Below are 61,893 nucleotides of genomic sequence, written 5' to 3'. Positions count from 1 at the left end.
CGCCATTATCAAGATACCAAGTATGACATTCATCATACTGTTCCTCTTTGAGTGCCATCAATAACACTGGTTCTTCATTTTCATTTTCTACTTCAGCAAGGTTAGCCTCTTCATTTTGAATAATGCCCATATTTATGACAGTTGTAGCACTCTACTTGTGATTTGTCATATCCTCTTTCACTATTATCAAAATTTCTCCTTCCTCTTCCACGTCCTCTTTGGAGATTAGAGAACTCTCCTCTACCATACCCACGAGATATTCCACGACCTCGAGCTTGTCCATAACCACGACCTCTATGACTCCATGAATTATAATCTACTTTATCATTTGGAGAAATATTCGAATATAATAGTTTCTCGGTTGCTTCGGTTCTACCTCTATTCAATCTTTCTTCATGAGCCTGTAAGGAACCCATGAGTTCATCAATGGTCATGGCATCCAAATCTTTGAATTCTTCAATAGCCACAACAATATGATCAAATTTTGACTCTAATGATTGAAGAATTTTTTTCAATCAGTCAAGCATACTACTCTCATTTGTTGGAAAAATTGGCGTTTAAGTTGAAATGGAAGGTGGAAAATAATCGATGAATAAAACAATGTTTATCACTAGACTTCAAAGCTCGATAAATAGATTCTTTTAGACAGTAATTCGCCCCCTTCTAGTATGAAGCCACGAGTACACAACGGGTCAGGAATTATGCCTTCAGGATACGATGAAGCCCTTCAACAACTGCTTGGTTCAAAGTATGTACGCTTTGACCAAGACCAAGAACACTCTGTATTAATAAACTGATAATGCCAAAATATCGTGATGTAGATTGTTGCGGAAGCGTAAAAGTAATGGAATCCACCATTGTTAATAAACTAAACTAACAAAATAAAACTGATAAAATAACGATAAAACAATAAACTTGATTAATAATAAACTTGGTTGATAATATTCTCTGATCTGGTTAACAAAAACAGACTAGACTTCTCTTATATAGAGATTGTACTTTCCTAGATAGACTCAAATAAGGAAATAAGATAACTACTAATAATACTTTCCTTGATTGCTAAGACTTATAATTATGGAAACCCTAAATATTTAATTATAGAAACTACGCTAATGTAGCTTCTTGACCGTGAGGCCCACTATCACCATGGCCGTGAGGCCCAATAGGAAGATGGTCTCCATCATATCGACTCCGAATTCGCCACATAACTTGATAGATGAACCCAAGATAAACTTCACTGTTTTTAGTAATCTTTTGGAGGGTTGATGGCACTTAATTTATAATAAGTGAAGAGATGGAAGCTTCTCATCTAGAGGAATGCATCTACTGAATACACCAGTCCAAAAAAGATTGAATGGCATTTTTTTTTTGTTGAAGTAAAAGCCGTCCTAACAACAGAGCCTAAGAGCAACAATGGTACAAAGAGACTGGAAGATCGGATAGAGACAGCCACACCCAGGATCCCGCGTGCATACGACTCCATTTGGCTAATTGGTCCGCTTTGTGGTTGCCTTCTCTGTGAATGTGGGTATAGAGAACTTTGAAGAAATTTGCTTCGAGCTGATGTACTGTATCTATAATTTTGCTTGTTTGCCAGGAAATATCTGAGGTCTCGTTGTTGAGGAGCTGAACCATATTACTATTATCGCTTTCTATATGAAGATACGAAATGTTCTTTTTCATGGCCCATTGGAGAGCTTTAATGATCGCCCAGCACTCACCTTCTTCCGCATTTTGTCCTCGAACGTTGCAGGCCATTGCCGCAATGAAATTTGCTTTGTCATCATGCATAATGCAACCAATACCTACTAATTCCTGTTCAGTCAAAAAAGAGGCATCCACATTAATCTTAATATAGGGCGGTTTCGGTGGCGACCATGAGATAGTTCTGTCAATCTTCTTATTGATGTTCTGTTGGATTTGACGCAAAAAGATGCCACCTTCCACCGCAATGCCCTTCACGGCCAAATACATCACTTAAAATTGTTGATAATTTCCCACACCATTTGCCATTCTTTCTCTCAGAATCTTGTGGCTCTGATACCACTTTGTTGGAAATATTTGAAAATCACACCCAACAACACTTCTCAATTCTCTTGTAGTATATTTGATAATGAATTACATAGGTATACATAATCTAAAATATGACTATCTAAATTACTTGATGCATGAATACTTCAAACCGAAATACATGAATTACAAAATGCATTAACATAGTTAAAGCCATGAACCACACATTCATGTACCAATGAATCAAGTTTATTATTTCTAACAGTAAATCTACACAAACCCAACTGCAACATATGTGAGAAATTTTGCAAACTTTACTCGTTCAAACCTGTACAGAACCATGAAACCTAACAGGGGGAGCTAAAACCTAAAAGAACTTTATGGATCGATCCTTTTTGACAAAACAAAATTAGGCTCGGATGAAGCGCGAGACAACAAATACAACTATTGTGAAATATATATGAATTACTAGTTCTAATTGTGGTATCTTGACTAGCCATAGTAGCATGAATTACTTAAACCTTATATTCTTGCTCTTGTTCAACTCGATGTGAAAACTGTCGTCTTGTGTTTTGCTTTAGACCTTTAGTTGATTGTAACATGTCTCACAAGCCATAATGCTATATAGTACCTTCAAGAACGTCTCCGCCGAGTTCTTTGCCTTCCTTTTTCAACCTTCGGGATCGCCATTCCAGACATGAAGCAAATCACAACAGTTACAAAAAACCCAGAAAGGACACCGATTTCGAATGGTAATCCTATAATAGTTATTCGATCTTCGTCTTGGTCATCACTTGAAGGATCCTCGTCTGAAATTGGATGAATATTACATTGGAGACCTGGGTTCCCTTCAAAACTTGAACAAGGAAATGTCAAGAACTGACCACCTGAAGGTATCCTCCCAACTATGTTATTATATGCTATACTAAACTGTGATAAAAAGCTCAATGAAGTCAATGAAGAAGGTATACTTCCTGACAGATTATTATTCGACAAATCTAATGTCTCCAAGCTTTTCATCTCCGATAGTTCCGAGGGAATGGTTCCGTGGAGATAATTCGATTTCAGATTAAAAAAATGGAGTTTCTTCAAGTTCCCAAACTCTGGCCAAATTATTCCTGTAAGATGGTTATGGCTGAGATCTAAAGATGGTGGAAGACTCCAAAAGTTTTTATATTCCAACTTGTTTGCACTTTGGTTTCGTCTCGTGACAAGGCGAAAATCCGTAGTAGGCTCATCGAATGAGATTTCGCGGTATATAAGGCTCTGAAGTTTTGTCAAGCTTTTCGGAATATCACCAGATAGGGAGTTGTTTGATAAATCTAAGTAAAACAGATAGTCTAGCCGGCTGAACCAATCCGGTATGGTTCCAACGAGATTGTTCCATGATAGATCCAAAAGCTGTAACTTAGGAGAGCTGCTCAACCATGGCGGAATTGGCCCCGAGAGTCCACAGTTTGGAATTATCAGAGCTTGTAAGCTCTTAAACTGCAGATTTCTAGTTGGCATTTCCTCACCTCGAAAATTTTTCGTAAGAACAAGAACGGTTAGGTTTGTGCATTTTTGTAGAACATCTAAGGACGCTGAAATATCGTAAAGACTAGTATTGAAGAGAGATAGAAACGAGAGCTCGTTTAGGTTCTTAAAGCTATCAGGAACTCGACAATTAAGATTGATACTACTCAAGCTTAAACTTCGTAGTTCTCTACAGTGAGAAAGACTATCGGGAAGTGGCCCATGAAACTGATTTAAACCGAGCTTAAGAGATCTCAAATCAACCATACCAGTCCAATTAAGATCTATAGATCCACTAAGACCGTTGTTACGAAGATCTAGCAACTGAATTGTTGGAGACTGCAACAAGGAATTTGGAAGAGACCCAAAGAACTTATTTGAACGAGCAGAGAATTCCTCGAGATTTTTTAAGCTTTCGAAAACATCGGGGATTGTCTCCGTGAACATATTTGAGGATACATCCAATTTGACGAGGTTAGTGAGGTAACGAACTCCGACTAGTGGCCCGTAAAGACCGTTCTCTTGTAGATTCAATTGTTTGAGCTGTTTTAGCTTCCAAAGATCATCTGGTATAGTCCCCGAAAGATTATTCGAGTTAATCGAAAGATGTTGCAACAAACTACATGACCCAAACTCAGCTGGAATTTGTCCAGTTAACCTGTTCATGGAGAGATTAAGAACTTGAATCCTAGTTGAATTTCTACAGATGTTTATGTCGATAGAACCGTCGAGAAAATTATTGGAAAGATCAAGAAATGTAATCGAGGGTAGAACGAATTCGACCATGATTGACCCACTAAACCAATTACCACTCAAATCCAAGACTTGAAGATTCTTCAATTGGAAGAGTTTATAAGGAATGGTGCCTTTGAAGAAATTTTGTGAAAAATTCAAGTATCTAAGTTGAGTCAGATTAGTCAATGAGTCAGACAAGCTTCCTTTTAGTTTTCTATTGCCAAGCTGCAAACTAACAACTCTGCTATCCCAAATGATAGAATTAGGCAAACCCAAGCTGGTTGAGGAGTTGCAGATTACACCATTCCAATTACAGCAATTTGAATTTTCCCACCCATCGATTCGATCTTGGTCTAGTCCCTTCAAGAAACCATTCAGAGCTTTCAGGTCATCCAAGTTGCAGGTGAAGTTTTGGGAATTCAAGACATGAACATGAAAACAGAGGACAAGAAAAGCAAACAATAGACAAAAGCATCTCTTATCCATGTTGAAAATTATGAGAGAGAGAGAGTTACAAATTTGTATGAGCTAAAAGAAGGAATAGAACAACAGAGGAGAAATATGTGGGTGAGTTATTTCTTTCAAGTATTAATGGATTATGAAATGTGTGGGTGAGTTATTTCTTTCAAGTTTTAATGGATTATGAAATGTTTATTAAATTAATTGTGCAATAATGATAGAGAGACCTAAAGTCAAAGACGAAAACAAAGGTAAACAAATTCTCAACCGTTCAAACTACCGCATTAAGATCTCACTTTTTGATGTCCCGCGATCTTTGTTGTTGATGGTATGTACCGTTAATATGTTTTTGTTCTATGGAGAAAATGAACTAGTCACCCAAATTCTAGACAGATTTGAGAGGAAATCCTAAATCAACAGTCGAAATGTTTTTATTTTTTGTGAAAAAAATGAACTAGTCACCCAAATTCTAGACGGATTTGAGAGGAAATTCTAAATCAACAGCCGAAATTTTTTCACGATCTGACACATAAATCTAGAAGTTGACGATCAATCAACTGTTAATTTTAAATTTTCTTCCAAATCTGTCTTCAATTTTGGTATCTCCATCGCTCACGTTTCTTGTGGTCCACAGTATCACTTTTTTGTGTGATTGACTTGACTTGAAAAGAAAAGATACATGAATACTTTTGATCATCTTCTATCTAATACCTTTGAATAAAACAAAAGCTTTATTGTTTAAGATAAAAAGAAATAGAAAATATAGTTGGTAATTGATGGTCCGGCAGTGCACAATTTCAAACCATGGACAGAAAAGATTTTGGTCTAATAAATTAAGGTTTTCATAAAGCATATCGTAAAAGACGATAAAAGATGACGCACCACCTTCTATGTCAAACTTGAAGTATTTTCGTTAAAAGATGTCGGAGAGAGAATTCCTGCTATCAGCTCCATAAATTGTTGAGGACCTATTTTCCTGAGTCCCAAGGTTAAGAACACTTCTTTTACTGAATGAATATTGGAAACTGATGAGTTCCTCTATCAATCCCACAATCGTCGATCACCCATTTGCATAAGCGATGATGTGAGTGTGATGGAGATGGGATCGATGGGAGCAGGTGGTGAAACCAGAGCTGCCAAATGTTGTGTCTGCGGGTCTCGAGTGGATGACAATTTTTAGTCTAGAAAGTTAGTTTGGAGACTACTAGAAGTCATTTTCTCTATAGAGTCCTAATTGAATTCAGCAAGTCACTCAAGTGATCAAGTTTTTGAAAGCAAACCTAAATTAATGGAATAATGGGAGACATAGACTTCTTTTGACCAATCTTTAAAAATTGAAAAACTGTGTGGACTAAGTCTAAGCTTTCCCACCCATTTAAAATAGGAAAGTTTTGAGGTCCTCGTCGGTGTTATAGGCGTTGCCGACAAATCCGAGGGAGAATATGTGAGTGAAAAAGACGCCTTTAACACTCACCGGAGACGCCTTTAAAATTTTCCCTTTAAGATATTGCTTCCTTTGATATTTCAGAGTCTCACAAATTTAAAACACATCACTAGCAAGATGTGACTTGATTCCATTTAAAACAGCACCCCGTACTTCTTATATTGATGTGGGAATTAGAATTATTTAACAATCTTAATCAAATTTCAGAATGTTAATGGATATTTAACTCGTCTATTTGAATTATTTGTTCAAGCTTTTACCACAAGAAACAAAATTGCCAAATAAACAAATTCTTTTTCCTTCCCAAGCATCATTTAGAGTCGATTTAGAAAACTTTCACTTTATTTATGTACCAGAACATAATAAACATAAAACCTCGAAATCAAATCTACATAAAAAACCAGTAATACTACGTTGACATCGTACTTCAGTAGAGGGTTAAAGCTTAAAAACTCGGACGTAAATTAGTGAGACGAATTCCACTCAGACCAATTAGATTCACTACCAACACGAGGCATACTATTGATCCTCGAGTATGTATCAACTTTGAAGTTAGCTCCACACATTACACCTTCACTATCGACTCTAGGCATTGGCTTCATCTTGTTAATAGGATGCTCGAAGCTCTTCAAACCTGCTTCGCTATGAAACATGCACCCTGCACACCATATTTTACAAGTTAAACACCTATATGAGAAATATAACAATGGTTATATTATGCATGAACCTAAGGCCGGCAAAATTCTTATCAATTTAGATGATGAATATGATTTAAAGAGAGAAATATATCTCACTTCTCTCTGTAAACCCTATCCATCCACAATTCTTTCATCTAACAATATAAACAAAATAACATTTATGAAATCTAACAAAATGACATGTCAATTTAGTACGACTATTAACTTGCGGACATAATTATGACATACCAGTAGGAAAAGGTGCATATGATTTGGCACAACTTTCTTTAACAACGTTTTTATCGTCGGAAATTACGACTGAACCATCGGCTCCTATACCCCAAAACAACTTAATGGCCCCATCAGAATCAAGTGAGATAAAGACTGTTTTAGCCTTGTTATCATAGATGATGAAGGCAAAACTTCCCTCGAGATCCTTAATAACTTGATCAGCTGGGTACGGGCCTCGGTCACGTAGGGTCCTATAGGCCTCAATCACAAACATAGCCTCATTTATTCCTTTTGATGTCAGCCCATATTGTTTCTTCAATGTGCATAAGTTGTTCAAGCTCCCCAAGAAAAGGCAATACATGTCATCCACCCCACAAAATAACCTGCAAAATAATAAAAAAAAATCATGGTAGGATTATTTTAGCCTTTTTCATGATAGATCTGATATCTTAATTGAGTACTAAAAAGACCATATTTGAGTCTTTTTTTTATTGCAAGGAACATATTTGAGTCAAACATTGGACAAACTAGAGTTGTAGGTATTCTCTCATCGTTTGAATTTCACTTGTTGGTTTAACCAGGCCTAAAATCATTCTAAATCAGTCATTAGACGAATCAAACATCACGAGTCAGACAAAAACAAATATTTTAAAATCTGATTAGTCTTATTTTAAATGCTACTGGAAAAAAAAAGGGTTAATTCCGTTTTGGCCCCCGATTTGTGACCAACTGGCCGTTTTAGCCCCCATAAGTGTCCGGCAGTTCGTTTTGGCCCCAAAAAATTCCTAAATGGCCCCAAATTTTTTTAACCTCCCAATTATACCCCCATGGCATTTCTGTAATTTATTTTTTTTCTTTTTCTTTGTCCACCTCATCTAACAATTGACACATCACTCTGTCCACCTCACCCTTCTTCTCCGGCGAAAGGTTGCCGGCCGGAATAAAAAATTCCGGCCGGCCACCTTTACCAAAATAATTTTTTTTTTTTTTTTTATTTCTCTCTTCTTCATCTCCTTCTTTCTCTCTCTTCTTCATCTCCTTCTTTCTTTCTTCTTCTTTCTTTCTTCTTCTTTCTTTACCTCTCTCTCTCTCTAACCCTTCTATTTCTCTCTCTCTAACCCCTCTCTCTCTCTCTCCCTATAACTCCGGCGAAGGGGCGGAGCCCCTTCGCCGGAGAACCAGACCTTGAAGGTCTGGTTGGAAACCAGACCTTCAAGGTCTGGTTTGAAACCAGATTCGGTCTGGTTTCAAACCAGACCGAGATCTGGTTTCTACAACCAGATCCCGGTCTGGTTTGAAACCAGATCGGAATCTGGTTTCTTAGTTGAAACCAGATTCCGATCTGGTTTCAAACCAGACCGGGATCTGGTTGTAGAAACCAGATCTCGGTCTGGTTTGAAACCAGACCGAATCTGGTTTCAAACCAGACCTTGAAGGTCTGGTTTCCAACCAGACCTTCAAGGTCTGGTTCTCCGGCGAAGGGGCTCCGCCCCTTCGCCGGAGTTATAGGGAGAGAGAGAGAGAGGGGTTAGAGAGAGAGAAATAGAAGGGTTAGAGAGAGAGAGAGGTAAAGAAAGAAGAAGAAAGAAAGAAGAAGAAAGAAAGAAGGAGATGAAGAAGAGAGAGAAAGAAGGAGATGAAGAAGAGAGAAATAAAAAAAAAAAAAAAAAAATTATTTTGGTAAAGGTGGCCGGCCGGAATTTTTTATTCCGGCCGGCAACCTTTCGCCGGAGAAGAAGGGTGAGGTGGACAGAGTGATGTGTCAATTGTTAGATGAGGTGGACAAAGAAAAAGAAAAAAAATAAATTACAGAAATGCCATGGGGGTATAATTGGGAGGTTAAAAAAATTTGGGGCCATTTAGGAATTTTTTGGGGCCAAAACGAACTGCCGGACACTTATGGGGGCTAAAACGGCCAGTTGGTCACAAATCGGGGGCCAAAACGGAATTAACCCAAAAAAAAACAAACACTAATCTTATACAAGTCAAATTCAACATTGAAGTAGTGTTTGCTTCTCACCAAGTAAGCTCTAAAATCTGACTGAACTGACTAGATTCAGATTTTTGAATATTTATTTTTATCTGACTCGTGATGTTTGACTCGTCTGAATGACATATCCAACTTGATTTTGAATTCGTTAGGTTAATTTTTTTTTTTAAAGTTTATTTTGTGTTGATTTTAAATCTATTTGAGTCAAGCAAGTATACAAATCAAACTTGTAGGTGGTGTTCTTTCCCTTCATAGTTTGAATCTAATTTTGATGACTCAAATATACCTAAATCATTTTGAATCAGTTCGTTTAAATAAATCATACATTCCGAATAAGACAAAAATAAATATTCTGAAATCTGACTTGAATCCTATTTCAATAACTAAGAAAACCCAACCAAACATTATCTCATACGATCAAATTCAGACATTATTATAGTGTTTGTCTTCTCAGATCTGAAATCTAAATTGACTCGAGTCAGATTTCAGAATATTTATTTTTACCTGATTTATGATGTTTGACTCGTTTGAGCGACATATTCAGAGTGATTTAAAACCCCTTCTATTCTCTTCCCCTATGGGTTTTTTAGATTCTTTTGAGGAAGCAAATAGAACCGAGAAACTAGTATATAAGTTCCAAATTAACTTATTTAAAAACTAAAACCAGAATAGATTAATATGGTCTTACCTCTGATGATGAGGGGAGTAATGGTGGTCTGGTCGAACATAAGCAAGTGTAGCAGCATTTGAAAAATTCATGGAGAAAGCATCATGAGGATGTAGAGAGAGAAAGTCATTGAGAGTCTCAAATGGAAGCTTTGGCTTTTTGAATGAACCACCCTTTAATGGAGCTGGACTATTCAACTCTTGTGGTGGATTTGCTAATTCCTTCTCAAATATTGCCAACATTTTGATTTTCTTAAACTAACTATTAGGTCACAAGATTGAATCAAATTCTCTCTTGATATTTTACTTATAAATTGACAAGAAAAGATTATTTATGGGTTGATGAATGATGAACTTAATAAGGAAAAGAGAATAGTTTTATAGTATATATAGTGAGAGAGAGAATTGTAGATAGAGAGAGATAAATGGATAAAGTTGGTTTGTTTATGCCGTCAGGATAAGGTGGGAGAGAGGAAAATGGGATAAGGATTCTCCCTGTTTCCGAGGTTTTACTTTTCCTTTTTTTCAAATCAAATTCATCTAAAAGAGACATGCTACCTATCCCAAAATTTGTGGTTATTTTTTTTGTTTTTTTTGTTGAGCTAAATTTGTGGTTATTGAGAGACCAAAAGTAGACATGACCGACTCTTATTGTTCGTTCCGGCCCATACCCGAGAAAAGTCTGATCAACAAGAGTCAACCACATCCGTTTCTGATATGTGATCGACTTCAAATTCCGAACGAAGTATCAAAACATTCGTCTAATTACATTTTATATTAGGGAAAGTTGGTATTTGATCATTAGTTAGTGTCTCATTTATAATAGTTAGATAGGTCTACTTTTTTTTGAGTAAAATCATAATATCATTCATAAGTGATAGTGATCGCAAAATTACATGGTAGATAACTTTATTCATCTTAAAACTACATGAGAGTTACATAAGTAAAGTTTACAGAACTTTCTACATGAGAGTTATATATTATTTTCACTTGTAATCTCTAGAAGTTGATAAATTCTAAGGTTTAAAAAAAAGTTGATAAATTTTAAATTTTAAGAATTTCCGATTAAATGTTTTTGAGAGTTTCCGTCTTGCACTAACATTTTCGCGTTGGTTGGTCACGAGGTTTCTGTGATCGACTGCGTACGAAGTGACTTAAAACATATTTTCTATGTCTTTTTATGGAAAGGTTTTGAGGGAAGAAACATTTTCCTTCCCGAGAATAGTGTGAGAGAGGGGGGAAAGACAGAGACAACGTTTGTAGTTGGAATTTCTGATGGCACTAAGAGAAGTAAAACCAAAAAGTGGAAGCTAAAACCAAAAAATAAAATAATTTGTTTTTAAATTTATTAGGAATAATAGTTTACTAATGATCTCTGCCGGCACGATGAAAAACAGTTGAAACAAGAAAAAAAAAAGATAATGGTTTATTGATGCCCATGCCCAAGGTCCCCGTAGAGGGTTATCTACTCTAGCATTTTGAGTTAGGTGAAACCTTATCCACAATTTACTGTTATTATATGAAGCGGAATCTAGTCAGGGTACCGGCATTATCCCGTAATTAAGATGCCACGTAGGATTCTGACATTTCCCAACGCAAATTTCAGACAAAGGTATGGTGAAGAGTGGATTGGATTTACTTTCATACGTCATCGAGTCGTTGGATCATACGTGGCACCTAGTTAACAAGTTGATTGCCACGTCATTATAATTCCTGTGGGCGCCAGGAAAGTTAGGGATAAAGTATTTTGTACACCCTCTTTTGAAGTGGGTGTACATTGTGCTGTTTCGCCGTATTCGTAATGTCCACTAGATGATGACTCCCGACGGTTAGAGCAAGTCCAACCTCAGCCTGTCTCAGGCCCTAACAACTACTTTTTCACCTAAATTTAACAACCTCAGTTCAGCACTTAAAATTTAGCCCAAACCTCAGCATCTCTTTGGACCCTAAAATTTGAATTTTAAATTTTTCAATTTACTTAAATAAGTTTGATTAAACAACATTGCTTACAACTAATAATTGATTAAAAATATAAATCTACTTAAATTTGACTAAACAACAATAAAAAAATTAAAGATAGCTAGAAGGGATTTCTTGGGTCTTGTGGTTGACCGTTAAACCAAGCTTCTCGCGTTGCTATAAGCATTCGTGCACCATGTTCGTCGAGAGACCTAGCATCAATCTTCAATAAGTCCATCATATCCCATGTAATTGGTTCTTGTGTTCTTTATCAAATTGTGGAAACTCTTGTTGAATCCGTAGAGCTTCATACATTGATACTGATCTCCGTTGGGCTTCTTCCTGTCTATGTTGTCAATATTCCCCCATCGAAGTACTACTAACTTCTTTGTATTTAGCAGTAGAATGTGTCGAATTCTCTCTGACTCTTGCATTTTCTTTGACTTGTTTACGACCCATTGGTCTTTCCTTCGATGGATTGATAGTAGACTCTCTTTTTCCGGATGTTGACTCTCTTGGCATGTCTGTCATCCACTTGTTATGGGACATCAAAATTTTTTAAACGTGTTGGAATCTAAAGCTTTTTCCGGTGTGATTTTTTTTATACATTTCAAGTGCTCTTTGTAACTTAAATAATGGACAAAATTGATTTTAAGTGTATATTATGAAATGAAAAGATAGAAATAAAGGGCTTAAAAGTAAGAAAAATTACCCGGTTATAGTCGTTCTCTCCGCTTTTTGGAACTTTATTTACTATCCTCAAAGTAGAGATAAAGCTTTGACATTCAGAGCTTATCTAACTAAACCGAGATTTATAGCTCTTGAGCGAGCGTTCATTATTTACACTCGCATTAAATTCATCCGTTATTTTTTGTCAAAATACTTTATATTTCTGAAAATGTCCGACAACCACATCAAATGTGATTTTCAAATAACAACTAGCAAGTAAAATATCTTCATCTGGTTTATACGCAACCCGTTTAGTTATCTTGGTTGAAGTTGTGTCGTCTTGCTCACAAGAATCATCTAAAGTTTCATCTACCGTCGAGGGAACGCGGGAAGAATCATCGAAAATTTCATCATTTGCTAATTGAGTCGACGGATAACCAAGAGTTTGAATGAAATCCATAAAATTTTGGCTAAACATTTCGTTATCATTCAAGGGATCCATTGAAGAAGATTGAATGTGAAATTTTAAAAAAAAATTGAAGAAGATTGAATGAAGTTAGAGAGAATAGAATTGAGAGAGAATGTATGAGAATGACGGAGAGAGAGGGTGTGGGATAAGAATTTATACGATATGTTGGGGCGTTCATCCGACCTTTAATTAAAGAGCACGATATGTTGGGGAGTTCATCCGACCTTTAATTAAAGAACGACTGAAGTTAGACGTGGGAGGAGGGGCACTAAATTCAAATTTAGAACCCCTCCACCCTCATGTTGGACTTGGTCTTAGATGGGTTAACGGAACATTCACCTGGGGTTAACTGACCTAGGTGAACAAAAGATAAGTGCTACTACTTGAGGAATGGTGGCTAGTTTGTATACCACAAAATATGTGGCAGGGTAGAGCAGTTATGGCCCCCCTCCCCCTATGTGAAAGCAGTATCAGCCAAAGAGATGGGAAAACAATGGGCTCTTTTGTATTGTAATAGAACAATAACTATGCCAACAAGTGTTTGAGAAGCCCACTTAGCTTTGGACCCCAACTCAATGAAAGGATATTTGATTTCGAATTCTAACTGAATCTTTTATGTGATTTAACCGTAATTCAGTGGTTAGGAGTTTATGTCGGAAATTTGATTCACGGTAAATGTGAAATCTATCATTTATTGATTTATAATTAAAAGTATAAATAAAGTAAGGTAAAAAATAATTTTCATGCTCCTATAATGACGTTAAGGACTTTTATATGGTCCTTATTCAAAATATTTATAATAATGACAGAGCTTGTTTAATTCATAATGTATTCCTATCATATTGAATGTAATAATTCTTAGGATGTACGCAAAAAATAATTGAAATTGTTTGAATACAAAATCAACTATTTCAAATTGGGTTATTTCCCTAATGGCCCCCTACTTTGTGACCAGCTTCCTGCCTGACCCCATACTTTATAAGAAATACCCATATGGCCCCCTTCCGTTATAACACCGTTACTCACTCTCTTCCATTTCTTTTCTCTCTCCTCCAACATGTTTTCTCTCTCTGCCACCTCGTTAAACCAGCCACATCATCGTCTTCACCGGCAGGGTCGCCGGTCGGCCAAATTTCCGGCCGGCGACCTTCAAATTTTTTTTTCTCTCTCTCTCTCTAAAAAAAAAAAAAAAAAATTTTTTTATAAAAATTCTCTCACCTCTCTCTCTCTCTCTCTCTAACTCCGGCGAAGGGAAACCTTCGCCGGAGCTAGGTCTGTTCATCACGAACAGACCACGATCTGGTCTGTTCGTGATGAACAGATGTCTGTTCATCACAGACAGACCCAGATCTGGGTCTGTTCATCACGAACAAACCCTGATCTGGTCTGTTCGTGATGAACAAACCTAGCTCCGGCGAAGGTTTCCCTTCGCCGGAGTTAGAGAGAGAGAGGTGAGAGAATTTTTATAAATTTTTTTTTTTTAGAGAGAGAGAGAGAAGAGAGAGAAAAACAAAAGTTTGAAGATCGCCGGACGGAAAATTGGCCGGCCGGCGACCCTGCCGGTGAAGACGATGATGTGGCTGGTTTAACGAGGTGGCAGAGAGAGAAAACATATTGGAGGAGAGAGAAAAGAAATGGAAGAGAGAGAGTAACGGTGTTATAACGGAAGGGGGCCATATGGGTATTTCTTGTAAAGTAGGGGGCCAGGCAGGAAGCTGGTCACAAAGTAGGGGGCCATTAGGGAAATAACCCTTTCAAATTTAACATGTCTTAATCAAGAGCATATTAGTTATTTTGATTGTTTCTTCCCCTTCAGGTTTTATTTATTTGTTGATTCCAATGTTTGAAAAAATTAATCTGATTCAGACACTTACAAAAGTCAAGGCACCACAAATCGTATAAGAAAAATTATTATCAAGTTTGGTAAGAGTCAATTCAATTATCGAGTTAGAAAAATATCAAATCGGACTTAGAAGAAAAAGTGAATGCCAAAAGATTATTATCATTCAAAAATTTAGAAAAAAAGGGTTGATGGTTCTTATATCAACAAAATTATCGACTTATTAAGATTACTAATCAATATTATCAAGATTACTTAAAAAGATTACTTAAAAAGATTACTTTTAAAAGATAGCAAAACATAATAGTCCTCTATAATTAGCGATAACAACCCATGAATTAAGTTTGTATGAGAATCTCATAAATCATACATAAGTACTAATTAATGCATAATAATATTTTTAAACCCAGTTGGTACATGAAAGAAAACAAGGAGCCAATTAAATTACATTATCATCATTTCAGCTCAAAGTATTATGATTCTTGGGACAAAGTTTAGTGAGTGGGTCTTGGAAAATGATATTTATAACGCAACAAGTTAATACTTCCTTTATAATACCTAATCTTTATATTATTCTTACATATCTTGTTTGGTGTACCATACTGGTAATGCACTACTACGTTATGTGTTACAAATTTAGTATTTCTATGTAAAACAACCATGATATACATCCCGACACGAAACCCGGCCGAAACCCGCCGGGGTGACGTGTCGGGTTGTGATTTAGACTCTCTCTCTCTAGATCACAATCTGACACGTCATCCCGTCGGATTTCGGCCGGATTTGGCGTCGGGATTATAAAATTTTCAGTTTTTTTTTTTTTGAAGATAAACAAGAAGTTATTCCGACAAAAAGAAAAACAAAAAAAAGATAAACAAGAAGTCTTTAGAATATATGTTAATAGTTAATAGAGAAAAGATAAAAACTATGGCAAAAAAAAAAAGATAAAGTGAGTGGATAAGGGTGATAAGGTTGGGTGTCAAATATCTCACAGCCGACGCTCCTACCACTTTTTGACGTTTTCTTTTGACACTAGTTATCCACGTGGCATTAAAATAGACATCTTCTATCGTCGTCTTCGTTTAAAAAAAAAAGTGTAGTTTTTAGAAGAAAGAAGAAAAACCAGAGAAGTTTCAGAGAAAATTAGGGTTTTTGAAAGGGAAGGGGAGGAGTAAAATTAGGGTTTATCCATTTCAATATTACTGAAGGAGATGTACCTTAACTCAACAACGAGAAAATCTTTCAAAGATTCTTTGAAAGTTCTTGAAGCTGATATTCAACACGCTAATACTGTGTAAGTGATGTTTTTTCACCTTAATTTCTACTCTAATTTAGTTCATTTTAGTTTAATTTGTTGGATTCATGCTTGAATTACTGATCAATTCAGGGTTTACCTTTTTTTGCATGCTTAAGAATTGGGTTTCTGCTTTTAGCTTGGTTATGGGTGAAACTTAAACCCCTAATTAGAATTGGTAGCTTTTAGTAAAGGTGTCACTTAGTCTTCAAATTTGATCAAAACACTAATGAGAGATGTGATTATGGTTGGACAACTTTTCAATATTGGGTCAACTTTCTATAATTCTATCTTGTTTTTCTTTGTTCCCCATTTTGAAGTTTTTTACAATATAAATATTGATAGAAGAGGCTCCATAGATCTACCACAAACCTAAATAGGAATAGACCGTCCATCGAATTGGGACGGTTGATTTCGTGTAGGTCTGGAGTAGGCTCTCGAGAATTGGGACGGTTGATATCGTGTAGTTCAAGAGTAGGCTCTTGAGAATTGGTTGATTTCGTGTAGGTCTGGAGTAGGCTTTTACTTGTAGCCTCTTCTAGCGTTACTCATTCAGGTCCTCTTCATATCGAGTAACCTTTGGGTATCCTGCGTCATTATCACCTTTTTTATTTGAATCAATTTCCACACATAAGAATCTTTTGTGTAGAATGTAGTTTGAAAATTTCTATTTCGATGATTCCACGCGTTTTCTTGGAAAATGCCTCTAGTACTTGATCATTTTGGTGAAGTTTCCTGCAGTTGAGATTTCCAATTCCATAATTGACTTGAGCCTCTCTTGGTGTTTTTCTTGGAAATGGTAAAAGTTCATTGCCATCACAGTTGATAAATATAGTTTTGAGAAGTATTTGAACAAAAATTCCTCAATTTTGTTTAAGTTGGTTGCTTAGTTGGAGGGAAGCTGAAAATGAATCTTTGACAAGTGAGTAGTGGACTACTTATACTACCGATATGCTTAGACTGCCATGCAGGGCGAGTCCTATCCCTTGAACGAAACTAGTTAGACTGCCAATAACTTGTCCTGGCTAAGAAATTCTAATAATCTGTTTGCTGAGATTCAGGCTCTTCAAATAAATAAAAGTTGTCCTTGATGACCCAAGCCAGATTATGTTTGAACATTTTCATGGTTTGCTACCTGAGCCTAATCCCAATGATAAGCAAACTTAGCTCCTGGTTGAGCGCTGTCAAGCTCAGTTGGAAGGCTGACATAAGCTCAAGTTATTCTCACCTAGGGTTTGAACACTCCTAAGTGATGTGGGGCGTCTTAGAATTGATTGTCTGTCTTCGTCTTAGAAAGAAACGAGTCTATCAAGTGTTGATAGTTTTCCATTAATTATTCTCTCTTAAAGCCCATCCGTATTTTTTTGTGCGAGTTCCTATCAATCTTACATTATATCTGTATTTGTTTGTGTTCAAAGCCCATCCGTTTTCAGTGGTCAGCTATCTTCCTTTGTACATTCATTTTACCTTGATCTTAACGAATATGGGGGCAAGTTCTAATACAATGTTGTAAGGTTCAGGGCTTCAGATTATCCGAGAGACTTCGATGGTGCTTGTCTTCAGATGAGAATGTCATACAGCACTGCAGCACCATTTTTCCTTTTTCTAGTACAATGGACAGATTGCAATCTCGCGGGTGCCCTTGGACTGCTCAGGATATTAATTTATAAGGTTTACTTCATCTCTTTATATGGGTTTCTTCCTAGCTAGCTTCTTTAGTTCTACTATTTGCTGCGTCAAGGAACTTAATTCATGGCTTCATACTACAGGTTTATGTGGATGGCACTACAACTATGTCAACCCATGAAAGGAAAGCGAGTATACGAGAATTCTATGGTAAATGATTTGACTAGATTTTAAAATTTAACCGTTAAATCGTTCGGGTGTAACGGTTTTTACTTACCTCGAGTGTTATTTACTTGCAGCTGTTATTTTCCCCTCTTTATTACAACTTCAAGGAGGTATGACCGATATGGAAGAGAAGAAGCAGAAAGCAGTATGTGCAGAAAGGTACAGAAGAACAGATGATGAAGAACATAAACAACGTTCAGATATCGATTTAGAAAGAGAAGAAGAATGTGGGATTTGCATGGAGATGAACACCAAGGTTGTGTTGCCCAACTGTAACCACATTTTGTGCATGAAATGTTACAATGAATGGTACCTCCTTGCTTTCATCTCTCTCTTTCTGTCTCACGAACATATAAACACGTTATTACTCGTAGAAGACTGAAAGAACTAATAATAATTTAATTTCTTGTTTCAGGAGTTCAAGATCACAATCATGCCCTTTCTGCCGTGACAGTCTGAAGAGGGTAAATTCGTGTGATCTTTGGGTTTTCACCGACAGCAAAGACATAGTCGATATGGAAACCCTAACAAAGGAGAATCTGAGAAGGCTTTTCCTATACATAGATAAGTTACCTGTTATCATCCCGGACTCCATTTTCCATGACTACGATTCACTTGTAAAATAACCGTCTTAATAGCTTATTATCTACTACTAACTGTAAATATGCGCCTCTTTTAGCTTCAAGTCAATTCGGGTACACTGTAATTAGGTCGTGTACATTTTTTGTACAGCTTGAGTCGGTTTCCATGATGGTTTATTGGTATATCATTTTCTATGCGAGTAAAATAGTAGTTCTGAGAGAAATGACAGAAAATGAATGCGGTTGAGCAGACTCCATTAATGAATGTTACAAATTTGCGCCTCTTTTTATCTCTAAGATTTATCTCATGTAATGAAGTTGATTAATAGCGCCTTCTGTGCCCTACAAATTTGGATCAGTCGTGCAATAGTCTTAGGTTTCTCCTTCTTACTGTTCTTATCCTACAGACTTAACAGATTTGTCCATTTTTTTTGTTAAGACCCCCTCCCTTGATGGATAAGGGCTACAATTCACCTTTAAGACCCCCTCCCTTGATGGATAAGGGCTACTATTGACCTTTAGGTGTCGGGTTGGACAAGTTCCGTCGGAGTTGGGTTGGGATATCGTGTTTTCAGATGTTGGGAGGGGAAGCTTTAGAAATGAAACATTTTTCTGTCTAAAAATATAATTACACATCTTTTGGGAAGAAGTTATAGAAATGAAAGGTATTTTGTCGTTAAACATAAATAATGAAAACTTAATACAATTATATCTTCACATGAGGAAAACAAAGGAATAATATTGCCTTAATATTTATCTAGGCAGCAAATTTGTGAAGAACATTCCATTGTTGGATTTAGGGTTACTGTGTTTTCTTTGTTATCTTGATTGGCAATTTGAGAGGTTGAAAGAATATAGGGTTAACAACTTTTTGATGGATGATCAACACCATGACAAATTCACTACTTGTAGTCAAAATAGCAAGTTAGTAAACTTATGGGCCAAGAAATGAATATGTATCTTGAGTCTATCTGAGTTGACCAAGTCTTTATTCTCCGGAAATCTTTCTTTATTTCCTAAAGCCGCGGCCAATATCTATACTTCCTATTGTTACATAAGTCACATATTACAAGTGGAAAATGGTCATTAATCATGACCAAACCCTGAATATTCTTCTGTCCAATTCCACCCATAGTCCTTTTAGTTTTCTCCGACTTCTCACTCCTTAGCCAAATTTATAATAACATTATGATTTTTGAATTTGCATTTAGAGAAGTCTACTATACAAATTTTGGAGGCATGGAAAGTATATAAATAATCAAGGTTACATGCATTATGCATGTTGCACCATCTTTGTGAAAACGAAAGTTTTCTAGAGACATCCTAAAAACGTCTTTTAGAGTGAAGACTACAAATTTTAGAAAGGGTTGTGGCTTGTATAGGTTGGAGTTCTCAAGTTTTATATTGATGTCCTATTTGAAATTTGAAGTATGAGCATCTCTAGTGGGAAATTCAATCCCTAAAATTTAGAGTATCTTTTTAGAGTTTTTGTCATCTCTACTGTAATATTCCATTTGATTCTATGATGATATCGGGGTTGTTAATCTGAGAGATTTCAAGTGGATATTCTAGAACTCCAGATATATCTCTATGGTTCTAGTAATAAATATTTGAATCATTTACTACTTTTTGTGTGAATCCAACATAACTATCGAGATACAACATAAATCATGTAGTAAGTCTTGGAAACTAAAATACAAAATTTAAAACATGAAAATTTCATTATGGAGCCTAAAGCAGCCACTTCAGCTGCTATAGACTCGGGCTTCCCCTGTAGGGATAGGTAAAGGACAGGAGGGGCTATGTTTATCCACTACTTCCATATGAAAATATTAGACTTTTCTTTTTTGGACTTTATTGCCCCCGCGTCTGGCCCAACTCCAAGCCAAACTCAGTCTAAAACATTACTTAAAAACTCGCTTGAGTTTCTACCCACCGCTACTTGATATAAGTTACCAACTCGTGTCCAATAGAACTTGCCCAACAAACTTATAGGCCATGTTTGGCGCGCGGGAATGGAATGTCATTCCCGGGAATCACATTCCCGTAATGCGATTCCTGGGAATCAGATTATTTTGGTTTAATGTTTGGTTCAACCAGGAATAGGAATTCCATTCCCGATGGATTCCTAACTTGTTGTTTGGTTTGTGTAGGAATAGGAATGTAAATTTTACGAAAGTCCTGTTATATCCTTTTACTCAAACTACATAAATTATAGGTCAACTTTGTTATATATATTTTAAATAGTATTGTCTATTCAAATTTATAGATATGAAATAATAACGTAATACACTAATTTAAGTTGTATTTAAAGATTTATTTAAAATAAATAAGGTCTCGACTAATTTTTTTAAACGTTATGAAATCGATTTTTAACGAACAAAGAGCAAGAGAGAAGAAAAAAAACTAGAGATCATATGGAGAGAGAGTTACGTTTGAGCGAGAGAGGGGGTGGGAGAGAGAGAGAGTGTTGGTATGGTGGTAATTGAAACCTTAGATTTTTAATTTTTTTTAGTAAAAATATTATGAGAATTCTAATATTTTATCAAGGATTATTTTGTCCAAAAATATTAAATGAAATCATTCCCGGGAATGGGAATCACAAACCCGCCCCCCTCCCTGGGTTTGCTATTACCCCATTTCGAGGGAATCCCATTCCTCCAGGAATAGGATTCCCCCTGCATTCTCGCGAGCCAAACAATAGTCGGGAATGTGATTCCCAGGAATCACATTCCATTCCCACGCGATTCCCGCGTGCCAAACATGGCCATAATGTCTTAGAGCATCTCTAATGCAAGACTCAATCTTAAAATCTCAAGTGCCCCCTAAGACTTTAGAGGTTTTTTTGAGAAAAAACTTCTCCAATGCAAAACTCAATTGAGATCTCAAGAGCATCTCCAATGCAAAACTCAAAAGAAACTCTAAAAATCCTATGTGTCGAGATTCAAATGTCAATCTCTAATTTTTCTCTTTCCTATTTGTCAAGATTGAGATCCTCTATTCGAAGGACTTCTCCAATGCAACACTCTAAAACTCCAAAAATTGTTTATGTGACATTTTTTTTCATTAAAATATATGAAAATGTTGAGTTGGCACTTAGAGATATCTCAAGAGGACACTCTAGAAATGGAGTGTCTTCTTGAGATATCTCCATTCCACCCTCGACCCGTCATCTTGGAGATTTGAATTGAGTTTTGCATTGGAGATGAATTTTAAGATAAAAATTCTCAAAGTCCTACATGGCACTCCGAATTTCTAAGATTGAGATTTGGATTGGAGATGCTCTAAGATGATGTGGAAGCATTAAGTTTTAAGATGTCTCAACTAGAAACTCTATTTTTGAGATCTCTTTTGAAAGTCTTAAGTGTCCTAGTCATCAAATTTAATATTTGGACCAATAAAAAGTCTTTCTTTCTCAACCACTTTTTCCTATTAAATGTATGTGTGACATGTTGTATATCTATTAGAGTTTTTTAGAGTGTTGCATTGGAGAAGGACTTGAATTAGAGACACTCAAGTTAGCCACATAGGAAAGAGAATCTCAATTGAGACTCAACACATAAGAGCATCTCCAATGGGACACTTTACCAAACACTCTAAAAGTCCTAGTTGTCAAGGGCTAATAGAGATTCTCTTTCCTAAATGTCAATATAGAGACACTCTAATTTTTGTTGGTCTCCAATGGAGATCTCTAAAGTGTCCATATTTAATACACATGCCTTTCTTCAATTCAATAGATAAAAAGTAGTTGAAAAGCAAGATTTTCTATTGGTTGAAATTTAAAAGTAACACTTAGAGAGTCTCAAGTAGACACTCTCATTTTAGAGTTTCTCTCTCTACACACTCTATAATAAATGTGTCCACCTCATATTAGAGTGTCTAATGAAGTGTTCCATTGGAGATGATTTTTTAACAAAAACTCCAAAAAGTCTATGTGGCACTCTAAGTGTTAGAGATTGAGTGTCCCATTGGAGATGCTCTAAACCAAATAGAATTTTTTTAAGTTTTGCATTGGATATGCTCTTAAAGTTAGAATGATTTTAAGTTTCACCAACCCATATATTTTTAAGTGTAGGTTTCTATTATTTCTTGTTTGGATTGTTACTTCAATTTATTTTCAAATTGCTAATTTATATCGATTCCAGTTGTAAAAAGAAATCAATTTGAGTCATCCAAACTTTGATTTTGTACATTGAAAAGGAAATTACTAAGAAGTTTAACACATCATAGATGATTTTAGAGATTTCAAGGAGCTACGGGTTCCATTTGATACATTAAAAGAAAAACTATGAGGCATAGTAATCTCATTTTATTTTTCTTATTTGTGTTTAATCTGTACGACTTAATTGATCTTTTAAGTGGTAATTTTGAATCGAATTACTATGATTAATTTCTTAAATTAGTTTATGGCTGGTATCGTTCAATCACTCATCACAAAAATCCTAGTTACGTCTCTGCTCCTCTGGGTGGAAGTGGCAAAAAATACTATGAAATTCGTAATTTTCCATAGAAAAAAACTTTGGAATATGGTCATGTTCCTCATTCAAATCTATGATTTCTTTTAAAAATATCTACTACTATTTTTCAACATTGTGGTTCATTTTTTTTTGCTATCCACATACATGTAGTCACTGGGTTGCAATTTTAGGTCCCTCGCTGACTAATTCATTTAAAGACACTTATAGGCTATAGGTGTAGCTTCCATGTATAGATCGTAGACATGTGCTCCTTAACTTCTAAGATAAGAGAACGTGAAAACAAATTCTTATATACAGAGTGAATATACTGCAACATATATGAATTGAATAAGCACTACAATAGCATGCATGTTGAGTCTTTAAATGCTATCCTATGAAATCCATCTCTCTTTACTTTTTTTTTGTTGAACTACATCTCTCTTTACTTTATGTCAAAATCTTAATTACACAGACAAATCTTAGAAATTAACTATTTTCACTAAAATTCAATTTCAAGAATTTATAGGCTTAGGGAGGGGATGTTGAGTCTCTCACGATCTAGGTCTCTTTCTCTCTCTCACGATCTCTGTCTTATCTTGCCCCCTCCCTTACAGGAGCTATCTCTTAGTGTCATGCCCACCTCTCATCCCTTATCTCTCTCACACATACACATTTCCGGCGAAAGAAATCTCCTATCTCTCTCTCTCTCTCACATACAGCGTTCCCGTGAAAAGAAGTGTTCCTTTCTCCGGAACCAGACCTGGAGGAAGGTTTCGTGGTTGGTCGCCCACGAAATGTTTCGTTCTCTACTGGCGATGGTTGATAACTCATGGCCGACCGAACACAAACCATTTCGTGGGTGGCTGGCCACGAATTTAGAACCCTCAAGGAGGGGTTCAGAAACCCTTCTCGAGGTGTATGGTTCCTAAAGAGAAGCAGTGATAGAGAGAAAGAGATTCAGAGAGCGCTAGAGAGATCTAGAGGGAGAGAGATCTGGAAGGAGAGAGATCTACAGTGAGAGAAAAATATATCTCCGGTGAGAGAATGAAAGACCTACAATGAGGGAAATAAATGTAGAGATAGTGGGAGCGAGAAAGAGAAATCGCGAGAAACAAGACAAGAGAGATAGTGAGAGTGTGTGAAGTGGTCGGTGGTCAGAAATGATGGTGGTGATGGGCGAAAATGGTGGTGGTGGTTGGAACTTGTGGAGGTGGAAAGAGAAAAGATGAAGATTAGGGGCAATTTCTGATAAGTAAGGTTTTGAGCTAAAAGATACATATGCCTCCTAAGTCAATATTGATTGACCAAGTCTTAGATTTTCCTTTATGCCCTAAACCCACGGCCATGGAGACAATATCAGACTTAACTTTCAACATCAAATTTAAATAAGGCCATTCTAGTCAAGCTTACACATGCTCCTTAACTTTTGAGATACCATAATCAAAGATGTAAGGTAAAAAATTTCATTTTAAATTGAGTTCAAGAGTCATTACAGATTATAGATACATATAGAAATAATATATCGAGATTCATGAACTGAATAAGCATTATAAATACTTCTTCCTATTCTGTTTCCCAAATGTAACCACATTTTGGCATGAAATGTCACAGTTAATGGTCTCTCCCTACTTGAAATAAATGTATAGCTTCAGTATGTTTCCATGGAGGTTTGTGGGTAGCCTCAGTTTATGAACTTAACAAATGAAAATGAAAATGAAGTTCATTTGACTCCATTGAGGGTTACCATCCTTGACTTGGTTCAAAATTACTCCTTGTTACATTAGCTTATTATATTGAACTTTATACACAAGCTCTAGTGTCATCTTAATGTTTGATGATGATATTAAGTCCTTCGGGAAGTTAACTTGCATCAACAACAAAATTTTTGTTTAACTATGTCAACCCATGAAAGGAAAGCTAGTATACAATAATTCTTTGGTAAATGATTTGACTAGATTTTAAAATTAACCGCTAAATCGTTCGGGTGTGACGTTTTTTACTTACCTTGAGTGTTATTTACTTGCAGCTGTTATTTTCCCCTCTTTATTACAACTGCAAGGAGGTATGACTGATATGGAAGAGAAGAAGCAGAAAGCAGTATGTGCTAAAAAGTACAGAAGATGAAGAACATAAACAACTTTCAGATATCGATGTAGAAAGAGAAGAAGAATGTGGGATTTGCATGGAGATGAACACCAAGGTTGTGTTGCCCAACTGTAACCACGTTTTGTGCATGAAATGTTACAATGAATGGTACCTCCTTGCTTTCATCTCTCTCTTTCTGTCTCACGAACATATAAACACGTTATTACTCGTAGAAGACTGAAAGAATCAATAATAATTCAATTACTTGTTTCAGGAGTTCAAGATCACAATCATGCCTGCCGTGACCATTTGAAGAGGGTAAATTCAAATGATCTTTGGGGTTTTCACCGACAGAACTTTGAGCCTGTGGCCTACAACAGTTTGTCCGGGTGCTTTTAGCCCCACCCAATCTAAGAAGGCTTTTTTTTACATAGGCGCCTCTTTTAGCTTCAAGTCCATTCGAGTACACTGTAATTAGGAGTTTGATTTAAAAGTTTGGTTCATAAATGTCTTTGGTCCATTTGGAAATACTTTTGGAAATGAGGATTGATATGTTGAGATTTTTGGTAATGTTTTATTCAGTTTTTATCGTTGTGTAAGTTACTTAAACACGTTATTAGTTTACAAAAATAATTTAGGTACAACCAAGAAGGATATAATGAGACTAAGGTTGTGTTTGATAGGAGGTTTCTTAGAGAAAATAGAAATATTTTCTCCATATTTTATCTTTTTCTTGTGTTTGGTAAGTCATTTAGGGAAAGAGAAAGTGGGTATCAGTATCAGGTGACCCATTTTTCCCCATTTTCCCCAAAATAAGGGGAATTTGTTGCCCTCCACCTAGAGGAGTAAGACTTTCTCCTTCTGGTGAAAAAAAAAGTATCTCTCTACTCTTTCTTCCTCTACATTCACTGTTTGGCTCAATCTCCCCCACTCCTTTTCTTGTTCTCTCAACACAAGAGAGATAGTGAGAGTGTGTGAAGTGGTCGGTGGTCAGAAATGATGGTGGTGATGGGCGAAAATGGTGGTGGTGGCCGGAACTTGTGGAGGTGGAAAGAGAAAAGATGAAGATTAGGGGCAATTTCGGATCAAGTAAGTTTTTGAGCTAAAAGATACATATGCCTCCTAAGTCAATATTGATTGACCAAGTCTTAGATTTTCCTTTATGCCCTAAACCCACGGCCTTGGAGACAATATCAGACTTAACTTTCAACATCAAATTTAAATAAGGCCATTCTAGTCAAGCTTACACACGCTCCTTAACTTTTGAGATACCATAATCAAAGATGTAAGGTAAAAAATTTCATTTTAAATTGAGTTCAAGAGTCATTACAGATCATAGATACATATAGAAATAATATATCAAGATTCGTGAACTGAATAAGCATTATAAGTACTTCTTCCTATTCTGTTTCCCAATTGTAACCACATTTTGGCATGAAATGTTACAGTTATCGGTCTCTCCCTACTTGAAATAAATGTATAGCTTCAGTATGTTTCCATGGAGGTTTGTGGGTTGCTTCAACTTATGAACTTAACAAATGAAAATGAAGTTCATTTGACCCCATTGAGGGTTACCATCCTTGACTTGGTTAAAAATTACTCCTTGTTACATTAGCTTATTATATTGAACTTTATACACAAGCTCTAGTGTCATCTTAATGTTTGATGATGATATTAAGTCCTTCGGGAAGTTAACTTGCATCAACAACAAAATTTTTGTTTAGCTATGTCAACCCATGAAAGGAAAGCTAGTATACAATAATTCTTTGGTAAATGATTTGACTAATTTTAAAATTAACCGCTAAATCTTTCGGGTGTGTCGTTTTTTACTTACCTTGAGTGTTATTTACTTGCAGTTGTTATTTTCCCCTCTTTATTACAACTGCAAGGAGGTATGACTGATATGGAAGAGAAGAAGCAGAGCAGTATGTGCTAAAAAGTACAGAAGATGAAGAACATAAACAACTTTCAGATATCGATGTAGAAAGAGAAGAAGAATGTGGGATTTGCATGGAGATAAACACCAAGGTTGTGTTGCCCAACTGTAACCACGTTTTGTGCATGAAATGTTACATTGAATGGTACCTCCTCCTTACTTTGATCTCTCTCTCTCTTTCTGTCTCAAAAACAAACATAAACACGTTATTACTCGCAGAAGACTGAAAGAATCAATAATAATTCAATTACTTGTTTCAGGAGTTCAAGATCACAATCATGCCTGCCGTGACCATTTGAAGAGGGTAAATTCAAATGATCTTTGGGTTTTCACCGACAGAATTTTGAGCCGGTGGCCTACAACAGTTTGTCCGGGTGCTTTTAGCCGCACCCAATCTAAGAAGGCTTTTTTTACATACGCGCCTCTTTTAGCTTGAAGTCCATTCGAGTACACTGTAATTAGGAGTTTGATTTAAAAGTTTGGTTCATAAATGTCTTTGGTCCATTTGGAAATACTTTTGGAAATGAGGATTGATATGGTGAGATTTCTGGTAATGTTCTATTCAGTTTTTACTGTTGTGTAAGTTACTTAAACACGTTATTAGTTTACAAAAATAATTTAGGTAAAATCAAGAAGGATATAATTAGACTAAGGTTGTGTTTGATAGGAGGTTTCTTAGAGAAAATAGAAATATTTTCTCCATATTTTATCTTTTTCTTGTGTTTGGTAAGTCATTTAGGGAAAGAGAAAGTGGGTATCAGTATCAGGTGACCCATTTTTCCCCATTTTCCCCAAAATAAGGGGAATTTGTTGCCCTCCACCTAGAGGAGTAAGACTTTCTCCTTCTGGTGAAAAAAAAGTATCTCTCTACTCTTTCTTCCTCTACATTCACTGTTTGGCTCAATCTCCCCCACTCCTTTTCTTGTTCTCTCAAACCACTGTACGAGAGAGAGTAAATTTTTTTTGAAAAAGCTTCATCTTCCAAGCCCATATTTCAAGCTTCACTCATAACTCTCTCTCTCTTGTTAACTTGTTTGTGGAAAAAGCAAAAGTAAATCAGATCCAGATATCAATTGGGTGGCTTAGAGAGTAAGGGAGAACCAAGACTGGGAGCTTCTCTTTCACCATCTACACCCAACCTTTCTCCACTCATGTGTTGAGAGGAATAGAGGATTTATTAGCAAATGTTTGAATTAATGTGGAGGTACTTTCAGCAATGTTTCAGTGACCAATATTATATCTTGTTGTCTACTGTTCTGACTTTAGATTAGAAGCATCCGATTTGACTTTAGATTAGAAGCATTATGAACATCAATTCATTAGCTTTACAAGGACTCTCCAAGTTCAACTTAAGTTAGTTTTTATCTATGTGGAAGGAGTGGTTTCTATAGTACTCCTAGTAAATAATAAGTATACTGTACAGAGGAAAAACATAACTTAGCTAAATCCCGTGTTCATTCTACAACAAAACACAAAAAAATCTCATGTTCCTACTTAGAATATTTACATTTGTTATTACTCAAACGGTAGAAAATAGAAAAACTAGAAAACTAATTCTTTTCCCCTTTACGAATCAAACGGTAGAAAATATGAAAATATTTTTGAAGCAAATGTTTCTCAAAGTAAATTTTTCTCGGAGTAAATATTTTTATATTTTTTTTCTTTTCCCCAAATTGCTACCAAACACAACCTAGGTTAATTAAAATTAATATTTGAAGAGAAATTTTAAAGGCTTCCTATAAGTGCTAAAAGTGCCTTTAAAAGTCTCCATGAAAGAAATCCCTTCCCTTTAGGCCTTTATACATTTGAATCACTTTTAGAGCTTTCCTATCATCTTTAAGAGCTGAATCAGTTTAACTCCTTGATGAAATCTCAACCATCATTGTTTTAGTTTTCTCCAACTTCTCACCATATAACTTACCAAATGATAAGTAATAAATTTATATTAAAAAATTAGAATAAGTGTGCAAACATAATTTTTTAAGAAAAGTTCTCCAACTTCTCAAAAGGTATAACTTATCCAAGAATAACTTATGTACATTTAATAGGCGTAAAATCTTAGTATAAATAGTTAAGATTACATGCATTATGCATGCATGTTCCCGCCATATTTGTGAAAAAAAAATCTTTGGTGATTCTGCTTTAGTCCCCAGTTTGTGACCAATAAATTGTCTTGGTCCATAAGTGTCTGCTAGTTCGTTTTGAACCTAAAGGTTAAAAATTCTAATTTCTCGACAAATACCATTAGGGATTAAAACGAGATTAATTCCCAAAAGGCCGCGGCTTTGGGGAATAAAGAAAATTCTCCGGGGAATAAAGACTTTTCTTGAAACTAGTCAAATAAGTTTGACTTTTATGTTTTTTTTATTGTTAAGGGACTTCTAATTTTTGGGAGTTCTCCTCCATCTCATCAACTCTCTCTACCACCTCATCTCCACGCCATCTCATCATCTTCTCCGGTGAAGGTCGCCGGCCGGCGACCTTCAAACATAAAACAAAATTTTTTTTTCTCTCTCCTCTCTCTCAAAATTTTTTTTTTCCTTCCTCTCTCTCTCTCTCTAGAACAGATCTAGAGAGAGAGAGAGAGTAGATCTTCACGAACAAATCTAGGTCTGTTCGTGATCTTCACGAGCAGACCTAGATCTGTTCGTGATCTTCACGAGCAGACCTAGATCTGTTCGTGAAGATTCACGAACAAATCTACTCTCTCTAGATCTGTTCTAGAGAGAGAGAGGAAAGAAAAAAATTGAGAGGGAGGAGAGAGAAAAAAAATTTAATTAAATTTTTTTTTTTTAATGTTTGAAGGTCGCCGGCCGGAAAATTGGCCAGCCGGCGACCTTCGTCGGAGAAGATGATGAGGTGGCGAGAAGATGAAGTGGCAGAGAGAATAGATGAGATGGAAGAGAACTTTTATAAAAATGTATTTTGTATTCCCCATAAAAATTTATTCCCCGGAGAACTTTCAAAAAAATCTGGATTCCCTCGAGGATTTATTCCCTTGAGAATTTTCTTTATTCCCCAAAGCCGCGACCTTCCCAAAAACATCTAAATCCACCTCATCTCTTCTTTCCTCAACCATCTTCTTACCTCTCTCTTCCACTTCATCTCTCCCTCTTGCCACCTCACCCTCTTCTTCGATTAAAGTCGTCGTCCGATCACTTTTTCAAACTCTTCTTTTTTTTTTTTCTCTCTCTATAGGTTCCCCTTTGTCGGCAAGAACTTCGACGAATGCGAAACCTCCGACTTCACGAATGGTTTCCAGAGGCGATAGGCGAAGGGTTTCCTGGTCGAAAACCACATTTTGTACGTGAAAGTTTACGGTAAATGGTACCTTCTCCTTCCTTTTATCTCTCTAAATAAAAGCGAACATATAAACACGTTATTACTCGTGAAAAGCTAAAGAACCAAGGAAAATTAGATTACTTGTTTCAGGAGTTCAGGATCAAAATCATGCCCTTTCCGCTGTGACATCTTGAAGAGAGTAAATTCGAGTGACCTTTGGGTTTTCGTTGTCAACAGAGACATAGTCAACATCTGAGAAGGCTTTTTGTATACATATATAAGTTACCTGTGATCATCCCCAACTCCATTTTCCATGACTATGACCTTGTAAAGTAACTGTCTTATGATCTGACTGATGGTTCATTTTTCGCCATCCACCTACATGTACTCATGTGGTTGGAATTTTGTAAAAGGGTCATGCTAGCCAAGTATACACATGTGTTCCTTAACTTCTGAGTTGTGAGATAACATAATCAAAGATGGTGGTGAATTTTTTTTTTTTTTTGAAAACAAACATAACATCTATTAGATAGCAATATCAGTTACATGGATGTTATGAAGCAAAAGAGAGCAGTTAGGATAACATTCGGTAGTCACAATACCATTTTTCCTAGTGCTACAAGCGAGAGAGTTCGCTTTGGCATTTGCTTTCCTATTTACATAAGTGAACTTAATACAATCAGAAGAGGAGATTAGCATTTTAATGCTCTTCATGACATGCTTGGCCGTCCAGTGGATAGAGTTTGTACTGTCATTCAAAAAATTTGCAACATTTGAAGAATCTCCTTCCAAAATGAGTTTCCTAGCTCCATGATTAACAGCCCATTGAGCTCCAAATAGGGCTGCCTTTCCTTCTCCTTCATCTACTGACCTGGAGGTGGTGATGATGGATTCTTTGATTTCTGAGTTTCCTGTGTGATCAGATACAATAAAAGCAAGAGAAGAAGATAAGGTTTGAGCCATAAAAGATACATCATAATTTATTTTTATGAAGTCATTTGGGGGTGGAGTCCATTGGTTCATTTGAGGAAGAGGGCCTGCACAGTTGGAGCTCATCAAATGAGCCTGATGAGTGATATAACTTTGGATGGTATGTATCAGATTAGGTGTGTTCAAAAGAGCTCCATTGAAGACCATGTTACATCTGTGCTTCCAAGTGTGCCACATTATAATTGCAGCAAGTTCTATTTGTTTAAGTTGAGAATCTTCATCAGCCTCAGAAGTAAGATTGTATATGTGTGAAAACCAATCAGAGAAGTTGGATATAGATGCAGCATTGATATTAATCTTGGTGAGAGAACTTATCACTTCTCTGACCACAGGACAAGCTTGCAGGAAGTGGTGTTGAGTTTCCTCCTCCGAGTAACACAGGGGACAGATAGAAGATATGTGTGGAATATATCTGGAGATCTTAAAGTTTAGGGGAAGTATGTCATGAGCAAGCTTCCAGCAGAAAATCTGAATTCTAGGGTGCAGATTAAGCTTCCAGAACTGTTTCCAATATTTGAAGGGTAAAGGAGTGGAGTTCTGATGGATAAGATGTTTATATAAAGATGAGACAGAGAAGCTACCTGACTGAGATAAAATCCATTTTTGAGTATCATGGTGTGACTTAAGAGGGATGGATAGGATTCTATTTTGAATGTCTGGGGAGAAGAGAAGGGATATGTAGGATTGGTTTCAAGTACTATCTTCCTGAATGAGCTGAGAGACAGTGGATAATCTAGGTTGAGAAGAAGGTAAACCTAACTTTCCAATTCCTGGTATCCAAGAGTCCTCTCAAATGTTAATATTAGTACCATCTCCTATATCCCAAATAATGTTAGAGTCCACCAGATGTTGATTATTGTTTATAGATTTCCATAACCAAGAGGAGGAGGATGAATTCCCTCTGAGTTGAGATGAGTACTTGGCTTTTAGATGTTTAACCCAGAATGTTGAAGGTTTAGTTCTGAAGATCCAATTCAACTTGCTTCAAAGAGACAAGTTGTCTTTTTGAGTGTTTCTAAACCCCAGACCTCCCTTAGATTTAGGAAGACAAATAGAATTCCAGTTCTTGAAGTAGATTTTCTTTTTGTTGTTGGTGTTTCCCCACCAGAAATCCCTCTGCAGGGAAGTAATGGTTTTCTTGATCTTACAAGGAAGGTAAAAAATTGCCATCTGGTATCTTGGGGCAGCAGCTAGAGAAGATTTAATCAGTTCTCCTCTTCCTGCCTGAGATAATAGGTTTCTTTTCCATATGCTAAGCTTGCTATGCAGCTTGTCAATGAGGGGGATAAAAGGTTTAACTTTAGATTAGCCAAAGAAAATATGAGTACCCAGGTAAGGATCATCTTTATTGATGGGTCTGACTTTGAGAATTCTAGAGATGATCTTACAATGTTTGTGGTGGGCATTAGCACTGAAGAATATACCACTTTTATGAAAATTTATCATCTGCCCAGAGACTTCACTAAAATGCTCAAGAATGCCAGATGGCAATTTTTGACCTGATCCAAGACATCTTGAGTAAAGACTATCCTACAAAATCCATCCATCTTTACGTTAATATCTAAATTACCATGGGATAAAATGTTGGAGATAACTGTTTCACCAAGATCCAATCTCAAGAATTTAGAGGCTTAGTGAGTGGGTGTCCAACCTTGTACAGCCATCCCACCCCTCATATGATACTACCTTTTTTTACTTCGTTATCTCTTTGTTTGCCTCATCAATCACAAAATTCAATACAAAAATGACATGGCAAAGTTAAAAATAGACCAAATCCAAAGTAAACGAGAAGTAAGGACTCTCATTTACAACGAAAAAATTGATAAAAGTATTCACAGAAAATGACATGCCAAAGTTAAGAAACATCTGTTTAAAGATAAAAGTATTCACAGAAAATAAAATTACATATAACTTTAGTAATGGTTGAATTAATCAAAGATGGGAAAACTCATTTTATCAATCTGTATCATTTGTCCATCTCTTATTCAAATATGTACTAGAACATATAATAGACCATAAGAAAACCCCTTCTTTCATTCTTCATTTATCTACTGGAAATTATAATCGATTTAGTATATGATTCAGTCTTCTTTACATTTCAATACAATGTACTTTTCGGGCTGAAAATCTTGGTTATATGTGTCACTACAACTAAAAGTTACTCAGAACCAATCATCATGCTTCCATTATCCTATCAATTTTCTCCAACATCTCAAAGTTTGGTGGCAAATTATTGAAGTTTATACTATCCTATTATAAAAGACCACATAATCTTTGAATTCACAACTAGAGCAGTCTACCAAACACATTTTAAGGCATGAAAATTTACTATAACTAGTAAAGTAGACATGCGTTATGCATGCTTCCACGATATTTGTGAAAACAAAATGTCTCTAGAAACCTCCTAGAGACTTATTCTAGCAAGAGAGAATGTAATTCATGTTTGGGTACCTGTAACAAAAAATATAAGTACTTTTACTTGTATTAGAAGTACTTTTGCTATAAAAAAAAGTAAAAAAAATATCAAAAACATATTTGGCAAAAATGTTAATTATAAGTAAAAAGTCTTAAAGTTAGTTTGGTAATCTAATTTGCATTTCTGTTTTTACTGTTGTTTTTCTCACGGAGATATTTGATTTTAATAGAATTTATTTATTGATTTTAACAGAGGTCGACAAATAATAAATAATCGTAACGTGAAATTCATGCATACATTCAACATAAGTTACTTCATTTTAAAGTCAACAACTAAAAATTTAAACTTTAAAAGAAAGTCATAGGTCATCAGAAAGATCTCAGACGACCCACCAAAGCACGAAAGTCGATGGATCTTTGAAACCGTTTGAATCATAACATTATTGGGCACTGGAATAATAAATAATTCAAGATTTGATATGCTCTCTAAGATATTACAACAGTATTGGGAACTGGAACAATAAATCATTCAAGATTTGATATTGTAGCGCCCCACATCCCAAATCTCAAGCTAACCGCCTTGAAATCGAAGATTTAAGACCTTCAAACTGGATCCACGAGCAACACCTACCATGAGTGCACAATCAAAAGGTGGGTTAAAACCCAACTGCAGTAGATTTCCTCAAACCTAAGTCTCGGGTAGGCAAGCTCAATCCCCAATGAGCATTGCATTCATATTCATTACTGGCATTATCTGAAATTTAACGGTGAATACGAACATAATATATCAGATTTATCCAATCCCTCTCGAAACTAATAATTTATGTCATTTGATTAATTATTAGGTTTTTAGGTTCTCGTATTTTAGTCTAATACTAACCTTGATAATGCAACAATCTTTCCTCCTTTTTCCAGCAGATATAAAATATAATGCCTTTAACTAAGTTAAACCTTTATAGCACCAAACTTGAAATATACGTCGACAAACATATTATGTCAAAAGACACAATCATCAAGCCCTTGTTCAGGTATCTCAGACCAATACACAACAAACATTAACCCTGATCAAGAATGACAAACAAGTTCACCAAACAATTCAAGTTAACAACACATGACAAGTTGGAGTACATGATGCGCACAGTAGATCCTCACGTGGATCGCAACCTCAAACATGCAAATAACAATAATAGTTAACAATCATAGACCCACCACTAGAAGGTATCTACCTAGAAGATACATTGCCTAAAGAACAGAAACCATGTGAATTATCTTAATAAATTCGTCCATTGGAGACTGTCTTGACACCCTACACAAAAACTATCATAACTCTCCATTCCGAACTCTGATTAACGCGTTTGAACTACTAGAAAGTAGACAAAAATACCTTTCCAATCATATAAGAATCATGACAAGATTCATCATATATCAATACCAGATTCAATTTTAATATAGACTTACGTACAGTAGAGACTGTTCTGACGCCTTGTACGAAAACAACCATAACTCGTCACTCGAAACTCGGATCAATAAACTTTTTGAAAAGACACCTTTCCAACCATATAAGAATCACGACGAGATTCATCATATATCAATACCAGATTCAATTTTAATATAGACCTACGTACAGTAGAGACTGTTCTGATACCTTGTACGAAAACAGTCATAACTCCTCACACAAAACTCGGATTAATAAAACGTTTGAACTACTAGAAAGTAGACAAAGACACCTTTCCAACCATATAAGAATCACGACGAGATTCATCATATATCAATACCAGATTCAATTTTAATATAGACCTACGTACATTAGAGACTGTTCTGACACCTTGTACGAAAACAGTCATAACTCCTCGCTCGAAACTCGGATTAATAAACCGTTGAACTGATAGAAAGTAGACAAAGACACCTTTCCAACGATATAAAAATCACGACGAGATTCATCATAGATCAATACCAAATTCAAGTTTAATCTAGATCGAAGTACTGTTCTCTATAGATGTTTTATGGGATTCTAGATAAAACTAATGTCTAAACCATTTAATCGTTCTTTAGTGTGATTAACAATTCTAAACCTATCATGCAATAAATTGAAAGAGCCTACAAAAAAATTATGAGATATGAAATCTACCTCTTTTCGACTTAGATGACTTCAAGACCACAATCATCATGCCTTGTTCTCTCTCTAGAGAACTCTATCTCTATCTCTTTTCTTCTTTATTCATCCTTCCTTCACTAAGGAGTGTCTGCACCGTCTCTCTTCTATATGTTTTCTTCAAAAGTGAAAAGAATTAGGGTTTTTAACCCACTAGTATTTAATCAAAATAAAACTGACCTAGACTTTTGTTATTTTCACCCAATTTGATATATAAAAAAATAGGGCATATTACAGATATTTTCTCTATGAATGAGATAAATGCATATAACAATAGCGCCCAAAAGCAATAAATGATTCAAGATTTGATATGTTCCCCGTGAATGAGATAATTACATGATACAATGGCGGATGCAACTTCCAGAGAATTAAATTTAAATAAGGCCACATCCTAGTTACGCGTGCATCCCTGGTATGCGTGCACATATGTTCCTTAAATTTTGAGATGCCATAATCAAAGATGTAAGGTAAAAATCGAAGTTTCTTTTTAAATTCTTCAAGAGTTCGTTACAAAGCACGGATACATAAAGAGATAATATATCAAAATTCTTGAATTGAATTAGCATAAGTACTTTAAAGGTCACATAGCAGCCCTTCAAAAACTATCCTAAGGTTGTGTTTCTCAACTGTAACCACATTTTGTGCATAAAATGTAACAGTAAATGGTACCTCTTTAATTAAAATAAATGTATAGCTCGAGTCTGTTTAGGTGGAGGTTTATGGGTCGCCTTAGTTCTGACCAATGGAATATTTTGGAGGTTCGAGTGGTACTGACTGCCGATCGAGGAGGGAGGTTGTAGATATGGAAGAAGGCCCAGTGTGGTATTGAGGTAATGGTGGTTGAGTGCTTGTAGTAGACGTGCGAACTGTCAAAAGTAGGGTATGGAGCATGGTGGTTAGGTGGGAGATTTTGGGAAAGCAGAAGTGTACAGTAAAGCTGCTTGCTCAAGAGTCAAGACAGCTTCTCTTTGACAAACACTCGAATAATTGATATCAATACATCGCTGCAAAAATGAAGTTGGATCGCCTTCAAAGTAGGAAACAACTAATACTGAAACTTTCTCGATTACAAATATGGGCTTCGAATATACGGTCGATTTGGCTTTCTGTCTTTCAGTGGAAGAACCTTCAAGGCCACATAAGTTCCTTGTCTACTTTGAGAAATAACAAGAAAAAATACTTGGATGAGTCTTGTGAATGCTGATAGAGAAAGATTGATAGAGATAGAGATAAAGAAATACACGAACCTTGAACTTTCTATACAAAAGTTTAGTGAAAAAACCTTCTACGACATCGAGCAGAGCCAAGCTCCTCGTACTCGGCTTTTGTAACACATGTTGAGTCAAAATCAGGGCTAGATGCCAATAGTGATCCCCCTCTCCATACACCCAAGATTGGACTACAGAAAGTAATAAACGAAACATGAGAATTTGTAACAAAGGATTGTGATAACTAATTGTTTAGTCATTTGAGGGAAGAAATATTACTCTTCCTGCGTAATTATCTTGACTTGGTAGTCGTCAGGTATGAGAGGGCGGAGGTCTTTTTCTCTGCAAGTAAGAATCACAATGAAGTAAAGAGATGGTACAAATACTACCTTTTCTTAGCTATTGTTACATTTGTTTACATTCCAGAAACAGCGTACTGTTGAACAATTCCAAGCTAGAAAGGAAAACATAGTCTAAAAATAATGTCACAATATCACCAAGTTGTTGCCGAGAGATAGATAACTTACAGTCTTTCACCAAATCGAGGAAACAATGTACTTCCACCCGTCAAGATAATGCTATCAACACCCAAAAACTAGAATGAGTATTTCCATTTCCAGATGATAACTATAACTAGAGAAACAGATAAAAGTCCACTGTGGTGAATATGCACCTTTCATAGAGTACTGGATGTAGATAAGGATGGCAGGAATTAACAGCTCTAACAATGCACTCTGCTAGTCCGGCCTGATTCATTCCTACAATGGATTTAACAGATAAACGTTTAGTACATCCTGCCCCAGTTTCGTAGCCTACTACTAAACAAGAGTTGACTATGTTATGTAAATTATACGTTTATACAGCATTACAGTATCAGAGTATCTATATGAGCGGCCCGAATAACGATGGGGAGATGAGTCAACGCTAAGTGTTTATGATTAAAATTTTCTTACAAGGGGAGATGCCTCAATAAAGCAGCATTCAGATATATCTTGAAAGCAATATGGTTTAGAAGTAGAAATATATGAACATCTCCTATTCCACCGTCTCTAAGTACATACTCGATAGACGATAGGGGTTAACTTTGACAATGTGCTGATGTTTGATGTGGATGATTGGATGAGGACATCATCTCAATTCTTAACAACGAAATTGATATATTTCAACTCGTAGATACGATGTTCTAGGAACATGCCATTTCTAGAGCTTGAATGCTTTTATGCATTTGATAAACCCTCTAGACTGTAACGGAAACACCTTCAGTTCTTTGAAAAGTGCAAAACAGTCATGATAACTACCAAATATTAGAGAACAATGAGATGGAATAACAGAGGATTTTGTTGTATATAAGGCTGCAACCATTTCAAAGCAATATTAGGTTGTCATAAATTGAAATAATAGATCCTATAAAGAAACATAATACACACCCAAATCAGCCGGACGAAAAATCATCTCAGGAACAAGGAACCTTTCGTTAGTCAGCTGAATCTCCTGTGTAGAAGAAAAAGAAAAAAATAATAAGATGGAAAGTTATATGCAAGACAATCACTAAAAATACGGAATAGAACGGTACATTTTGTGTCAAATCAATTTTCTTCCTGTCTTCACGTTTTTCTCTATTAGGAAGATCCACTTCTTCGTTTGTTTGTAGTGGCACCCCTTCGGAAAGAGCTAGGTATCTCTTTGCTTCATCTACGTCTTTTACAAAACCCTTTGTGTGTTCAATACCATCAGGAAGGACATATGAGCACCTCAACATATTGTTGTTTCCTCGAACCCTACAAACAAATTTATTGAAGATAGAGTTAACTTAAGTAAAATCTTGTCTTGGAGAAAATGCTATAAATCCCGAAGAGGCTAAAGGCTACAAATTTCACATTCAATAAAGACTTGGAAAGAATATCCCGCGAATAAGCAAGCAGACCATTCACCAGGCCTCCACAGAAGGAATTTCAATCAGATGAGATATAATGGTATAACAGAAAGAGATGTCACTTCAACGGTACAACTTGAGATTCTTATGTATATCTCTATGTACTTGCACGAAATTGTGTATCGCGAAATTGTGTAGGCCCATGAATTTATTAATCTAGCTTACTTCATTTTTGCATAATTTTACAAAGGAGGCCCAAAAGTAAAAAAAATTATGAGTAAAATCGAGACCTCAACTAAGACAAGAAAGTCTATGTTTATGGCCATGCTCTCATTTTGAAATTTCTTATGTTGTCGTATCTGGCACCTAAGTCCTGTGTCGGATGTCAATACTGATACAAGAGTAAATGTTACACAGAAAGAAAGCTATGCACCCCGCATATGTATACTGAGTTACATATCTACGAGGAGATTCAGATTCAGTACTTGATGGTCGCAGTATCTAAGAAACTATGCAATCCGATCTTACAAGTCAATGGCAATACAATTGCTCCCATCAATTCACTTTCTTTTACCAAAAGTTGCAGTCCAACGGTCTTCATTTCTAGGTCTTCCCTTTTGGGATCCCTTCAGACGTTTCAACAACTGATTGGAACAAGCCATGTAAGTGTTGGGTCATATTAGTATTATTTACTGAAATACTACATTAAAACTCACCCATGTATAACCCAAACATACTGCATCCATAATCAGACCTTCCTACTAAACCTAAAATAGTTTGGGCATCTTTGATATGCAGGAATTGAACATTTGATTTGACTAAAGGAAAAAACAGAACTGTACAATGTGCTAGTATCTAAGAAATCATATACTGTATATATAGCACCTAATCTATCATTTAATATGTGCCCCAAAATCATGGGTTTTCAGTCAATGAAATGAAAATTAGTAGAAGCCATAAGGTTAAAATTGAGTAAATTTGTACCTGGCAAGCTGAAGATCACGAGGGACATCAAGAGAGACAAAACAAAGCTTCTCCTTGACATCATCCATAAGAAAAGTTTCATCCATAACATTAATTGATCTATAAGAAACAAGTTCCTTAAGATAATTAGTAAGAGCTTTACCACCAAGATCAAGTCTTTTAACACCATAATTAATGGTGAAATTCTGAAGAACAGGAGAAGCATGAGTAAAAGAAAAGCCACAATCAACAACTAAACTACACTGAGATTTTGATAAAAGTCCATCAGGACGATGACTAGCTTCATAAAGATGAACTAAAGAAGGAGAATCAGCAACATAAAGAGATTGAAATCCAAAATCTTCGAAAATTAATTCATCAATTGAACGTTGAATAGAAGGGAGATTAAAGAGGGGTTCAACTAAGAGAAGAGAGGAGGCAGTAGGATCAATATGGAGGAGAGAACGGAAGATTCGATCCCAAATTTCTTTTTGAAGGTCTGGGTTTATAAGGTAACCACGATCGAAAGGGCGACGGACTGAAACTGAAGTTAAGTCTTCACAGGATTGGAGTTGATCGGCAATCAGCCATTTCTTGGAAGAGGTGGAGGAAGGACGACCAAGGCAGTTGGGAACTACTACTGAAGGGTCTCTTTCTCCGGCCATTCCGGCTTTGCAGAGACCAGCGCCATTGTCGAGTACCACTATGTTAGACATAGGAGAGAGAGAAGAGTCTCTTCTTTCCCTCCTTGTTTGAGAAGTAATTGAGTCAATCCAGTCTCGATCAACTATCTTCGGCCAAGAACTGTGAGCAAGTTAACCTGAAAAGGACGCATCAAAACTCAAAAGAATTAGAAACATGGGCGTCGAAACAGCTCGTATGTGGTGTTATTGATCTTGAAACATGAGTAAAGGCTTCCCTTAAAAATCAAACACCTAGCTACTGTTATCTTCCCTAAAGGAATAGAAGAAAAGATTCAGAAAGTTCATTTCTTTAGCCTTCCAGATAATAGGTCTTCAAAAAAAGAAGCTAGTTATCTTCTTCTTCTTCTTCTCAATTAAAACCTAAACCCCCTATGGTTAAACTCTTTGTTCTTAAGTGAAGTTTATACATACTATACCTTAATTGGTGTTAGTTTACTCTTTGGATTAGAAAGATGATTATAATCAATAATATATGCAATTACTTAACAAATCATACTATCATTCAGAAATGAACAACCAACATAAATTTCTCACTTTATATGCAGGCCCTTGCACAAAGAATCAGTAATGCAAATTCACTCTGAAGAACATTAAACCCCCAAAAACCCAAAGACATAGAAAATACCTTCGGTGGAAGACAAGTTAGGGCAAATCTGCTTCCAAATCCCAAATCCTCTTTCTCTCTCTCTACTTTGGTGGACAACCATTGTTAGGGCAAAGAGCTATAAGGTGGGTGGTATTTTAAATCTTCGTTCAGGAAAGAAAGCTTTGCACCAGCAGCAGTAAAGAGAGGCCGGCTGTGGAACGGGTGTTCGGGTTCGGGCACTATCATTTCTGAATCGGACTGGACCAGTAGACGTCATCGGGTAAATTGGGCCGAGCGTGGGCTGGGAAATAGGCGTTCGGGTTCAGACCCTATCATTTCGGCGACCTTCAACAAGAAAAAATCATTTCTGAATCGCATTGGACATGCTCACAAATTATTGGACCAGTAAAGGTCATCGGGTAAATTCGGCCGAGCATGGGTTGGGAAACAGACTTTCGGGTTCAGACACTATCATTTCTTAATCGCCCTTCAACAAAAAAAAAGAATCATTTCTGAATAGGACTGGACGGGCTCACAAATTATTAGACCAGTAGAGGTCATCAGGTATATTGAGTTGTGCGTGGGTTGAGAAACAGGCGTTTGGATTCAGACACTATCATTTCTGATCAGGCTCACGAATTATTGGACCAATAGAGGTTATCGTGTAGATAGGTCCGGGCAAATTATTGTAACGACTTGTTGCAAAAGCCGTCAACCGCCATAATACAATTTTTTAAAGGCTTTAGCCATACTTATGGTATAAATGTGACTATTTGTAGCAAGATTCTTTCCAAAAGTCGTTATACAAATACTACATTTACAAAGGCTTAGTCATTCGTTATAAAAACTCAGCATAGTGTTCTTTTTTTTTAATATTGACTATAATAATAATTACAAAGGCATTGATACATTGATGCGATGTGGTAATCACAATAACTGCCGAAATACTACTGGCGTAGAGGACGAGGAAATTAAATTGCCTAAAACCGACGAATTAAATGGCCTAAAACCCACAAAAACTACTTTTATTTATACCCAAATTCAATATTCTTAGATTTGCACTTCCGTAGAATCGAAGCTGGGACATCTGCATTGCGGAGTGTATGCACTTACCAAGTGGGCTACCAGTTGTTGGCAATTCCGTATACTATTGGACTGCATCATTCTGTTAAATGCCATCAATTTAAGTTTAAGGAAATCTTTGATCGATTACGATTTGTCTCAGTAATCTTCGTAAACAAACAATTGGATTTAATGTGATACAGATTAGGATATTTTACACACTTTTGAAGCCAAGTAATTAACTTAATTGTCGAAACTTACATTTGTTAAGATATATTCTAAGTGAAGTGGTCATGGGTTTTGTTAGTTAGGAATGATTTTTATTGTTTTATCTCTTGAAAAATGGAGTTTGGTTTCCACCAATTTTTGAGCCATAAGGAGAAAAATAATATTTTGAATTTGATATTAGACTCAACTATGATGGTTAGTGTTGAATTCCAATAGGGGAGCATAATTTTAAAAGGTCTTTGGTATAGAAAGAATAATTTTTAGCAAAGGCAATGCATTAGATAGGGAGAACATTCTTTTTAGAATAGGGAGAGATAAACAGTATAATCTAAAATATTCCAACTTTAAACTTTGGTCCATCCCCACAAACTATTAAACACGATGTAACTCGGAAAATATATATGCGAATTTACATAAAAGAAATTTCGCTTAGCATATAAAAAAATTCATGAATGAAAATAGTGAAATTTTCATCCAAAATAACTGAAAATTTAAATAAATTTCGTCCAGAGCGGATGAAAAATAGAACAATTTCAGCTGAATCAGCTGAAATTTATTGTTTTTCAGCGGACCCCGTCGAAATTTGTTGTCTTTTTTCAGCCGACCCGACCGAAATTTTTTGTCATTTTCGGTCGACCCAACTAAAAATCCTTTACGAAACAAAAACGACCTAAAACCCTAAAACGCCTGTTCAACCATAGAGGAAGACAAGAAAATGATTTTTCTTTACCTAATACATGTTCTCTTCATTATATATGTCTTTGTTTAAGTTAATATCTTCGTTTAAGTCGATGTTCTCGTTTAAAAGTCGATGGTTTCGTTTAAGTCGATGTCTCCGTTTAAGTCAAAGGACTCTTCGTTCTTGACGTAGGTTGCTTCCTTCTTCATTAATGGTGGTTCCTCATGCATGAGATCGTGAAACATAATTAAAAATTTGAAACTAAGACAATAGTGATGGTAAACTTTGCAAGTTTCTTAAAATTAATGGTGATGTCGATAATAGTGACGACATTTGGGTTGGTTGTTTATGTGAGAGAAAACTACAAGTGAATAGAATATTAAGTTTAGGCCAGCGCTTGGGGAAAGCTAAATAGTTTCCGGGGTGTGCAGACTTGGTCAAACATTGGTCAATTTTGTTTGACAATTTTATTTAGGGGGAAAGCAAAATACTTCTCCACCTCAGCTCACTCTCTCTCTCCACCTCACCTCTATCTTCTCCGATTAGGTCGCCGGTCGAAAAATTTTCCGGCCGGCGACCATAAAAAAAAAAAAAATTCACTCTCTCTCTCTAGAAACTCCGGTGAAGGGAAACCCCTTCGCAGGAGTTTCTAGAGAGAGAGAGAGTGAAATTTTTTTTTTTTCATGGTCGCCGGCCGGAAAATTTTCCGGCCGGCGACCTAATCGGAGAAGACAAAGAGGTGAGGTGGAGAGAGAGTGAGGTGAGGTGGAGATAGAGTGAGGTGGAGTGTTTTTTTTTATTTCCCCTTAAAATTTATTTTCCCGGAAAATTTCTAAAATTCTACATATTCCCTTCAAAATTTCACACCCCAGAAACTATTTAGCTTTCCCCAAAGCGCTGGCCTAAGTTTATTATTAATTTTTATCAAAGTCATTATATTTTAGCACTATTTAATAAATGAATCTTATAACGCACTCCTTAAACTAATTTGGTAAAGGAAGAGCAAATACATAATTAAATTTACTTTTTAAGCACGCTGCCTTTACTAAGCATTGTTCTTCCTTTACCCAAAGACCTTTTAAAATTCAAAATTTGGGGCATAATAGGAAACCAGACCCAATTTAAAAAAAAACTTGGACCACAACCCATTTTGTAAAAGTATAACTTTACCCCGAAATTTATTTTTCAAAATATCTGAACAAATTTAAGTTTGCTCTCAATAATTTTGTGAATTTTTGAACAAATTCGTTTTTCCTCAAAATTTGTTTTACAAAAATGTTTTGCATTTGACAAATACAGATTGACACTAACATTTTGGCTAAAGCATTTTTCGATTTGTCTTATGAAGAAATAAATGGTTTCCGCATTTTTTGTGCTGCTTTCTATAGCAACATTTAGACTAATGCATTTTTTAATGTCTTTTGCAAAATTAAAATGTTATGCATATTACCCTTTGTATTTGACAACCCATTAACGGACAAATAATATTTTGACTAATTCATATGTTGTTGACAACATAATTATGTATGTGTGTGTGTGTGTGTGTTTACATTTTATAACAAGTCAGGGTAATTATATATGTCGTCAACATTTTATAACAAGTCAGTACAATTATTACATAAAAAAAATTGAGCTTTGGTTAAAAAGGATCAGCCAATTTTTTTTAGTCTTCAGCTCCCTGAGTACTTTTTTTCATTTACGACAGCTTTGCAACCGCTTTACAACAACTTTGAAATGCCTTGAAACGCCTTGCAACACCTTACAACAACTTTGCAACGCCTTACAACAGCTTTGCGTCGAACTTGCAACATTTTTACAAAAAATATTGGATTTTTAACCAAACAAAAAAAATATTTGAGTTTTTAACAAAAAAATGTAACTTGTCTTTTTAACTAAAAAAGTTTAAAATTGAGTCGTCGGTCCAATTTCCTGCATTACATATGTTGTCAACATTTTATAACGACATATTTATACATGTTGTCAACATAGAAGGGTAAAAAAGAGATTAGGAAGAAAGTAAGGCTGTCTTGTTAACAATATAATTATATATGTTATCAACAGTTTAAAAAGTGATTAAAAAATATTTTTTGCATTAGTTTCCCCGAGTGGCTTTTTTCCTTCTTTGGGCCCAGATTTTGTGTTTTTCATGCGTTCTTTCTTCCAAGATCACAAATTTACCATATCATAGTTTATCTTAGAATTTTTTTTTGCTTTTATAGTTTTAATTCTAATTTTTACTTTTCAAATATTTTCTCAAGTTCGATTTGTCTTTTCCTAGTTTATAGCTAGTTTAAGATTTGGATTTAGTTTGGATCAAATCCTTGTGGGATCGACCTCATAGTACATGTAGTATTCACTCACAGTTCATGTACTTGTGAGTTTTATATTGGATCTTAGTTAGTCTATTATTTAGGTGACGACGACCGTCATCCTAGTGGGCCTCTCGGCCAGAGTAGTAATAGGCCTAACGGCGAAGTCACGTGAGTTCATGTTAATATAACTACCAAGTTTGAGTATTTAGGATTTTCATGTTTTAGTATTTAGTTATTCTAGCAATCAAGGAAAGTATGCGTTAGTCTATCTAGGAAAGTCTAATCTCTATATAAGAGATATCCAGTCTGTCTTGTTAAACATTGAACTGGATCATCTAATACAAAATCTACCTTGATTGCATCTTCTCGTTTTGTTTATTTTAGTTTACTCTTACTTTTATCAATGAATTCTATAAATTTTACGCTTCCGCCAAAGTCTACATCATTAGGTTTACTAGATTTCACATAAATACCTAGAAACAGGGGCGGAGCTATGTGAAGACTAACCTAGGCTATAGCCTGGGTTAGGTTCACATAGATTTGGTATGAATATGAACAATTAAAGTCCCTAGCCCAGTTGGTTGTACCCTTTCCTCACATCGTTAAGGTCCTGAGTTCGACTCTTCCTCGGGCCAGTTTAATTTTGTATTTAAGTTTGTGGTAAGTGAAGTTTTATCTTCCAAAGAAAAGAAAAAAAGTGAAGCTTTAAGCACCCCATAAAATTAATAAAGACTAGGGGTGGGAATCGGGCGGGTATGGGTACCCACGGGTAGTTAAGTTTCGGGCTCGGGCGGGTCGGGTACTTGTACTCCTTGCCCACTCGGGCACTCGGGTAAATCGGGCGGGCAAATTCAAATATTTGAATGATCAAAGCCCGCCCATGCCCAGTTAAGGACTCGGGTGGATCGGGTTTCGGGCAAACGGGCGTCGGGTAACCCAACATAAATTTGATTTAAGTGTATACGTACAAGCTCACGGGCCAAGTAGGGTACATGCAAAATTTTAGAGAGGTTGCCACCATTTAACAGGTGTTTCGGACAGATTTTAGGGTCTAGAAGTTCGTTATATATAATTCCTAATCTCCTTTTCAATCCTAGTGGGGCAGTGTGGGACTACTGAATTCCAACCCATTTCAAAGACTAAACTTTTAGTCCCACACTATTATCTTAGGGTGAGAAAAACATGAGTTGGGGTTATATAATCTCTAATGCCATTACATGGTGAGAGACCTTCCATTACATGGTGAAAGACCATCCAAATCTGACGGTGAAGAGATAAAGAATGGGATGGAAAGTCTTCACCCAATGGCCTTTAATCCCACCTTTAGCACACACTAAGTAGTTGTACAAGTAGGTTTAACTGGGTATTAATCGGGTAATCCATCGGGCATCTCATTATGGGCTCGGGCTCGGGCGGGCTGCCGGGCAGGCCTTCTCACCCATGCCCGCCCACTAAATTCTAGTGGGCGGGCGGGCAGTACCCACCTTCGGGCTTCGGGCGTCCACAAGCTCATCGGACTCGGGCGTTCCGGATCGGATATCGGGCTCTCGGACTTTTTTCCCACCCCTAATAAAGACGGCCTTTCGACACATTTGGGGGCAGGACTTTAAAATTTCCCTTTCGGAAATGTTAATTATTATTGGCCAGCGCTTTGGGGAAATCTAAATAGTTTCGGGGTGTGAAATTTTAAAGGGAATATGTAAAATTTTGAAAATTTTCTGGGGAAATATATTTTATGGGGAAATTGTCCACCTCACCTCTCTCTCTCACCACCTCACCTCTCTCTACCATACATGTCTCTCCACCTCATCTCTTTCTTCTCCGACGAAGGCCGCCGGTCGAAAAAATTCCGGCCGGCGACCTTCAACATAATTTTTTTTTCTTAAACTCTTCTCTTTCTCTTTCTAAAAAAGAAAAAATAAAAAACGTCATCTCTCAAAATATTCCGGCGAAAGGGGTTCCTTTCGCAGGAGAAACCAGACCTTGAAGGTCTGGTTTCAAACCAAACCGGAATCTGGTTGTTAAAACCAGATCCCGATCTGGTTTGAAACCAGACCAGAATCTGGTTTCATCAACCAGAACTCGGTCTGATTGATGAAACCAGATTCCGTCTGGTTTCATCAACCAGATCTCGGTCTGGTTTCAAACCAGACCAGATCTGGTTTCACTTCGAAACCACACCTTCAAGGTCTGGTTTCTCCGGCGAAGGGGGTTCCTTCGCCGGAGTTTCTAGAGAGAGAGAGAGTGTGTGATTTTTTTTTTTAATGGTCGATCGCCGACCGGAAATTTTTTCGGCCGGCGACTTAATCGGAGAAGAAAGAGATAATGGTAGGGAGAGAGAAGATGAGGTGGAGAGAGAAGATGAGGTGGAGAGAGAGAGGTGAGGTGGGTTTTTTATTTTTATTTTTCCCTCTAACAACTTGCAAAATAAAATTGTCAAACAAAATTGACTAATTTTTGACCAAGTCTTCACACCCCGAAAACTATTTAGCTTTTCCCAAAGCGCTGGCCTTATAATTAGGCCCTAAATTCGTAACTGTTTACGTTTTAGCAATCCAATTTTCAAGCTTCTTCTGAGACCCAAATTTTATTTTGTTTTTTCAATTATATTTTCCTTACGTTGTGCTTGAATTAATTTTGGACGTCATAATTCTTTTTCTTTCATTTCTTTCATTTTTTACTTGTTTATTTCTCCTCTACTTCATATCTCGTTATTATTTATATGTCGTTAGTCATCTGTCAAATTGTCGTCTGACCCTCTAATCTCAACGTTTTTCGTCTCCTTCGGTTCTCAAATTCAGGTATGTCCGAAGGTAGTAAAATAATTTTTATTATATAAAATGATAAAAGTATGAAACAATTGAAATCGAGCAAAAAAATATCATCATCTCATGCAAACAATTTTGTGGATAAAAATTCTATATAAAAATTTACTTAAGTGAGTCCTCCCTCGAACAAAATCCTGGCTCCGCCGCTGCCTAGAGAGCTAAAGATTAGAAAAAAATTGAGTGATCATTGTAGATTCCATTTTCCATGACTATGACTCACTAGTAAAGATGACCGTCTTAGTAGCTTATTATCTTCTAAATATAACGGTAAATATCTGTCTCTTTTAGTTTCAAGTCCATGCGAGTATACTGTAATTAGGAATTGTGTACATTTTTGAACAACTTGAGTCTGTTTCCATGGAGGTTTATGCCTATGCCCTTTTGTATGTGAGTTTTCGAGAGAAACAACTGAAATTGAATGAAGCTGAGTAGACTCCATTTATTAAGGTTGCAAATTTGTGCCTCTTCGTTTTCCTTGTTCTTACTGGGTAATCTTTTAGGTTCGCAGTTTTATTTGAAGTTAAGACGTTGGTCATTATGTACTCCGAACATCTTGAGCCCTGAACCTAAAAATGGAGCTGAATAATATCGTGTAGTACCACTTTTGTGCCCGACAAAGCTGGATTAGTCGAGCAGTCTCAGGTGTCTCAGTGGTCCTGTTCTAGGTCTCTGACTCAATAGACTTGTTAATGTTTTATTATGACTCTCTTCATACATGGATATAGGTCACTAACCTCTTTTGGGTATAGGGCATGGTCGAATTCATTCAGATGACGAGAATCTAGTTTTGGGCCTTATTCTTCCACCCCTTGGTTAAGAGGTTTGGATCTGATGTGTTTATGAAGTCATTGCATTTATGAGGGTAGTAAGGTGGTGATGAGAAACGAGGATTTCTAGCTAGCTGGGACAAACTTATGTATACATATCAATTTCAAAGACTATTATGCATCTATATACAAATCTTGACATTTCATTTAACTGGAATAAAGTAAGTAAGTACGTAGTTTGAGGAAGGGAGAATGAGACTTGTGAAGGAAGAAGTAGTCCCTCTCTAGAGAAGATAAAATATACCTAGTCCCTGGTTTCCCTCGTAATAACACTTTACCTTTCGTAATATTAAAAGAAAAAGAAAAGTAAAACTAACATTTAAATAAGACGTATCAAAAGAAAAAATATAACAATTATTTTAGAAGTTGGTCAAAATATGGGAGTCATTTCGTGAGCTGATCATAATACAAGAGCAACATAAAAGAAGAAATAAGTAAAATAACTAATGAAAGTGCCACAGAGGGAACTGGAACTTCCAAAAACTCCAATGACCTAGCGTGTCACTACTTCCATACTTCTACGATAAGTACAAAAATTCCAGCCTAAGCAATGGGCGAGCCTTGTTTACTCATGTGTCCCCCCTTGAAGACAACAACCACTTAAAAGTGTTGATAACATCCTAGTTTTTCATTCAATCTCTATCGTTTATTAGTTGATTTTTATTACTTCAAACTTCTTAAAACAGTCCTTTCTATTTGGGTTAATTTGACATTGACCCCCAATTATTTAGTGATATTAGGACTTCACCCCCAAAATGAAAAGTGTTCTGGCGTTAACCCCCAATTCTCATTTTTCCGTCATTTTCACGTTAAGTGGTTCGCGTGTGAATCACACGCCTGATTTGTGACGAAATTACCCCCATATAATCCTCCATCTAATCCAACCTGGTCTTCAACTGATCTAATTCAAATCCTTCTCTCTTTCACTACTTTTCTCTCTCTAAACACTCTCCGTCAGTGGAGCAACTACCCAGCAAGAATTACTCAAAGGTTTCATAGCAACACCAGACTCGTCCATTACTTCATTCCAATCTCTCCTAACAGATCCAGTTGGTAATTTCTCACTCGGATTTATCAGATCCAAACTCGGTTTTGCCATCCTCCACCTCCCATCTTCTGAACCAGTTTGGTTAGCCAATACACCCACTTCTCCAAATAAGATCTATTCTATGAAATTGGGTGATGATTATTTTGGTTTATATGCAAAACAAAATCAGAATTCAAATCAAGTTGTTGAAGCAGAAAGCAGAAATTGTTGAAGGACAAGAACCAATTTATGCTCAAATTAGCTCAAATGGGTGTTTGGGCATGTATAAAAATCTAAAATCTCCTGTTGATGTTGTTCCTTTCGATAGTTTTCAAAGACCCATACGTGGAATCAGACGACTCAAGCTTGAATTAGATGGAAATCTAAAAGGGTATTACTGGAGTGAAACGAGTTGGGTGCCCGATTTTTAAGCGATATCTGATGAGTGTGAGCTTCCGAGTTCTTGTGGTTCATATGGTATTTGTAAACCTGGAAATAGCTGTTCTTGGCTAGTTGAGAAAACTGAGTACTGATCCGGTCAATGTTTCCCCCTAAATCTGGTGATTTTTGTGCAAAAAAATGAGTTATTAGAAATGGAGGATATTGGATTTTGAGGAAGAAAGGAGTAGATTACCTTATAAGGAATTAATGGAACTTGAAAAGATTGGTGCTTTGGAAGAATGTGAAATTTCTTGTGAGAGAAACTGTAGTTGTTGAGGAGCTCTGTTTAATAATGCAACTGGGTATTGTTATAAAGTTGATTATCCAATTTCTAGTTTGGTTAGTGCTGAAGATGAGAATAAATTAGGGTTTTTTAAAGTGAAGAATAAAGAGAAGAAAAGAGTGATGAGGTTTGGAATAGCAATTGGTTTGGTGATTGGTGCAATTATTGTTTTTGTTGGAGGAATTGGGTTTCTGATTTACAGTATTTGGAGAAGAAAGAGAGAGAAATTCATGGATGATGGGTTGTTCACCGTTGAAATTCATGGATGATGGGTTGTTAACCGTTGTTCACCGTTGAAATTCATGGAAGAAAGAGAGAAATTAATGGATAATGAGTTTTTGATTTACAGTTTTTGATTTACAGTATTTGAAGAAGAAAGAAAGAGAGAAAAAGCTGAGTATCCAATTTGTCAACCGTTGATCACGTGATGAAATGGTCACCGTTAGATTAGATAGAGGATAGTATGAGGGGCAGTTTGGTCACAAATCACGCGTGTGATTCACACACAAATCACTTAACGTGAAAAAGGACGGAAAAGGCGAATTGGGGGTTAACGCCAGAACACTTTTGATTTTGGGGGTGAAGTCCTAATATCACTAAATAAATGGGGGTCTATGTCAAATTAACCCTTTCTATTTCCAGGAGAAGTTCTACTACTTGGTAGTGTTTTCTCCTCGTGAAAATACTTTTGGAAGTGAGAAATAATATATAATTTAATAATTTCTCATTGACCTAAAAACTATATTTCCTTTTATTATCATTCACTCATCATTCTCTTCGGGTCTGTTTGATACGTGAGAAAATCGGGTTAGAAAATCGATTTTCGTATGAAAATCGATTTTCCCGTGTTTGATTGGACTATGAAGTGTGAAAACTCATTTTCTGAGAGAAAATAAAGTGGGAAAATGTGATGATTTATTAAAACGCTTTTCCCATGCTCGTTGAAGAACCCGCTCTTTCTCCACGCACCCAGATCCTTCGTCTTTCCTCCCTCTCCCAGCATTCATCATCTTCCCTCTCTCAAACTCCTTACCCTAATCTTAGATGATGATTTTGAATCAAAAGCAACTAGATAATCACAGAGAAAAACCTTCCTAGAAGAACATTAAGATCATCATCTATATGTTCTTCCAGATGTGATGCAAAGGGATTTTATGATCAAGAGACATGTATATCTGATTTTTGTAATACATTTCTTCCCCAGTTTCTCTCTCTATCTAGTAATACATCTTGGATTCGATTTGAGTAGGTACACAATGATTGAAATGATTAAAAGTTATGATTCTTGATCAAATGATTAAAGATTATGTTTTCTTGTTCTTAATCAAATGAATGGAGAGGTAAAAAACTCAATTAATATAAACACAATCCATTTCTCCCTTTCTATCTATAAATTGCTTGATTGATTTTGGGATGGAGTATGGAGTGATAGAATTGGGAACTTCTACCCAAGAAGACATGGAAGATGAACAATTTTGTTGCTTCAATACCTTCTTAACAAGATTATTATCAGTAAAAAAGAACAAATTGGGTTGAATAAGAACGGGTAATGGGTGGAATACTCAATTTGTGTTAACTATTTACAAAAGTGAATACTCAATTTGTGTTAACTATTTACAAAAGTTTGATCAACAAGATGAATATTTGCTTTTGTGTAAGTTTTATCTTCACCCATCTTTAATTATGGAGTCACGGATGACGTCAGTTTTACATCTCTCTCTCAATCAATTTTGGAAGAGATGAAGCAACAAAGCCTAAAGGCACCTGACATAAGTCCAATTTACAAGTTTTCTAAAGGCATTTCCGCACTTTCTCACAACCGAACCAAACCCTCAAAAGCTTAAGTTCACATGGGAAAGAGTTTACTTTCTTTCTCATCGGTATCAAACAGACCCTTAGTTTTCTCCAATTTCTCACGACATAATCTACCCAAATATATAATAAGTAACAAATAATATTATGACTTTACAGTTAGAAAATTCTAGAAAACAAAATTTTGTAGAAGTGTTTCCCCACTGCTCACAGTAAAACTTATGGAAGTACTTTCAACAAAAAAAAAAGAAAAACTTATGGAAGTACTATAAATTTAGTGGCCACCAAAAGGTAGTATAAGTAGTCTAAGATTACATGCATTATGCATGTTCACATCATATTTGTGAAAGAGAGCAAAAATCTAAGGCCCAAAAAATCCTCCAAAATACTAAACCAAGTCCAACCCGGAATATTATCTCAAAAAAACTCAAAACATGAAATTACCTTCCTATCCACTAAGACAAATACCCTACCCGTTATGTCTTTCCTCCCTTTTCCGCTCATTGCGCTCATTGCGTCATAAAAGCACGTGCAACCTGACTTGGATAGGACGTAAAACCCCTTTCTTTATAAAAAACAATTCAACTTTTTCTCTCTCTACAGAAACCCACTTTTCTTTATCAAAACGACTCAAACGTTTCACCTATTTCTCTCCACATTTCTCTCTCTTCTTCAAGCATCATCTTATTCTCCTTTTCAAATCTAAAATTGTTGACGTTTAAGACCATCTTGTCCTCTCGATCTTCTTCTTCTCTGTTCATTATCTAGGGTTGTAAGTTTCTTTAAAAGGTGCGTTTTTTTAAAACGAATCGTTAGAGTTTTGAATTTCTGAAGCATTCATCCGTTCGTTAGGTATAAAAGAACCATTAAGGTTCTTCAATTTTTTTATAGAAGCTAATTTGGGGGTTTGTGTTTGTAAGTAAAGTTTTTTGTCTATGATTTCTTGATGAAATCTATGGTATGTTTCAAACATTTTGGGTTATGTTCAGTAAATTAGGATTTTGTTTCAAACATTTAGGAGTTTGTTGATGATTTTTGGGTGTTTTACTTGGTAAAAAGTTTTTGTTCTTCGTTTAGCATTTTGGGGGGGTTTTGGAAACATTTACAGTTAGGTTAAAGACATTTTGGGTTCTGTTTCAAACATTTACGATTTTGGTGTAGTTAATTTGGGTTCGGTCCCAGACATTCAGGAGTTTGATGAATTTTGGGTGTTTTACTGGGCAAAAAAGCTTTTGTTCTTCGTTTAGCATTTTGGGGGGTTTTGGAAACATTTACAGTTAGGTTAAGGACATTTTGGGTTCTGTTTCAAACATTTATGATTTTGTTGACAACATTTTGGGTTATGTTTCAGACATTCAGGGGAATGTTGATGATTTTTGAGTGTTTTACTTGGTAAAAAAACTTTTGTTCTTCGCATTTTTGGGATGTTTTGAAATATTTAAAGTTACGTTGAAAACATTTTGGGTTCTGTGTTAAACATTTACGGTTTTGTTCAGGACATTCTGAAGAATGTCAACTACAATGTTCGACGTGTTCATAACATTTTATGATTAAGATAAAAAAAAAAATCATTTTTTGTTCTTCAAAATATATGAGATGCAGAGACAATCAATAATGTTATGGACATTCTTAAGGTGCATTTTTACATTGTTGACACTCTTTTGGATGAATAAGAAATTTACAAAATAAGAGTTAGCCATGTAAGGATCCATTCCCTAAACAATATGAATTAGAATGTTTGGAACAATATATAAAATTCATGAACAAAAAGAAGAGTTTCTAAAACAAATAAGCAACATACGCAAACATTCTAATTAATGTTGGAGACATACGGAAGAATGACAACTACAATTGCGCTCGACATGATTCACAAACTAGCTTCTTATCATTATTTTGAGAAGTAGCAGGTCTTCTATCCGGTTCCATAGATGAAAATTTTGCAAGTGGGATGAACAAATAATTATATGCAGTAGGAATATGGAAAAATGCTCGAGACATTAAAACGAATGTTATCAGCATTTCTAAAAATGTTTAGAAATAGTGGAAAACGTCAAAGACATTCTCATTCAGAATGAATCCCGAATATGAAGAGCAAAAATATACATTTAACAATTGATAAGTATGCTTCTAACAAAAGAGATTGAAGAAGTGACAGTATTTTGAACATAATGCTCCTTGCATTTTATATAATGTTTTAGCCACTAATTAAAATGTTTACACAACAATAGAGTATTCGGAACAACACGAGTAGTTCTAGGAATAATTTCAAATTAAGTACGGAGGATACAAAATGTTGCAGAAACAAAGGATTTTGTTTAAAACACTTCAAATAATGTTTACGTAAACATGATTGTGTATGTATAACACCAAAAAACTAAAGCATTGTTAAATGAAAAATCTAGAATATAAATGTGTGAACATTTTTTAAAATGTTGTTTGCATTACGAAGAATGTTTACATAAACTGTAGAGTTTTGTAAACAAAACGAGAAGTTGTAGGAAAAATTCACAAAACTTGTACGGAATAACCAAAATGTTACACAGACATTCTCACCAAAAAGGATGAACACCATCAAAAATCTGAAAATCTTCAAGAAAGGATGAAAAAAATCTCAATATACAAGAGGAAAACAAAGAAATAGAAACATTACCTGAACTTATCGCTAAAGAAGATGAAAAAATCGAGATGTTTAGAGAGACACTGAAAAATCTTTTTCAGCTTTTAAAGATGAAGCTTTTGAAGGTCTACAAACCAAGATAAGGAGAAACTTTTTAAGATCTACAAACGAAGAAGTTGACGACTGAAGATGATGAATGAAGGTGATGACTGAATGTGCTGATTGAAGATGATGAAGGACGGTCATACCAGTTTCGACATCTTAAGAAAGAAGGAAGATAATGAATATTTACCAGTTTTTTCCCAAAACGATCTCTGGTTTGTTCTTGAAGAGGGGTTGGGTTTATGTAGAGAGAGGAAGTTGGAAAAAAATTTAGAGAGAGAAAGAGATATGCGCTCCAGATGTTAGAGAGAGAGGGGGTTTTGTAGAGTGAGAGAATGGTGGGTGGTTGAGTATATATATCGGAGGGTAAGAGAGGGATTATGAAAATATATTAGGTCTTAGAGATGTGTTTTTGGGAGGGATGGTGCCTAGAGATCCGTATTTGATTTTGATTTGAGATAATATTTGAGAATTGGGTTTCGGGTGGGTTATTATTCTGGGCTGAGTTTTATTCCCCAAAAAATTAGGTGTTTCATCAAAAATTTCTTTGTGAAAACACAAGTTTTTTATAAACTTTTGAAAGACCTCTCTTCTAGAGAGAGGATGAGAGGATTACAAAATTTAGAAATTTCAATTACGTATCTCTAGAACCACTAAGATTCTTAAAGTCTAATTTACTAAGGCTTTATGTTTTCCAAAATGATTTTTGGGTTCCTAGTCCAAAAATCTACACATAAACACACATTTAGTCTACCCTAATATTAATATAGGATTTTAAGCCAAAATAATAATTATAATGGATATTTAGTCCAAATTAGTTAAGGTATGTCTAGATGTCAAAATTACAGCGTTTTTCTGTTTATTGATTCTTGTTTTGTTTCATAAATTACCTGTTATTTATTGTTAAAGTTTCATACTTTATTTCATTTTTTTTATATGTGTCATACATAACATATTATGTATCAATAATGTTTCTTTCAAAACGAAAAAGGACTAAAAACCCATTTTCTGGCAAGATTGGACCTTAAACCCGTTTTGAGCTATGGTGGTGTAGTTTTTTTAAGTACATTGGTCGTGCAGTTCACACTTTTGCAAAATGATAAATAGTATGCTCACGTTTTCGGTAATAGTTTTATGTACGTAAATTTAGTGTGACACATTTGTTAGAATAGGTTTCAGAAATGTACCAACCTAATATTCAATTCAATATGGTGTAATTGGCAGAGTTTTGATTAGTTGAATCTTTATGGCCAGCGCTTTGGGGAAAGCAAAATAGTTTTGGGGTGTGAAGACTTGGTCAATTTTGTTTGTCAATTTTATTTTGTAAGTTGTTATAGGGAAATAAAAATAAAAAATCCTCCACCTCACCTCACTCTCTCCACCTCATCTTCTCTCTCCACCTCATCTTCTCCCTCCACCTCATCTTCTCTCTCCCCACCACTCTCTCTCTTCTCTGACCAGGTCGCCGGCCGGCGGCCATGAAAAAAGCAAAAAAAAAATATTTCAATCTCTCTCTCTAGAAACTCCGGCGAAGGGGTTTCTCTTCGCCGGAGTTCCGATTTGTTGGTCTGTTCTTCAACAGACCCGAACGATCGGTCTGTTCTTCAACCGACCCGAACGATCGGTCTGTTCTTCAACAGAACGGAACTCCGACGAAGGGAAACCCCTTCGCCGGAGTTGCTAGAGAGAGAGTGAATTTTTTTTTCATGGTCGTCGGCCGGAAAATTTCAGGTCGGCGACCTGGTCGGAGAAGAGAGAGAGGTGAGGTGGAGAGAGAGAAAGAGAGAGAGGTGAGGTGGAGGGTTTTAATTTTATTTTGAAATATATTCTCCATAAAATATGTTTCCCCTGAAAATTTTCCAAATTTTGCATATTCCCTTTAAAATTTCACACTCCAGAAACTATTTAGCTTTCCCTAAAGCGCTGGCCATCTTTATCTGTTACCCCGTGCCTACAATTTGTAGTACCTTGTTAGAGCATCTCCAATGCAAAACACAAATAATCTCCGTTTGTTCTATGTGTCAAGTTCCAATCGAGATTCTCACTCCTATGTGGCGGAAATGGAGATCTTTTGTGTCTCCAATGCAAAACACTATACTTATCTTATTTACTTACATGTTGTAGTTATTTTTGTACAAAAATAATTAATTATTTAGAAAATATAGAAGACTCGATTTCTATCAGTTGGAAATCAAACATTGATGAGTTGGACAACTAGAGATATCTCAAGAGAACACTCTAGAAAGTGTTCTCTTGAGATATCTCTATTCCACCCTCGACATGTCATCTTAAAGATCCAAATAGAGTGTTGTATTAGAGCATCTCCAATGGGACACTCTAACAAAAACTCTAAAATCTAGTTGTCAAGTGTCAAATAAAGATTTTCTTTCCTAAGTGTCAATGTAGAGACACTTTAAATTTTTTGATATCCAATGAAGATTTCTAAAATCTCTCTACTTCAATTGAATATGGAAAAAGTAGTTTAAAAGAAAAGGTTTCTATTGGTTTAAATTTTGAAGTGACACTTAGAAAGTCTAAAAGAGACGCTCTAGTTTTAGAGTTTCTCTCTCTAGACACTCTATAGTAAATGTGTCCACCTCATAATAGAGTGTCTAACAAAGTGTCTCATTGGAGATGGTTTTTTAACAAAAATTCCAAAAAATCATGTGTGATACTCTAAGTGTTAGAGATTGAGTGCCCCATTGGAGATGCTCTTAGAGAGAGTTTTAAAGCAAAAGTCTAAAAGTCCTATGTGACACTCAGAGTTTTTAAGATTGAGTATTGCATTGGAGATGCTCTTAGGTTTAGGTTTTCTCAAAGTTATACTCACATTAAAATCACCCACTGAAAAAGTGAGGCACCTTATCATTATTTTCATCAAGTAAATGCTCTATTATTAAAGATTTAAATATGTCAAAGTATTAATTATTTAAATCTCTCTAAGTTAAATTCCCGTTAATAACCCTAAATTTATAAAGGGAGGCATCTAATCTTTCTACAAACAAATTTAGTTTTTAGAATACCCATTCCAAGTTGATGCAAGGATATTTTAGGAAAATAATTCAAAAATCTTAAAAATCTAGTTATTTAGATGTTTTACAATTTTAAGAAACTAGTATTTTATTTTTTAAAAGTTGTTATTTCTAATTTGATTAGGTTTAGAAAACCCTAATGCTATATAAAAGGCATTCCGCAATTGTTTAATTCACTCAATTTAATCAATAAAATTTTTAATTTTTTAATTTTAGTTTAATCTTGTTAGTTTTAGTTTTACAAGTCTTAATATGGAGATCTAAAGATTTTTTCTAACTTTTAAAAGTTTAGACGAAGATCTGATTCTTTTCGGAATTTCTGCTGCATCACAAGTGAAAGTAGACCTATAATCCGTATCTTATTTTATCATCTCCCATTAGTTTTCTCGAACATCTCATAATTTGGTGGTAACTTATGGAAGTACAAAATAACCTATTAAACAACAAGATTATATGATCTTCAAGTTTGCAATTAAATAAGTCCACTAGACACTTTCAATAGGCATCAAAAGTTAATATAAATAGGAAAAGATTACATACATAAGACATGTTCTTCCTATATTTGTGAAAACAAAAAGTCTTTAGAAAGGCCGTGGCTTTGGGGCATAATAAAAAGTGTTTGGGGAATAAAGTCTCTGGTCAACTAAATTTGGTTTAAGATACATATTCATTTTCAGTCCCAAAATTATTGTTTTTGATTTCTGCCCCCTAATCTTCATCTCCTTCTCCATTCATCTCTCTCATACTTGCTTGCTCTCTAGCTTTCTAATCATTAAGATTAGAGATGTCATAAGAACCAACGAAAAAATCATGAAAAACCATTACATTCAAATTCCTACAGTTCAGAGATGCCATAAGAAACAATGAAAAACCACATTTCACTTCCTCTCCATTCAATCTCAAACAAAGTTAAATACATCAACCAAATCCAATTCCATGCAAATTCACATTCAAACTGCATAAAGAAATTTGCATTGATAAATAGACACCCATTACTATATCAAAGAACAATTGAAAGCAAAGAGAAACTAAAATTTCTTATCTCAGTAGTTGATTCAAGATAACTTGTATACATACAAGTTGAAATTGTAGAAGGGTTTTCAAAGATCAAAGAGGAATAAAACTTACATCAAACCCAACTATTAATCTCTAATACATCATCTTTTTCAACAAAAAAACTCAATTTTTTTGAAGCCCATGTTATTGAAGAAACTCAGATCATAACTATTGAGATTAGATGAAACCCTCTTCGAACTTCAATAATATAGATCATCGTCAAATTGATAATGACCGTGATCATAAAAATTAGGGTTAGGGTTAGGATGAATTTGAAGGGTAATTGATGAAAAGATGGTGGGATTAATAAGGAGAAATTGGTTTTAGCTTTCTGACCACAAAGATCTCTTTTGATGACCATGTTCCGATTCGGATCGGCGGCACCATTGATCTTGGTTATGTTGTTTTGACGGTCTTTCTTCCTCTATAGATCGCCTCTTTGAAAGAGGATGACATTAATTCTTAGAGAAAAAACTAGCAGAAGAGGAGAAAGACCGACAAAAGAGGTGGCAGTGGTGTTTGATGCCTCGATAATTGGAATGGTGGTGTTAGGCAATGGGAAGTTGTGGTGGTGAAAGTGATGAGAATATGAAGATGTGGGGTAAAATTCAATCAACTGAATTTTTGAACTAAACAATAAAAATTTCCTTAAGTCAATCTTATAATTGACTAAGTCTTTATGCCTCGGAGACTTTTCTTTATTCCCCAAAACCGCGGCCTAAAGTTATAGTAATGGGTATTATTGGAGAGCGAAAAAGACTTTTCTTTATTTTTAGAAATTGGTCACTAAAATGGGACAACCCAAAATAGAAATTAGGTCATTCAATTTGGGACGGAGGGAGTAGTTTCCAGGGATTTTTTATTCAATTGTAGACAGTTATTTTTTATTCCTTTCTGGTTCTTGTGAGATCAAGAAGTTGGATTGGAATCTAAGATTGATCCAGTTAGTGATGTGGAGCAAGGGAGAAGAGAGAGTTATTAGTTTTCTATATACTTAGTACAATAAAGGTATGTTTCTTTGTTGGTCTTTAGGGCCTGTTTTGTTGGTCTTTAGGACGTTTGTATTATTTTCGTCTTTATTCAGGATGGAGTGCTTTGATCATGGACCACTATTGGGAGTTTCTTCCTCAATTTACAACTCTCTCTACCGATGTAGCGGAATCAGAGGCGCAAACTGGAGATCTGGACGCCGGCGGTTGACGGCGAGAAGAGAAGAAGGTGAAAGAAGCATCAGTTATAAAACTACCCTCAGATGGTTAGTGTCGACTGCACCAGAAGTAGCCCACCAGTTAGATCAGGCAGCTCTAGAGGCACCCCAAGTGAACATAACTTGTCTTGTTTGTCCGGTTTTGGTTGTGTCTTTGTTTTTCAACTTCATGATGTAATTCTCATTTGCCTATTGACCTTTAAATGAAGTTTGGTTTCCAAAAAGAATAAATTAAAATAACAAAATGATTGAAAAAGCTAAACAAACATACCTACTCCAACCGAAATTGAAAATGAACCATTATTTAATGAGAAAGTCTATCCAGAGAGGGAATGGGTTGACCGAAAAATGAGAACCCTTAATTCAGTTTAGGTCTGGAGTAGGTTCGACTTTTTAGCATTTTTCGTAATTGTCAGAATTCAATAGTAGAAAAGAGAGAGGGAATGGGCGTGGTTAGCACGGAGACAAAGGTGAAGGAGTAATAACAACATATTTCTTCTGGTCACACACACCCACACCCACACCCGAGTCATGTGCTTCACTTAGGTGTTGTTTGTTTTTTTGTTAAGAAATAAATAATATGTCATTTACTTGTATAGTTTGAGTATTTCCATGTGTTTACTTCTCTAACCAATTCAGATGTTAGAACTACTATTAGGGAAATGCTAAATGTACAAAAAATCTTTGACAAGATTCAAAATGCTAAGTGAACGGTCTCGATCAAAGTCAAACTTTGAAAAAATTTGATCAACTTTTGTCTTTTAGTGAAAATGAGTCATTAGGTCAAGAATTTTGTCAAGGACTTTGTACATGTAGCACTCCCGCTAATATTATTCTCAAATTTAACTAATTTCGAAAGTTGATAACATATGCGTTGAATACAAAAACTTATTTCAAGATATTAAGATAGAAGCATGCACACAATAAAAATTACAAATACAATTATTTCAGATTTAAGATTCAGATAAAAAACGAACCTTGTCACTAATTCTCTTTCAATACCTTCAAATCGGACAACTTTTTGGTCCTTATCCTCGCGCTTTCCTCGGGGTTTTCTTTCGAGAGTTCATTCTAGATTTTATTCATTGTGTTTCTTCTATATTTTTCTTTAATTCACTAAAATTAAGGACAATAACGTAGTGACGTTCTGTTCTTAGGATTAAAATTTCATGTGTAGGTTATTATAGTGATAAGTATGATTTTCCTATAGTTGATGTAAGTAAGCTTTATAGGGTGAAGGAAGAACACTAGATTACTATCATGGTTTAACAACTTTGACCTGTTATAAATCTTGGAGCCAAGTAATGTTATGTATATAGTGGATGGCCGGGAATAAAGA

At 35.7% G+C, this 61,893-nt stretch overlaps 5 protein-coding genes, 1 long non-coding RNA gene and 2 pseudogenes across 7 annotated transcripts; 3 read left to right on the top strand and 5 right to left on the bottom strand.

Annotated features, from left to right (window-relative positions):
- Window positions 1-2,084: 2,084 nt before the first annotated feature.
- On the bottom strand, window positions 2,085-4,878 carry LOC147536256 (phytosulfokine receptor 1-like). Its single transcript, XM_086643578.1, has one exon. It carries the CDS (start codon window positions 4,744-4,746, stop codon window positions 2,644-2,646), a length of 2,103 nt encoding a protein of 700 aa, XP_086499704.1. The 5' UTR covers window positions 4,747-4,878; the 3' UTR covers window positions 2,085-2,643.
- Window positions 4,879-6,487: 1,609 nt separating this feature from the next.
- On the bottom strand, window positions 6,488-10,259 carry LOC147536255 (stem-specific protein TSJT1-like). The gene is made up of 3 exons (XM_086644686.1): window positions 9,750-10,259; window positions 7,090-7,454; window positions 6,488-6,821 (listed from the first exon to the last, which is right to left on the bottom strand). The coding sequence occupies exons 1-3, from the start codon at window positions 9,968-9,970 to the stop codon at window positions 6,628-6,630; spliced, it is 780 nt and encodes a 259-aa protein (XP_086500812.1). The 5' UTR covers window positions 9,971-10,259; the 3' UTR covers window positions 6,488-6,627.
- A 5,215-nt stretch (window positions 10,260-15,474) lies between these two features.
- Window positions 15,475-18,672, top strand: LOC147536254 (E3 ubiquitin-protein ligase AIRP2-like). 2 transcript variants are annotated; one of them, XM_086644684.1, is made up of 5 exons: window positions 15,475-15,958; window positions 17,479-17,629; window positions 17,728-17,794; window positions 17,884-18,118; window positions 18,225-18,672. In XM_086644684.1, exons 1-5 carry the CDS (start codon window positions 15,876-15,878, stop codon window positions 18,433-18,435), a joined length of 747 nt encoding a protein of 248 aa, XP_086500810.1. In that variant the 5' UTR covers window positions 15,475-15,875; the 3' UTR covers window positions 18,436-18,672. The 2 variants fall into 2 exon arrangements, with proteins under 2 accessions (XP_086500810.1, XP_086500811.1); XM_086644685.1 differs by having other exon boundaries at window positions 15,759-16,380; window positions 16,466-17,629.
- Window positions 18,673-24,742: 6,070 nt separating this feature from the next.
- LOC147536253 (E3 ubiquitin-protein ligase AIRP2 pseudogene) lies at window positions 24,743-30,486 on the top strand (annotated as a pseudogene).
- A 189-nt stretch (window positions 30,487-30,675) lies between these two features.
- Window positions 30,676-32,687, bottom strand: LOC147536252 (uncharacterized). The gene is made up of 2 exons (XM_086640255.1): window positions 32,640-32,687; window positions 30,676-31,677 (listed from the first exon to the last, which is right to left on the bottom strand). The coding sequence occupies exons 1-2, from the start codon at window positions 32,685-32,687 to the stop codon at window positions 30,676-30,678; spliced, it is 1,050 nt and encodes a 349-aa protein (XP_086496381.1).
- Window positions 32,688-36,170: 3,483 nt separating this feature from the next.
- ARP6 (actin-related protein 6) lies at window positions 36,171-41,484 on the bottom strand. Its single transcript, XM_086640708.1, has 9 exons — window positions 41,081-41,484; window positions 39,773-40,571; window positions 38,489-38,693; window positions 38,343-38,406; window positions 37,589-37,673; window positions 37,443-37,493; window positions 37,195-37,257; window positions 36,955-37,106; window positions 36,171-36,858 (listed from the first exon to the last, which is right to left on the bottom strand). Exons 2-8 carry the CDS (start codon window positions 40,465-40,467, stop codon window positions 36,977-36,979), a joined length of 1,293 nt encoding a protein of 430 aa, XP_086496834.1. The 5' UTR covers window positions 40,468-40,571; window positions 41,081-41,484; the 3' UTR covers window positions 36,171-36,858; window positions 36,955-36,976.
- Window positions 41,485-48,722: 7,238 nt separating this feature from the next.
- On the top strand, window positions 48,723-50,997 carry LOC147536250 (PAN domain-containing protein At5g03700 pseudogene; annotated as a pseudogene).
- Window positions 50,998-59,152: 8,155 nt separating this feature from the next.
- Window positions 59,153-60,024, bottom strand: LOC147536249 (uncharacterized). The gene is made up of 2 exons (XR_015225742.1): window positions 59,420-60,024; window positions 59,153-59,246 (listed from the first exon to the last, which is right to left on the bottom strand). It is a non-coding gene; the product is annotated as an uncharacterized LOC147536249 (long non-coding RNA).
- Window positions 60,025-61,893: the final 1,869 nt, after the last annotated feature.

This window comes from Eschscholzia californica, unplaced genomic scaffold (genome assembly GCF_041429995.1).
Source record: "Eschscholzia californica isolate CP2 unplaced genomic scaffold, dmEscCali1.0.p SCAF_5, whole genome shotgun sequence".
In the NCBI taxonomy this organism is placed as follows: Eukaryota; Viridiplantae; Streptophyta; class Magnoliopsida; order Ranunculales; family Papaveraceae; genus Eschscholzia; species Eschscholzia californica.
The sequence above is the reverse complement of the archived record's forward strand: the minus strand, read 5'-3'. Positions and strand labels throughout refer to the sequence as shown.

Excerpts from the sequence above, each read along its gene's own strand:
- LOC147536256 (XM_086643578.1), bottom strand. The coding sequence starts at position 4,746 with ATGGATAAGAGATGCTTTTGTCTATTGTTTGCTTTTCTTGTCCTCTGT.
- LOC147536255 (XM_086644686.1), bottom strand. The coding sequence starts at position 9,970 with ATGTTGGCAATATTTGAGAAGGAATTAGCAAATCCACCACAAGAGTTG. Across the intron at positions 7,455-9,749 it reads TACTCCCCTCATCATCAGAG|GTTATTTTGTGGGGTGGATG; the intron begins GTAAGACCATAT and ends ATTATTTTGCAG. Across the intron at positions 6,822-7,089 it reads ATATGCACCTTTTCCTACTG|GGTGCATGTTTCATAGCGAA; the intron begins GTATGTCATAAT and ends TATGGTGTGCAG.
- LOC147536254 (XM_086644684.1), top strand. The coding sequence starts at position 15,876 with ATGTACCTTAACTCAACAACGAGAAAATCTTTCAAAGATTCTTTGAAA. Across the intron at positions 15,959-17,478 it reads ATTCAACACGCTAATACTGT|GGCTTCAGATTATCCGAGAG; the intron begins GTAAGTGATGTT and ends TGTAAGGTTCAG. Across the intron at positions 17,630-17,727 it reads TCAGGATATTAATTTATAAG|GTTTATGTGGATGGCACTAC; the intron begins GTTTACTTCATC and ends TTCATACTACAG.
- LOC147536252 (XM_086640255.1), bottom strand. The coding sequence starts at position 32,687 with ATGGATGGATTTTGTAGGATAGTCTTTACTCAAGATGTCTTGGATCAG. Across the intron at positions 31,678-32,639 it reads CTCAAGATGTCTTGGATCAG|AACTCCACTCCTTTACCCTT; the intron begins GTCAAAAATTGC and ends CTTATCCATCAG.
- ARP6 (XM_086640708.1), bottom strand. The coding sequence starts at position 40,467 with ATGTCTAACATAGTGGTACTCGACAATGGCGCTGGTCTCTGCAAAGCC. Across the intron at positions 38,407-38,488 it reads AAATTGATTTGACACAAAAT|GAGATTCAGCTGACTAACGA; the intron begins GTACCGTTCTAT and ends TCTTCTACACAG. Across the intron at positions 37,674-38,342 it reads TTTTCGTCCGGCTGATTTGG|GAATGAATCAGGCCGGACTA; the intron begins GTGTGTATTATG and ends AATCCATTGTAG.